This window comes from Lethenteron reissneri, chromosome 67 (assembly GCF_015708825.2).
Source record: "Lethenteron reissneri isolate LAM-NWPU_2019-01 chromosome 67, ASM1570882v1, whole genome shotgun sequence".
Lineage (NCBI taxonomy): Eukaryota > Metazoa > Chordata > Hyperoartia > Petromyzontiformes > Petromyzontidae > Lethenteron > Lethenteron reissneri.
Window position 1 is genome coordinate 1,434,283 of NC_083845.1, and position 72,089 is coordinate 1,506,371.

A 72,089-nucleotide genomic window follows, 5' to 3' on the forward strand; every position below is an offset into this window, starting at 1 on the left:
ACTCACTCACTCTGTAGAACAGGGGGAGAACATTCAGACTCCACACACTCACTCTATAGAACAGGGGGAGAACATTCAGACTCCACACACTCACTCTGTAAAACAGGGGGAGAACATTCAGACTCCACACACTCACTCTGTAGAACAGGGGGAGAACATTTAGACTCCACACACTCACTCTATAGAACAGGGGGAGAACATTCAGACTCCACACACTCACTTTGTAGAACAGGCGGAGGACATTCAGACTCCACACACTCACTCTATAGAACAGGGGGAGAACATTTAGACTCCACACACTCACTCTATAGAACAGGGGGAGGACATTCAGGCTCCACACACTCACTTTGTAGAACAGGCGGAGGACATTCAGACTCCACACACTCACTCTGTAGAACAGGCGGAGGACATTCAGACTCCACACACTCACTTTGTAGAACAGGGGGGGAACATACAGACTCCACACACTCTGTAGAACAGGGGGAAAACATTCAGACTCCACACACTCACTTTGTAGAACAGGGGGAGGACATACACACTCCACACACTCACTCTGTAGGACAGGGGGAGAACATTCAGACTCCACACACTCACTCTGTAAAACAGGGGGAGAACATTCAGACTCCACACACTCACTCTGTAGAACAGGGGGAGAACATTTAGACTCCACACACTCACTCTATAGAACAGGGGGAGAACATTCAGACTCCACACACTCACTCTGTAAGACAGGGGGAGGACATTCAAACTCCACTCACTCACTCTGTAGAACAGGGGGAGAACATTCAGGCTCCACACACTCACTCTGCAGAACAGGGGGAGAACATTCAAACTCCACACACTCACTCTGCAGAACAGGGGGAGGATATTCAGACTCCACTCACTCACTCTGTAGAACAGGGGGAGAACATTCAGGCTCCACACACTCACTCTGCAGAACAGGGGGAGAACATTCAGACTCCACACACTCACTCACTCTGTAGAACAGGGGGAGGATATTCAGACTCCACTCACTCACTCACTCTGTAGAACAGGGGGAGGACATTCAGACTCCACACACTCACTCTGTAGAACAGGCGGAGGACATTCAGACTCCACACACTCACTCTGTAGAACAGGCGGAGGACATTCAGACTCCACACACTCACTTTGTAGAACAGGGGGGGAACATACAGACTCCACACACTCACTTTGTAGAACAGGGGGAGGACATACACACTCCACACACTCACTCTGTAGGACAGGGGGGGAACATTCAGACTCCACACACTCACTTTGTAGAACAGGGGGAGGACATACACACTCCACACACTCACTCTGTAGAACAGGGGGAGAACATTCAGACTCCACACACTCACTCTGTAGAACAGGGGGAGAACATTCAAACTCCACACACTCACTCTGTAGAACAGGGGGAGGATATTCAGACTCCACTCACTCACTCTGTAGAACAGGGGGAGAACATACAGACTCCACACACTCACTCTGTAGAACAGGGGGAGAACATTCAGACTCCACACACTCACTCTGTAGAACAGGGGGAGAACATTCAGACTCCACTCACTCACTCTGTAGAACAGGGGGAGGATATTCAGACTCCACTCACTCACTCTGTAGAACAGGGGGAGAACATTCAGACTCCACACACTCACTCTGTAGAACAGGGGGAGAACATTCAGACTCCACTCACTCACTCTGTAGAACAGGGGGAGGATATTCAGACTCCACACACTCACTCTGTAAAACAGGGGGAGGACATTCAGACTCCACACACTCACTCTGCAGAACAGGGGGAGGACATTCAGACTCCACTCACTCACTCTGCAGAACAGGGGGAGAACATTCAAACACCACACACTCACTCTGTAGAACAGGGGGAGGATATTCAGACTCCACACACTCACTCTGTAGAACAGGGGGAGGACATTCAAACACCACACACTCACTCTGTAGAACAGGGGGAGGATATTCAGACTCCACACACTCACTCTGTAGAACAGGGGGAGAACATTCAGACTCCACACACTCACTCTGCAGAACAGGGGGAGGACATTCAAACACCACACACTCACTCTGCAGAACAGGGGGAGAACATTCAAACACCACACACACACTCTGTAGAACAGGGGGAGAACATTCAAACACCACACACTCACTCTGTAGAACAGGGGGAGAACATTCAGACTCCACACACTCACTCTGTAGAACAGGGGGAGAACATTCAGACTCCACCCACTCACTCTGTAGAACAGGGGGGGAACATTCAGACTCCACACACTCACTCTGTAGAACAGGGGGAGGACATTCAGACTCCACACACTCACTCTGTAGAACAGGGGGAGAACATTCAAACTCCACACACTCACTCTGTAGAACAGGGGGGGAACATTCAGACTCCACACACTCACTCTGTAGAACAGGGGGAGAACATTCAGACTCCACACACTCACTCTGTAGAACAGGGGGAGAACATTCAGACTCCACACACTCACTCTGTAGAACAGGGGGAGAACATTCAGACTCCACACACTCACTCTGTAGAACAGGGGGAGGACATTCAGACTCCACACACTCACTCTGCAGAGCAGGGGGAGGACATTCAGACTCCACACACTCACTCTGTAGAACAGGGGGAGGATATTCAGACTCCACTCACACACTCTGTAGAACAGGGGGAGGACATTCAAACTCCACTCACTCACTCTGTAGAACAGGGGGAGGACATTCATACTCCACACACTCACTCTGTAGAACAGGGGGATAACATTCAGACTCCACACACTCACTCTGTAGAACAGGGGGAGGACATACATACTCCACACACTCACTCTGTAGAACAGGGGGAGAACATTCAGACTCCACACACTCACTTTGTAGAACAGGGGGAGGACATACATACTCCACACACTCACTCTGTAGAACAGGGGGAGAACATTCAGACTCCACACACTCACTCTGTAGAACAGGGGGAGACATTCAGACTCCACACACTCACTCTGTAGGACAGGGGGAGAACATTCAGACTCCACACACTCACTCTGTAGAACAGGGGGAGAACATTCAGACTCCACACACTCACTCTGTAGAACAGGGGGAGGACATTCAGACTCCACACACTCACTCTGTAGGACAGGGGGAGGACATTCAGACTCCACACACTCACTCTGTAGAACAGGGGGAGAACATTCCGACTCCACACACTCACTCTGTAGAACAGGGGGAGGACATTCAAACTCCACTCACTCACTCTGTAGAACAGGGGGAGAACATTCAGACTCCACACACTCACTCTGTAGGACAGGGGGAGGACATTCAGACTCCACTCACTCACTCTGTAGAACAGGGGGAGGACATTCAGACTCCACACACTCACTCTGTAGAACAGGCGGAGGACATTCAGACTCCACACACTCACTCTGTAGAACAGGGGGGGGGGGACATACAGACTCCACACACTCACTCTGTAGAACAGGGGGAAAACATTCAGACTCCACACACTCACTCTGTAGAACAGGGGGAGGACATACACACTCCACACACTCACTCTGTAGGACAGGGGGAGAACATTCAGACTCCACACACTCACTTTGTAGAACAGGGGGAGGACATACACACTCCACACACTCACTCTGTAGGACAGGGGGAGAACATTCAGACTCCACACACTCACTTTGTAGAACAGGGGGAGGACATACACACTCCACACACTCACTCTGTAGAACAGGGGGAGAACATTCAGACTCCACTCACTCACTCTGCAGAACAGGGGGAGAACATTCAGGCTCCACACACTCACTCTGTAGAACAGGGGGAGAACATTCAAACTCCACACACTCACTCTGCAGAACAGGGGAGAACATTCAGACTCCACACACTCACTCTGTAGAACAGGGGGAGAACATTCAAACTCCACACACTCACTCTGCAGAACAGGGGGAGAACATTCAGGCTCCACACACTCACTCTGCAGAACAGGGGGAGAACATTCAGGCTCCACACACTCACTCTGTAGAACAGGGGGAGAACATTCAGGCTCCACACACTCACTCTGTAGAACAGGGGGAGAACATTCAGGCTCCACTCACTCACTCTGTAGAACAGGGGGAGACATTCAGACTCCACTCACTCACTCTGTAGAACAGGGGGAGAACATTCAAACTCCACACACACACTCTGTAGAACAGGGGGAGAACATTCAGACTCCACACACTCACTCTGTAGAACAGGGGGAGAACATTCAAACTCCACACACACACTCTGTAGAACAGGGGGAGAACATTCAGACTCCACACACTCACTCTGTAGAACAGGGGGAGAACATACAGACTCCACTCACCCACCCACTCACGCACTCACCCACCCACCCACTCACCCACCCACTCAGATGTCATGATCAATTACATCTAAGACATTATACTTTGTTTAATTATTATTATTGTTGTTGTATCAGGTAAGGCCCGATAAGCTACGTAGCTCTCTTTCAGAAGCCACCTGGCCACAAGTGACAGCTCAACGGAGCCATTACGTGAGGATTCATAGCGGCAGGCACTCACACACGGCGCGTTGTGTACTCACTCACACACGGGGCGCGTTGTGTACCCACTCACACACGGCGCGTTGTGTACTCACTCACACACGGGGCGCGTTGTGTACCCACACACACGGGGCGCGTTGTGTACCCACACACACACGGGGCGTTGTGTCTCACACACACACGGCGCGTTGTGTACTCACACACACTCACACACGGGGTGCGTTGTGTACCCACACACACACGGGGCGTTGTGTCTCACACACACACGGCGCGTTGTGTACTCACACACACGGGGCGTTGTGTCTCACACTCACGGGGCGTTGTGTCTCACACACACACGGGGCGTTGTGTCTCACACACACACGGGGCGTTGTGTCTCACACACACACGGGGCGTTGTGTACCCACACACACACGGGGCGTTGTGTCTCACACACACACGGCGCGTTGTGTACTCACACACACACGGGGCGTTGTGTCTCACACACACACGGCGCGTTGTGTACTCACACACACACGGGGCGTTGTGTCTCACACACACACACGGCGCGTTGTGTCTCACACACACTCACGGGGCGTTGTGTCTCACACACTCACGGGGCGTTGTGTCTCACACACGCACGGGGCGTTGTGTACCCACACACACACGGGGCGTTGTGTCTCACACACACACACGGCGCGTTGTGTCTCACACACACACACGGGGCGTTGTGTCTCACACACACACACGGGGCGTTGTGTCTCACACACACACACGGCGCGTTGTGTCTCACACACACACACGGGGCGTTGTGTACCCACACACACACGGGGCGTTGTGTCTCACACACTCACGGGGCGTTGTGTCTCACACACACACGGGGCGTTGTGTACCCACACACACACGGGGCGTTGTGTACCAACACACACACACGGGGCGTTGTGTACCCCCCCACACACACACGGGGCGTTGTGTACCCACACACACGGGGCGTTGTGTACCCACACTCACGGGGCGTTGTGTCTCACACACACACGGGACGTTGTGTACTCACACACACACACGGGGCGTTGTGTACCCACACACACGGGGCGTTGTGTACTCACAAACACACGGGGCGTTGTGTACCCACACACACACGGGGCGTTGTGTCTCACACACATACGGGACGTTGTGTACTCACACACACACACGGGGCGTTGTGTACCCACACACACGGGGCGTTGTGTACTCACAAACACACGGCGCGTTGTGTACACACACACACGGGGCGTTGTGTCTCTCACACACACGGGGCGTTGTGTACCCACACACACGGGGCGTTGTGTACACACACACGGGGCGTTGTGTACTCACACGCACACACACACGGCGCGTTGTGTACCCACACACACACAGGGCGTTGTGGGTGTGGGGAGCGGTGGCGCTGCGGTTAGCGCTGCGCTCCGAACCCATCGATCCCGAGTTGGATTCCCCCAGCGACCGTTGATGGCGAATATCTGAACCGGTCCCGGGCTTCACCTAGGTCTACTCGGCCTTAAATAAGTCTGCTACGATCGGAATCAGAAAGACAAAGGTGGCTCGGCATGGTGTTGGCCTTCATCGCTGCTCGCTGACAGTTTCCGTGTGCGCGGTGAGCGCAGCGGTTGGCGCTGCGCCGCCGCGCTCCGAACCCGGCGCGCCCGAGTTGGACTCCTGCTCGCGGTGCCACCACCAGCGTCACCAAGTAAGGATCATCGTCGGAACCGCTCCTGGGGCCTCCATCATCCGAGGTCGACTTGGCCCTGAATGAGCGCCTGATGCGATGCGTTAAAACATCGCCACTGGGCGGGGGGGGGGGGGAGACAAAGGCGGCCGGGCGTGGTGCTGGCCGCCCACCCCCTCGTGTACCAGTGCCGGCCTTCATTGGCGCTACTCGCTAACAGCACTTGCCCCAACAGTCTGTCAAGGCTACACGGGGGTGGGGGGGATCTTTGCCTTTGCGTAGCGCTCACCTCGCAGCCCGCTGCGTGAGCCCAACTCCGACTCCGTCACCTGCACGGGCGAGACGCAGCAGCGCCTGTGCCGATGCCTGTGCCGATGCCTGTGCCGATGCCTGTGCCGATGCCTGTGCCGATGCCTGTGCCGATGCCTGTGCCGATGCCGACTGACGAGACGGCGACGTTAGAAGAGGCGATGACGGCGTGGAATCGACGGTGGCGACGAAGCTGGTGGTGCAATGCTCCTGTTGAATCGACGGTGGCGATGATGGTGGTGACGGTGGTGATGATGATGCCGATGCGATGACGGCGGTGACGATGGTGGTGATGGTGCCGACAATGCGCACTGCTGCAGCGGAGGTGGCGGTGGTGATGGGCTCAGCCTCCTGCACACGCGCCCTGCTGCACTGCTGCACCGCCGTGCCCCACACCACCACCACCTCCCCTCTTCGCATCCCGCCTCTATCTCTCCCTCCCTCGTTCGCCCTCCCTCTCCCCGCTCACATTACATCCTAACCCCCCCCAACTCCCCTTCCCCCCTCATCTCCCTCCCCCCATCTCCCCCCCCATCTCCCCCTCCCCCATCTCCCCCTCCCCCATCACCCCCTCCCCCATCACCCCCCCCATCAACCTCCTTCCGCATCCCCTCTCCTCCCCATCTCCCCCTTATCTCCCTCCCCCCTCCTGCCCATCAACCTCCACCCCCCCCCCCCAACTCCCTCCCTCCCCCTCAACCTCCCTCCGCATCTCCCCATCTCGCCTCCTCCCCATCACCCCCCCCAACTCCCCCCCCCAACTCCCCCCCCCCCCCCATCAACTTCCCCCCATCAACCTCTCCCCACCATCAACTTCCCCCCCCCATCTCCCCCCTCCCCAACTCCCCTCCCCCCATCAACCTCCCCCCATCAACCTCCCCCATCTCCCCATCTCCTTTCCCTCCCCATCTCCCTGCCCCATCAACCTCCCTCACCATCTCACCCCCCCCATCTCCCCTCCCCCCCATCAACCTCCCTCACCATCTCACCCCTCCCCATCTCCCCTCCCCCCCATCAACCTCCCTCACCATCTCACCCCTCCCCATCTCCCCTCCCCCCCATCAACCTCCCTCACCATCTCACCCCCCCCCACCCTCTCTCCTCCCCGCTCCCATTGCGCCCTCTGCGCCATCCACCGCCCTCCTCTCTCCCCCTCCGTCTCCCTGCCAACGTTCTGCCGCAATCGGTTACCGGCTCCCAGACTCTCCCGACTCTCGGAACCGGTAACCGATTGCGAGAGGCGGTTACCAGTTTGGCGACCCCATTCACTCCAGCAGTGAGTCGTGGGCAGGACTCGGCACACGACGAGACGTCTCTTTTATTGAGAAGCCGCCCGCCCCAACGCAGCAACAGACAAACATCGCCCCCCCGCCCCCCCGTGGAGCCTGCCACGCCAAGTACTTTACAGATCATCGGATACCTCCGGCGTAGGTATTCTGATGATTTCCAGGTGGCGTTTAGGGGAGCAGCATCTATGAAAGCCGGCGGGTGGGTGGCTAACACCAAGCCCGGGCCGCCTTTGTCTCTCCCGCCGGTGGTGTTCACTGCACACCGCACCAGGTACTCATTTGGGAGGCCGTTTCAGATGATCGTCAACTTGTGGTTGGTGATGGCCGGGCTTGGAACGGGGGCAGCGGAGCGCAAACCGCTGCACCACCGCTCCCCACAAGGATACACAACATACAAAGACCCCCCGTATAGCCTTAACAGACTGTGGGAATACCAACTTTTCCCCACCGCAAAAAGTCGGCCGGCCAGGTACATGAACACACGACGAGTTTGCTGCGCTGGTGCCCCCACCCCCCCAAAGGGCTGGGGGGTGATGGGGTTCGGGGTTATGGCTGTGCTTGGCCACTACCCCTAATAACCACCGCCACAACGACCACCATCGCCGCCAAAGCTCCCCCGTATAGCCTCATACTGTTTGGGCAAGTCCGTCTATATGGGGCCGTCCATAAATTACGTCACGCACCTAGGGAGGGGGAGGGTGAGACATTTGTGACGATATGACGAAGGGGGGGGGGGGGTGAGAAATGTGACGTCACATCAAAATGCGCAACTTTAAATACATATTGAATTGTTATAACACTAATTTTTATACATTTTCAGTCACTATTTGATTATTTAAATTGACTAAGGTCACCTTTTATTTATTCCCTGAAGGAGCATTTTGCTTCTCCATGGGAGAATGGAGAAGCACACATTTTCTAAATGTTTTTAATGATCTACCAGGTCTTTTCATTTTGGAATGAATATGATCGTTATAATTGTACTCTCCATTTTGCTTCGTTCTACTACAAAGTTTCAAGTATTTTTTTATAGTTATAATTACTTTCAATAATTTATAATTATAAGATAATTTCAATATACTATTCTGAACATCTGCAGTTTTAGTTAGACGTTGAATATTTTCAAGTGAATCTTCAAATAAATGTTTTCTCCTACAACATCAGAGTGCAGCGCTACATTAAATACGCACTACAATAACATGAGTTTAAAGCGATTTGAAGCATGTTTTATTTTTAAAATGTATTTTTTTTGGGGGGGGGAGGGGCAGCTTTGTGACGTCATATATGGGGGGTGACTTTTTGTGACGCCGTGTGACGAGGGGTCAAAAATCGTCCAAAATAGCGTGACGTCATTTATGGACGGCCCCTATGCGGTATAAACTCTGGGTCAGGATGACGCGATGGTCTGTGCGAGACCACGAGTGACCTCACTTGGCGCTGTCTTTGCAGTGCCGTTTGTGTTCGTCTCCTCCAGAGTTAAAACAAATGATAGCAAAAGCAGCTCCCCCCCCCCCCCCCCCCCCCGTTGTATCTGGCACTTTTACCATCCGGAATGTTTCTATTAACCGGCATCGGTCCCCATAGACAAATCTTATGGCGCCACGGTGGCTCGGAGATGTCTTGCCTGCCGGAGGAGCTCGCCATTGGGATGGTGGCGAGACGTTATGGGCCGTCCATAAATGACGTCACGCGATTTTGGACGATTTTTGACCGCCCCCCTCGCCGTCACAAAGTCAGACCCCCCCCCCTCAAATATGACGTTCAAAAGCTCTGCCCCCCCCCCCAAATAAAAAATGCTTCAAATCGCTTTAAACTATTGTCATTGTAGTGCGTATTTAATGTGGCGCTGCACTCTGTTGAAGGAGAAAAAATTACAAGTCTATTTAATTGAGTAGAACGTGTTGTCTATATTTAAAGTTGCGCATTTTGATGTGACGTCACATTTCTCAACCCCCCCCCCCCAGGTGCGTGACGTCATTTATGGACGGCTCCTTAACTCTCCCGCCTGGAATACAAAAGGTGGTGGGGGGTTAATCCCCAGCCTGACGCCCGTTGTGTATTCACGAGTTGTGCGTCTCACTCTCCCCGTGGTCGCGTGAATTTTTCTCCGGATCCTCCGGTTTTCCCCTACACATTTAAAAGCGTGCCTTTAGGTGATTTGGGCTGCTATCAATGTCCACATGATGATAAGCCACTTAGTTGAGCTATTATCATTTGTGGCCAGGTCGCTTCTGGAAAATAACTACATCGCTCAGTGGGCTTTACCTGGTAAAATGAAAAAAAAAACAATTAAACTAGTTTTAGACAAATCTGAGACGAATCTTACCTCATCTGTATTCGGAAAAAATAAATTCCCGACAGCCATCGGGCATCTTGCAGTGCGTGCGCTTCACGTCAGATCCGTTTTGCCAGGGAGCTGTCGCTCACGGCAGTCTGTACGCAACTTCTGATTAGCAACGATTGGCTAACGTACGGTGCGAGAGAAGTTCAACATACACTACACTATACACTACATAATACACTATACACTATTAATACATTGAAAACTAAAGTTCAACATACATACACTACACATTATGCTAACTACACTATAAGCTACTAAATTGAAAACTAATTTATGTACAATTGGTTGTTGCGTTTAGTTTGTTGTCCTTCTCCACACCTCCGATGAGCAACGGTTGGCTACGTACGGTGCCAAAGAAGTTCAACATACAGTACAGTACTACTCTATCCTGTACACTCTAAACGGCCCCAATCAACTTAGTGTGGCTTGTCAGTACCTGATGTAAAAAGAAAATATATAATTTCTTATATCACAGTTACAAAAAAAATGTAGGCTTAAGTTTATTTCTTGAAAAGGTGTATTGTATGTACTTGGACAATTTTCTGAATCATAAGTATGTATATATAACTCGCAGATAACCGGCATATTAAATGAACCAGCAAACTCTCCATTGGATACCGGAGATTTTTGTTGCGATAGTAATAATTTGAACATTTGATTCTTGCAATGATCCGTTACCCAAAATGCAATACGCGAGAATGCAAAACAGGAAGTCGCGGGGAAGTCAGCAGCCGAGCAGTTGTCCCCTAGAGTTCCCAGAGCCTGGGGGTTCCACTCCGGGTTTTATCTCCAACCCACAGAGAGACCTCATCGGAGGGTCGAGACGGACACCAATGCCTGCACATTCTACAAACGACGCGAGGGTCGCCCCTCGATCTACCAACGAACGTTCCCCGCCTCGCGACATTTCGCGTTAACGCAATTGACGAATAAATTATTAATGTAAAACACGAAAAGATAATTATTTTTTTCCCCGTTCACGTGGAAATTCACTTTGGGCACGTTGCAACGGAGACCGATGTAATAATGTGTTGAACTTCTTTCGCACACAAAGTGGCGTCGGTGGTGGTGGTAGTTGTGGTGGTGATTGTGGTGGTGTTTGGTGATGGTGGTGATTGTAGTGGTGGTAGCTGTTGTGGTGTTTGGTGATGGTGGTGTTTGTGGTGATTATGGTGGTGTTTGTGGTGGTGATGGTGTGGGAAGCCGCGGCGCAGTGGTTAGTGCGTTGCGCTATGAACCCGACAGAGTTTGATTCCCGCTCACGGCCTCCCAACCCGACGACCTCCCAAACCAGTACCTGATGCCGTGTCTAGTAAACATCGCCAACTATAGAGACAAAGGCGGTCGGGCGTGGTGCTGTCCACCCACCCCATCGTGTGCTGTGCTGGCCTTCATAGGCGCTGCTACTCGCTAACAGCACTTTCCCCAACAGTCTTGTTCAGGCGACACAGAGGACCTTTGTCTTTTGGTGGCTGTGGTGGCAGTTGTGCTGTTGTTGGCGGAGGTGGCAGTTGTAGTTACAGGGGATAGTGATCATGCACAGCCAGAACTCCGAATCCCATCTCCAACCTCAACCACAACCCCAGATGTCAAGGCGTACCTCGGATGCTATCCCGAACCCCATCACATCAACAGATTTGTACGTAAAGCAAAGCTCCTATCTCCAACGCTGTCCATAGCAATACCCCGATCCCGAATGCTGACACTATTTATATATTCCTCACGAATGCGTATCCCTAACCTTGCCTCTGATCCTACATCTTGAAATTAAATTGCAAAACCCCATCTTCAACCCAAACCCAATGCCTTGCATTAGCCGTGTGTCCAACCCAATCACCTTTGCCCAGTCCCTAACCTCCTCACTCTCTACCCCTAACCCCATCCCCAAATCCCCTCACTCTGCCCATACTCTTATCCCCTAATCCCTTCACTATAACCCTATCCCCTAACCCCGACTCATCAGCAGTAGTCACGGGCTGCTGCTCGTCTTGTGTCCGGGCGGACAGGAGCAGCGATGGCGCTGGAATCTCAAACGCATTGACGGGGCAGGCGAGGGCAGCTGGGACGGGGGCAGTTGGGGTGACGAGGGGCAGCAGGCTCAGGGAACCCAGGGCAACGTGAATTCGCTGGCGGGTAGCGGAGAGCAGTGCGTCATCTCCACATTCTTCATGTACTTACGAGCCTGCACGCACACACACAAACGACACATACACAACCTTATACAACACACATAACACATATAACACAGACTCACACGACACACACGACATGTACACGATACACACAACAAAGATCCCCCCATGTAGCCATTAACAGACTTGTTGGGGAAAAGTGTTGTGAGCGAGTAGCAGGGCCTATGAAGGCCGGCACTGTGGCACACGAGGGGGGTGGCTGGCCAGCACCCACGCCCAGCAGCCTTTGAGGCTGAGTCGACCTTGGGGAGGCCAAGGAACGGTTCAGATAATAATCTTCGCCGGGGTTGGTCTTAAACGGGAATCCAACTCTGGTTGGCAGGTTCGTAGCGCGCTACCGTCCCCCACAAGGGTACAAAGACCAAGATCCCCCGTACAGCCTTTACAGACTGTGAGGGCGAGTGTTTTTAGTGAGCACCTATGAAGGCTGCCACACGAGGGGGTGGGGGTGGCCAGCACCACATTGGGGGAAGGACAACAAACGAACCACAACAAAAAGCAGTTCTAAAGAAATTAGTTTTCAATCTCGAATATTTAAAAGTGCATAGTGCCCAGTGGCTTCCTAATATCGGAAGGAAGAACGTTCCAGACGGCCGCAGAAGCGCATCTGAAAGCGCATGATGTGGTGACCGTGTTTGTTCGGTGGCTAGCCAAAAGTCGCTGCTTCGAGGACTGCTGGCATTCGAGGGATGGTTTATGTTCCTTGACAAGATGAGCAGGGTGTTGTGGGGCTCATTGTGGCAAACACTTTGTGTGTAATGAGTGCCACCTTCTAAAGAATTCCTTCGGCAACCAGAAGCCAATGTAGCTTGTCGAGCACCAGAGAGACATGGTCATATCTCACATATAGCGGGTCTCTGCTGTGTGCATGCTGTGTGCATGTACCCCACTTGCAGTGTGTGTGTGTGCTGTGTGCATGCTGTGTGTGCGTGCTGTGTGCATGCTGTGTGCATGTACCCCACTTGCAGTGTGTGTGTGCGTGCTGTGTGCGTGCTGTGTGCATGCTGTGTGCATGCTGTGTGTGCGTAATGTGTGTGCGTGCTGTGTGCGTGCTGTGTGCGTGTACCCCACTTGCAGTGTGTGTGTGCTGTGTGCGTGCTGTGTGCGTGTGCCCCGCGTGCGTATGCTGTGTGCGTCCCGTGTTGCGTGCGTGCTGTGTGTGCATGCTGTGTGCGTGCTGTCTGCGTGCTGTGTGCGTGCTGTGTGCGTGCTGTCTGCGTGCTGTGTGCGTGCTGTGTGCGTGCTGTGTGCGCGTGTTGTGCGCGTGCTGTGTGCGCGTGCTGTGTGCGTGCTGTGCGCGTGCTGTGTGCGCGTGTTGTGTGCGTGCTGTGTGCGTGCTGAGTGCGTGCTGTGTGTGTGCTGTGTGCGTGTGCTGTATGTGTGCGTGCTTGCTGTGTGTGCGTGCTGCGTGCGTGCTGTGTGTGCGTGCTGTGTGCGTGCTGTCTGCGTGCTGTGTGCGTGCTGTGTGTGCTGTGTGTGTGTGTGCTGTGTGTGCGTGCTGTGTGCGTGCTGTGTGTGCGTGCTGTGTGTGCGTGCTGTGTGTGCGTGCTGTGTGTGCGTGCTGTGTGTGCGTGCTGTGTGCGCGTGCTGTGTGTGTGCTGCGTGCTTGCTGTCTGCGCGCTGTGTGTGCGTGCTGTGTACGCGCGCTGCGTGCGTGCTATGTGTGCGCTGTGTGTGCGTGCTGTCTGTGTGCTGTGTGTGCTGTGTGTGTGTGCTGTGTGCGTGCGTGCTGTGTGTGCGTGCTGTGTGCGTGCTGTGTGCGTGCTGTGTGTGCCCCGTGCGCTCTCTCACCAGGTACATGACCAGCTGCGTCTTCTGCTGTTCCGACAGCTCCTCCCCTGTGGCACAGAGACACACAGCACGGTCACGGGGGAGGCGGCCATAGACTCACGTACCCCCGAGACCCCCTGGCACCCTGAGACCCCGAGACCGCGAGGACTCGCCGGGCGGTGGCGGCACGCTCACCGCTCGTTGCAAGGGGTTCGCAGTTCAATTCCGGCAGGCCGTCCCGGTCATTACCACGGTGCGGTCATCATCAGCGTCATGATCACGATCCACGGGCAGGTAGCCCCATAGTAGTAGGTGGTGTCCCCTGCACATTTCGTCGCTAGTTGTTTCCCACTTTCCTCTCCCTGTCTTGTGCTCAGGCAGAGGCCACGTCTTTCTGGCAACCCCATCTCTCATGATGTCGTTGTCGTCAGGCCATTCGGCGGTGCGGTGGCGAAAACGTGAATTACGATTCTCCCTGCCATCTGCTTCGCGGTGAACGTTACAGATCCTGTGACGTCGTTTGGAAAGAGGAGCGTTGCCACTCTTGTTCGCGTGCCCGCCGGTGTCGCGGTCGAAATTGGCCAATTTGATGAATCGCCGACATGTGTGGGGGAGCGGTGGCGCAGCGGTTAGCGCCCTGGCGCCGACTTCGAGTTCCATTCCCGCCCGCAGAAAAAACATCAATGGCGAACAGTTGAGCAAGTCCTGGGCCTTCTGTAGGACTGGGGAGACAAAGGCGGCCGGGCTGTGGTGCTGGCCACCCACCCCCTGTGTGCCGTTCCAACCTTCATAGGTGCTGCTACTCGCTAACAGCACTTGCCCCAACAGTCTGTTAAGGCTACGCGGGGGGATATCTTTGTCTTGTGTGTGTGCAGGAGTTACCGATGGACCAGGGGTAGCCGGCAGGATGATCGTGGGCGTAGGACTTGAGAAGCGACGCGCACCACTCCTCATCCACGCGGTGTGCACTGTAGACAGTCACTGACAAAGGCAAAGACCCCCTGTATAGCCTCAGGAGACTGTTGGGGCAAGTGCTATTAGCGAGTAGCAGCACCTATGAAAGGTCGGCAAAACACACAAAGGGGGTGGGTGGCCAGCACCATGCCCGGCTGCCTACGTCTCCCCAGTGGCGATGTTATAACACACCACACCAGGTGTTCATTTGAGGCTGAGTCGACCCAGGGGAGGCCTAGCACCAGTTCACAAAAAATCGTCACCGGTGTTGGTGTTGGCCATGAGCAGGAATCAAACTCGGGATGACGGGTTCGTAGCGCAGCGCACTAACCACAATACAACCGCTCCACGCATGCACCACACACACACGCACCACACACACACAGAGCTACACACAGAGTTATACACCAACCACACACAGAGTTACACACACACCATACACACGTCTGTCGAAAACAAACTCCCAACAAGTCACCAGCAGAGCGACCGTGGTGCTGGGAGACCCTTGGTTTATGAACGAACGTTCGGTTTACGTTAATTTTGCATGAGCGCAAATCACAAATTAGAGACAATTTTTGGTAAAATAAAATTGAATTTCCTTCCGGGTTCACAAAATTTCACTCCGGCACGTGCCACGGAATCACCAAACGAGAAGCCACCTGGGAGGCTGCATCATCCGTCTGCTACTGCGAAAATAAAGCTTCGTAGCTCATCAGATTCCTCCTCCAGGGTACATACAGATTCTGATCCGTGACAGGACCACGGTGCCCCTACAGTGCAACAGTAACGCCTCCACATCACTTTTGGCGAGTTCCCTTAAAAGGCTACAAAGTTTTTAATTAATTTTTATTAAATCGTTTTAATATTGAAATTATTGAATTATTATTTTCGTTTTGGGAAAATTTAAATAGGTGTATATTTTTAGGTTACTAGTTGGAATGTTCAAAACGCATCCCTAAATTAATGGGAAAAGCCGTTCCGATTCACGAAATTTCGTTTCACGCGCGTTGTCTCAAGAACGGCACACCTTTTGTAAACCGAGGGATACCGGTACTGGGAGACCCACAGACACGACCAGGGGACCCGTGCGTAACCAGAAGACCCACGCACTCGACCGGAAGAACACCGAGACGGGGATTGGTGTTGGTCTCAAGAGTGGCCGGCATGATGAGCATTGCATTAACTGTGCATCGAGTTCTGTGTGCGAGCTCCTGGACCACAGACTGGTAACGTGGGGCGCCATGGTGGCCAGATGTTAATTACCCCACCTGGTATACATGAGGTCGTGGGTTTGATCCCGACCCTGACAATGCCTGCTGCTGTGTATTTGCAGTGTGCGAGTCTCTCTCCCCGTGGCCGCGTTGAATTTTCTCAGTGTCCTCCGGTTTTTTCCCTCCACATTTATAATCAATGTAACGTGTTCACAGTATTTGGGTGCTACAAATTTCCACATGATAAGCCACTTCGTTGAGCTATCATTTGTGATAGCCAGGTCGCTTATGAAAGAGAGCTACATAGCTGCTAAAGCAAAAATAGTTATTTACGCAGCAAATCCCAGACAGAGTTTGAATAGTGGAAATATTTTTGGGAAGGTGGCCGGGGCATTCCAAGAGGGCAGAGACCCACGAAGCCGAGAGATTCAATGGCACTGCGGTGAGAGATGTGCAGTCTGCGTTCTCCTATAACGTGCTGGTAGTTGCGTTCCTGAGAAACACTGCGTTAAATGGGAAAATCGCGTTATAAATAAATAATATATACAATACAGGGGGCAAAGCACAGTCCGCGATAACACGTGGGATGCATACATAGGGCTGAACAAAGACCGAGGAGCTGTGGGTAGCATCTACAAGCATCCAGCAGCATCCTCGTGTAATGCGGCGCCAAGGCAGCCGTACGACCACTTATTCCTTCTCGCGCCACGGAGTTCCGTTTGCTCCATCGCATTATATCCAATTCGCATCCGCGTTATACATAAAAAACGTGTTCCCTAATACATTAATCGCGTTACATTAAATTAGCATTACGATGAAAACACACGGCGTTACAGGGGAACAGACTGCAGTTGTGAGATTGTTATTGGTTGGTGCTAGGAGATGGCGATGGGAGGCGCCGATTGGGGATGGTGGGAGGAGACGGCTTACCTTCGTTCACTGGGTCTCCCACAGCCAGCCACTGCCTCAGAGACTCCATGCTTTGCTTGGTCACCAATTTGGGATATCTGCACATTGAAGACAAATATCACCGGTCGATCAACAGACCATAGATGGTGAGCACCGATGAAGGCCAGCGCTGAGGGTTGGTGTTGCCAGCCTCCACGCCCTGCCGCCTGTCTCCCCAGCTACACACACAGCTATACACAGCTGCACATACACAGAGGCACACACAGCTATACGCACATGAAGACAAAGATCCCCCCCTATAGCCTTAAGAGACTTTTGGGGCAAGTGCTGTTCGCGAGTATGAAGGCCGGCACAGCACACGAGGGGGTGAGCGGCCAGCACCACTTCTGCTGCTTTATCTTCCCAAGTGCTGATGTTGACACACCGCACCAGGTACTCATTAAAGGCTGAGTCGACCTAGGGGAGGCCCAGGACCGATTCAGATAATCGTCACTGGTGTTGGAAGTGAGCGGGAATCGAACTTACTTGGCCGGGTTCGTAGTGCGTCGCACTAACTGCTGCACAACCGCTCCCCACTCGCACACAAACACACACCCACTTTGGACCATCATTATTGACAACTAAGGTATTTATTCAGTATGTATACTCCTATTTATTGTCGAAGAATATTTTTGGCAGAGGGTGTGTTTATTTCAATTACAATTTTTTTAGTTTAACACGTAGGCTTTCGCGACCCATATCATCCATAATGTAGTTTTTTTTTAGTTAGATCGCGTATACAGATCACTATACATCAATGGGGATTACCTGTACGCAGACAATCATAGGTACTGCTATTTTAGTGCACGCAAACGACAGGAGGTACAAGAACAATGTGCATGCATAATGTACGTTGATTACCATATGAATAACACAACCAGCAATGGATACCCATTGTAATTTATATGCATTCATTAATCCCCTCCCCCCTTCGCACGTGAAGGGCTCAAAAGTGACGTCATCACAGCTATCTCTCTATCCACAAATCTGGCTGCCGCCTGATGAAGCTCGTTGTAATTACTGGCGAAACGTCGTACTCGGATTGTAAATGTTGTGGCTTTGCTCTCCAACACACCGGTGGTGCTGTTACTTGTAACGAATTGGCATGTTCTGTTTAAATGGCAAACCTTACTAATTGGCTGTATTCGGGTAGTGGCGGGTTTAACGACACATTTATATATTTACACGGATCTAACCCAAAAAAAACTATTCTATGGATATTTTTAGTCTATTTGGCATACAGTACAGTACGGATTTCAATTGTGGTGTCTTTTGTTGGTTAACGTGTGCCTGAGCCCCTTATTCAGGCAAGGTGGAAGTGTTGAATGTCGCGCTTTTGGCTGTTGTGGCACTTTCCAAGAACGTCACCCCTCGCGATATTCAAGGGTCTCCTTGCTGTACCTTACTGTACCTTACTGTACCCTGTATAATTTGTGTTAAAAGTTTACTGCTGTACACACAGTGATGAGTACAGTATTTTTTGTAATTTAACGTAACGTAAGTAGAACTTCTTTCACACCGTACGTAGCCAACCGTGCTAGTCGGATGCGCGGGGGAAGGACAACAAACAAAACACAACAAGAAGCAGTTCTAAAGAAATGAGTTTTCAGCTTAATATAGTCGCATAGTGTATAGTAGTGTATAGTATAGTGGGTAGCGCAGTGTATAGTGTCGTACGTGGTGCATAGTGTCGTAAATGTTGAACCTTCTTGGCACCCTAAGTAGCCAACGGGGCTAATCGGAGGTTCAGGGGAAGGACAACAAACTAAACACAACAAAAGGCAGTCTTAAAGATTTGAGTTTTGTCAATCGAGATGATGTAAAGTGTATAGCTCCAGTGGCTTCCTAATATTGGAAGGGGAGAGCGTTCCAGACGACCGCAGAAGCGCATCCGAAAACAGTGACAGTCTTTGTTCGACGGCTAACCAAAACCCGACGCTGCGAGGGTGACCGGAGTTCGCACGGTGATGGTTTATGTTTATTTGACGAGATCAGCAAGGTATTGGTGGTTCATTTGTGTGTAATGAATAACATTGCTGGTATGTCGAGGTTGACGATTGCACGCATTAACAGACAGCTTCACCATGCCCTCCGTTGCCTATGATTCACTCTCGTAGACAAATCACTCTGATTCACGTCGTTTCGATATTCGTCGTCGCACATTTCAGGAACGGATCCCCGATGTAAAATTGGGTATTACCATATAGTTTCTTATTTAGTATCATAATTCTTTTCGTTTTGCGAAAAGTGATGTAAGTGTATTATATTTTTAGGTTCGGAGTAGAGTTGTAATGACTGTTCGAAACACATCGCAATCATTTTTTGTACTAAATGAATGAGATAAGCCATTCCCATTTTTTATAAATGTAGATTTACACCAGCTGCTTGAAGAACGGCATCCCTTTTGTAAACCGAGGGATACCAGAGTGCTGGGAGACCCACGCACACGACCAGGGTCCTGGGAGACCCAGATCCAGGGCTTAAAGTCCCGTTCACAGCACGCTGACCAATGTAAACCCACAAATCATTAAGAGCATTTGGCTGCTATAAACTTCCACGTGATGGTAAGCCACTTTGTTGAGCTTATCGATTGTGATAGAGCCAGGTTGCTTCTAAAAGAAGAGCTATATTGCTATTTAAAGCTTTCGTGACTGCAGGGATTTATCTTCTTGGTTCTTTCGGTAAAGTCACGTAGAAGGGAAATAATAAAATAATACCATTTAAATAAAACATTAAATAAAAATTCTCACGACGTTTCGGCCACAACACAAGCAGCCGTCCTCAGGTGAAGAAACAGAGCTGTCGAAAAGACAGCGTCCCAATCCGACAGCTCTGTTTCTCTTCACCTGAGGACGGCTGCTTGTGTTGTGGCCGAAACGTCGTAAGAATTTTTATTTAATGTTTAATTAAAATTTATTATTTTATTATTTTCCTTCTACGTGACTTTACCGAAAGAACCAAGAAGAGCTATATTGCTCATTGGGCCTTCATCATCTTCATCATGGTAGTAGTGTATAATGTAGTGTAGTGTACAGTGTAGTGTGTAATGTAGTGTATAATAGTGTAGTGTACATCGTAGTGTGTAATGTAGTGTATAATAGTGTAGTGTATAGTGTAGTGTGTAATGTAGTGTATAGTAGTGTAATGTACAGTGTAGTGTGTAAAGTAGTGTATAATAGTGTAGTGTACAGCATAGTGTATAGCGTAGTGTGTAATGTAGTGTATAATAGTGTAGTGTATAGTGTAGTGTGTAATGTAGTGTATAATAGTGTAGTGTATAGTGTAGTGTAGTGTACAGTGTAGTGTATAGTGTAGTGTGTAATGTAGTGTATAATAGTGTAGTGTATAGTGTAGTGTGTAATGTAGTGTATAATAGTGTAGTGTATAGCATAGTGTGTAATGTAGTGTATAATAGTGTAGTGTACAGTGTAGTGTGTAATGTAGTGTATAATAGTGTAGTGTGCAGCGTAGTGTATAGCGTAGTGTGTAATGTAGTGTATAATAGTATAGTGTATAGCGTAGTGTGTAATGTAGTGTATAATAGTGTAGTGTACAGTGTAGTGTGTAATGTAGTGTATAATAGTGTAGTGTACAATGTGGTGTGTAATGTAGTGTATAATAGTGTAGTGTACAGTGTAGTGTGTAATGTAGTGTATAATAGTGTAGTGTACAGCGTAGTGTGTAATGTAGTGTATAATAGTGTAGTGTATAGCGTAGTGTGTAATGTAGTGTATAATAGTGTAGTGTATAGTGTAGTGTGTAATGTAGTGTATAGTAGTGTAGTGTACAGTGTAGTGTGTAAAGTAGTGTATAATAGTGTAGTGTACAGCGTAGTGGATAGCGTAGTGTGTAATGTAGTGTATAATAGTGTAGTGTATAGTGTAGTGTGTAATGTAGTGTATAATAGTGTAGTGTATAGCATAGTGTGTAATGTAGTGTATAATAGTGTAGTGTATAGTGTAGTGTGTAATGTAGTGTATAATAGTGTAGCGTATAGCGTAGTGTGTAATGTAGTGTATAGTAGTGTAGTGTACAGTGTAGTGTGTAAAGTAGTGTATAATAGTCTAGTGTACAGTGTAGTGTGTAATGTAGTGTATAATAGTGTAGTGTACAGTGTAGTGTGTAATGTAGTGTATAATAGTGTAGTGTACAGTGTAGTGTGTAATGTAGTGTATAATAGTGTAGTGCACAGCGTAGTGTATAGCTTAGTGTGTAATGTAGTGTATAATAGTGTCGTGTACAGTGTAGTGTATAGCGTAGTGTGTAATGTAGTGTATAATAGTGTAGTGTACAGTGTAGTGTGTAATGTAGTGTATAATAGTGTAGTGTATAGCGTAGTGTATAACGTAGTGTGTAATGTAGTGTATAATAGTGTAGTGTACAGTGTAGTGTGTAATGTAGTGTATAATAGTGTAGTGTATAGCGTAGTGTATAACGTAGTGTGTAATGTAGTGTATAATAGTGTAGTGTATAGCGTAGTGTGTAATGTAGTGTATAATAGTGTAGTGTACAGTGTAGTGTGTAATGTAGTGTATAATAGTGTAGTGTATAGTGTAGTGTGTAATGTAGTGTATAATAGTCTAGTGTATAGCATAGTGTGTAATGTAGTGTATAATAGTGTAGTGTACAGTGTAGTGTGTAATGTAGTGTATAATAGTGTAGTGTATAGCGTAGTGTATAACGTAGTGTGTAATGTAGTGTATAATAGTGTAGTGTATAGTGTAGTGTATAGTAGTGTAGTGCATCAGCATCATGATCCATGGGGCAGGTAGCCCCGTAGTAGTAGGCGGCGGTGTCCACTGCACATTTCGTTGTTGACACTTTCCTCTCTCTGTCTTGCAGTGCCAATATGTCCTCAAGCAGTGGCCACGTATTTCTGGCAACCTGATCTCTCATGATGTCGTCGTCGTCAAAGCCGTTCCTAGTATAGTAAACATTTAAAAACCCACACTCGGCGCCGAGCGCTTGCAGCTAGCTAAGAATCACGGGCAGAACTGGCTCGGGGGATCCCGGCCACGGCCACGCTGAACCCTCCCTGCACCGCCGTCCATCCCACGGGCCGCCACAAGCGCCCTCTTTGTCCCCGGTGGGGTGCGGCGCTGCCGGTGGCCATCGCTCCCAATTAGCGGCGCTCGATGGGGCGGGCTGCGCTAATTGAACGGACGGGAGAGCGGGCTGCAGGCGGTGACGCGGCAGCCGAATGTTCACGCTCGCGGGTTCGCACTGTGATGTCTCACGCTTCGCTGGGCATCTCTTCCGTGTGTCTCCCAATATCTCAGTGTGTCCCCATGTCTCTGTTTCCCCTGGTCCCTCTGTCCCCAGGTCCCTCTGTCCCCATGTCCCTCTGTCCCCATTTTCCTCTGTCCCCAGGTCCGTGTCCCCACTTTTATGTATGTCATTGTGTCCCCTTGACTGTGTCCCCATGTCCCCACTTCTCAGTGCGTTGCCATGTCCGTGTATCCGCATGTCCCTATGTCCCTGTGTCCCCATGTCTCAGTGAGTCCTAATGTGTCTGCGTCCCCATGTCCCTCTTACCCCATGTCTGAGTGTGTCCTCACTTGCGTGTGCGTTCCCATTTCTGTGTGTCTCCACGTCCCAGTGTGTTCATGTCCCTGTGTCTCTACTTCTCTGTGTGTCCCCATGTTGCTGTGTCCTCACTTTAGGGGGAGGGGATATCCCTCAAATATTGGAGGAAGCAGCCAACTCCTGTGATTGGCTGGCTGATGTGCCATCTATTTAGCAAGCATGGAGAGCGATCCAAAGTATGAAATCCGGCAAAGGTGGCATTTGTGTGCAGGATTCCCTCCAGCGGGAGGCCATAAAAGGTCCTGGAAAAGATTATTCAATATCCCCTTTTTGCCAGAGGTGTAGAGTATTTCAACAGGACCTATATCTCTGCTTTATTGACCTGGTCAATGCCTATGATACCATCAATAGGCCAGGGCTCTGGGTTATTCTTCATGCTTTTGGGGTCACTGACCCTCTCTGCTCACAAGCATTGTGGGCCTTTATGATGGTGGTAAGCAAGCCCGGGTAAAGCTGCTTGGCCAGGATTCGGAGCCATTCCCCGTTCACCTTTGGGTGCGAGAGAGATATCCTCTGGCTCCCACATTATTTAACATCGTTTTGACCACGCAGTTCGAGAAGCCTTCCATGGCTGTACTGGAAGAATCTCCATTTGGAACAGATACAATGGGAGGCTGATCGATGCCCGGGTGCGATGGAGGGATGGCTCTCTATTTGGTCAAACATGTTATGTACGCTGATAATCTGATAATTGCTGCCCACTGAGAAGTTGGAAACTCTTTTATTGAACCTGGAGCATGCCACTAAGAGGTGGGGGGACGTTACTATCAGTCCCACAAAAGCGAAACACCTGCCTGGGTTTGGTATGCCATCACACACTCCAAAAACCATGAGTGATGGGGCGGTTGTGGAGAGAGTGGAGGAGTTTCCATACCTGGGCAGTGTGCTTATGACCAGCTCCGGTTTAATAGCAGAGGTCTCACTCCGAATCAATCGAGCGGCATTATCTTTTCATCAGCTGCATAAGGCTGTATGGAAACTACTTGGTCTGTCGTACCACATGAAGCTCCGGGTCTTCTTGGCCACAGTTACGCCCTGCCTTTCACAATTGATAGCTCAACGAAGTGGCTTATTACGTGGAAATGTAAAGCAGCCAAATACTCTAAATGCATTTCTAAATGCGGAGGGAAATACCAGAGGCCCCGGAGAAAAGTCCACACGACCACGGGGAGAAAATGCAAACTCTAAACAGGTTGTCAGACTCGGGATCGAACTCACGACCTCTTGTATACCAGGCGAGGTAGTTCACATCTCGCCACCATCCCATTGGCGAGCTCCTCCAGGAGACAAGACTGCGTTGGCTGGGTCATGTAGCCTACACGCCCAGCCACCGGATGCCCAAGTATCTTCTGTTTGGCCAGATAGAGGGTGCTAAATGGACATGACAAGGACTGGAGAAGAGATGGAATGATGCGGTGAGGATGTGCAGCAGAGTTGACTTGCCGATGACTGGAACCAGCCTCGTCAAGATCAACCTCCGTTGAGAAGGACGGAACTGGCCAGTTGGAGCCAGTCGCCCTCCACCAACAACAACAACGGAGAACAGAGAAGCAACGCTCACAACAACAAGCGGAGCGCCAGGTGGCTAAAACGCAGTGAGTTGTCACAGTAGGGGGCACAGGTGGTGCATCTGCCAGTCATCTCATTCACAGTCAGTCAACCCATGGCACCAGCTGGCTCAGTCCCGTAACCTCCTGCCACTGAGCTTTCGGCACTTCACATGGCTTAAAAGTGCATCTAGCCTGGCACAAGCGCTGTGGAGACATTACCGCCACTTATTAGCAAAACATTGGCTGCTTTTGTTGTTGTGTGTTGTGTGTTTTGTGTCAGAGTGCCAGGCATGCCCCCCGTGGCCTCACGCACCGGTGCTTGAGAAGCTGGCGGAGTAACTCATTTCCACGGTTGGTGGACGGATCCTCGGGGCTGCGCCAGAGGGAGGAGGGGGGCAGGGAGACAAAAACCGACAAGCCCTTAGCACCAAGTCGGTGAGCAATGTCGAGCATTGGTGGGTCGCATGAGGAGAGAACATGCAACCTCCACTCACTCACTCTGTAGAACAGGAGCAGAGAACATGCAACCTCCACTCACTCACTCTGTAGAACAGGGGCAGAGACATACAACCTCCACTCACTCACTCTGTAGAACAGGGGCAGAGACATACAACCTCCACTCACTCACTCTGTAGAACAGGGGCAGAGAACATGCAACCTCCACTCACTCACTCTGTAGAACAGGAGCAGAGAACATACAACCTCCACTCACTCACTCTGTAGAACAGGGGCAGAGACATACAACCTCCACTCACTCACTCTGTAGAACAGGAGCAGAGAACATGCAACCTCCACTCACTCACTCTGCAGAACAGGAGCAGAGAACATGCAACCTCCACTCACTCACTCTGTAGAACAGGGGCAGAGACATACAACCTCCACTCACTCACTCTGTAGAACAGGAGCAGAGACATACAACCTCCACTCACTCACTCTGTAGAACAGGAGCAGAGACATACAACCTCCACTCACTCACTCTGTAGAACAGGAGCAGAGACATACAACCTCCACTCACTCACTCTGTAGAACAGGAGCAGAGACATACAACCTCCACTCACTCACTCTGTAGAACAGGAGCAGAGAACATGCAACCTCCACTCACTCACTCTGTAGAACAGGAGCAGAGAACATGCAACCTCCACTCACTGTCACTCAGACAAAGGTCACCCATGTAACCTTCAACAGGCTGTTGGGGAAAGTGCTGTTAGCGAGCACCTATTAAGGCCGGCACAGCAACCAAGGGGGTGGGGTGGCCAGCACCATACCCAGCCGCCTTTGTCTCCCCAGTGCTGTTTAAACACCATACTCTAAGGCTGAGTCAACATAGAGAGTGGTTTGGAGCAGCAGTGCGCTAATCGCTGCGCCATCACTCCCAGCACCCCACCCCCTGCTCGCCCCCTCGCACACATTCCCGCAGAACAGGAGGGCGAGCGCAAACCTCCCCCCGGCGGGAATCGAACCGCAGCTGCGTGGCGTGGCCGGTGGTTCCCCCAGAGGGGGTGTTGTAGGTAATCAGTTATAGACCAGGCAGCCTCTGGGAGGTGGTGGTTGCGAAGGCGGTGGGGGAAGGAATGCATTGGCGGCTGTTCACGTGAGAATGCCACACTGCTTTGCACATGAATGGACGGGCAGTGGCGCGTAACCTACACTGTACGTACTAAAGACAAAGATCCCCCGTGTAGCCTTAACAGACTGTTGGGACAAGTGCTGTTAGCGAGTAGAACCTATGAAGGCCGGCACTTTGGCACACAAGAGGGTGGGTGGCCAGCACCACGCCCAACCGCCTTTGTCTCCCCAGTGGCGATGTTTACTACACACCGCACCAGGTACTCAACATGAGGCCGAGTCGACCTAGGGGAGGGTCCAGGACCGTTTCAGATAATCGTCACCGGTGCGGGTGACCCCTCACGCACGCACGGCCACCCAGTTGCAAAGTGAGCGGCTCGCAATGAGAATGTCGCGAGTTCAAATGCAGGTTGAGGTTTGGCTCCGCCCCATCATCCTTTTGGCGTTGATAAAATGAGTACCACTTTGCGGCAGATCAAACAGCAGTTGTCCTATGGATAGACTTGTCCCCGCCATAGGGATGTGGAATTTCCACCAATGATTCAAGACTGAGAACGGGAGATGAGCCCCAATTCATTTTAAAAACCGCAAAAACAAAGATCGCCCATATAGCCTTTACCAGGATGTTGGGGCAAGTGCAGTTAGCGAGCAGCACCTATGAAGATTGACACGCCACACGAGGGGGTGGTGTGGCCAGCACCACGCCTGGCCACCTTTGTCTCCCTTTGTGGCGACGTTTACTACACATCGCACTGGGTACTTAATTAAGGCCGAGTCAACCTAAGGGAGACCCAGGACTGATTAAAAAATCGTCACTGGTGCTGGCCATGAGCGAGAATCGAATTCGGGTCGCCGGGTTCGTAGCGGAGCATACTAGCCGCTACACTACCGCTCTCCACACAAAATTAACCGCTATTTACCATTAAGTGATGTCACCACGGCACCTGTGCCAAGTTTTGTGCACTTTGAGGCCCCCAGGTGCCATGGGTTGACTGACTGAGATGACTGGCTGATGCACCACCTGTGCCCCCTACTGTCAATGGCGGAGAAAGGATTTTCAGGTAGGAGGGGCAATCCCTCCAGCAATGACAAATGATAGGAGTTGTGAGTAAGTAAGGACTTGCCACTTGCTTTTTATTCGACAAGTGTGCGGCGATGGCTCAGCCATCGATCGAGGGTCGAATTCGAACCGAGCGTGATCGGCATCGCGCTCGCTGAAGGTATTTGCCTTCAGGGAAGTCGTGTTCTGTATACGCAACTGCGCACAATTCTGAGTCACTTATAACCGCTTTGCCGTTACTTATTGCCAATTATGGACTCAGGCTATTGTCCTATCATCTCATAGAGTCCCTGGCACGTAATAATATGCTACACAGTGGCAGTTGGGGTTGCAAAATGCCGATTTATCTCTATATATATAAAAGGGTAATTTGTGATTACGTGTGTCTGTTCAAAATGTTTAGCGTACTTCCTGACATGCAACAAACTTGAAATTTTCCACTGTACACCAGGCAAAAATGATAAAAATACACTTTTGTGTTTTTTTTGGGGGGGGAGCTCAATAATGCATATTTTTTTGCACGGCAAGTGAGCTGTGACGTCACATCTGTCATGTGGAAGCGTAACGCATTGTAGTGTAGCGGGTAGCGCTACGCTGCACTACGAACCTGGCGACCCGAGTTCGATTCCTGCTCACGGCCACCACCGGTGACGATTTCGATCGGATCATTGGGGGGGCAAGTGCCACCCCACACCCCACTGGCTCCGCCAGTGCCTACTTTGCCAACTTTGTGTTTTATCCGCCTGGTGTTCTGCTCGTTGTTGTGAGCATCGCTCCTCTGCCTTCCGCTGTTGCTGGAGGGTGACTGCCTCCAACTGCCCAGCAGCATCCTTCATGAGCCTCCTCCTCCACATAGGCCGATGACACACACACGCACAAGCCCACACACGGACAATTGCACTGACGCACATTTAAACACACAATCTTACACATGCATGCACACACAATTAGCCACGCACTGATGCACACGTATACAAACACACACAGACCTAAACAAACTGGAAGATACATACACATTCACAAAGACAAATGTCCCCCGTATAGCCTGAACAGATTGTTGGGGCAGGTGCTGTTAGCGAGCACCTCTGGCCAAGTGCTGTTAACGAGCATCTACGAAGGTCGTCACGGCACACGAGGGGGTGGGTGGCCAGCAGCACCATGCCCGGCCACCTTTGTCTCCCCAATGGCGATGTTTACTACACACCGCACCAGGTACTCTTTTTTGAGGCCGAGTCGACCTAGGGGAGGCCCAGGACCGATTCAGATAATCGTCACCGGTGTTGGGTGTGTGCGGGAATCGAACTCAAGTTGCTGGGTTCGTAGTGGAGTGCGCTCATCACTGCGCCACCAAAAGACAAAGATCCCCCGTGTAGCCTTGACGGACTGTCTGGGCAAGTGCTGTTGGCGAGCAGCACCCATGAAGGCCGGCAATGTGCGGTGGCCAGCACCACACCCGGCCGTGGGTTGCCGGGTTCGCAGCGCAGCACGCTAACAGCTACACTACCATTCCCCACTACACATTCACACACACACACATTAGATTGCAGAATCGCTAAAAGAGAATGTTGGGGCAAAGTGCTGTTGGCGAGCAGCATGCCTGGAAACCTTTCGTGTAAACCGCACGTGCACCGATCGCGTAATATTCGAGGTTACCGAGGCTCTACATATCTAACTTTGACTTCACCGTGGTGTACAAGTTTGTATCATCAGCATATTGATGGCACTTGATGTCATGCGATGAGATGACATGGGCGATCGGAGAGACGTTTGTTGAAAACAGGAATGGCCCGAGGATGGAAGCCTATGGCACTCCAACTAGGCACGGCATAGGCGATGACTGTTTATTGCCCAGCTTGCCGAACTGTGATCGACCACGTAGGCATGACTCAATCCACCCCAGTGCCGTACCCGATACACCGAACCTTGACCTCGGCTGCCTGATGAGTATTTCATGGTCGATGGTGTCGTGGGCCAATCAACACTGTGGTGCACCAGTCATCCATAATCTTGCAGATGTCATCAGTGGTCTTTAGTAGAGCTGTCTCAGTGGCGTGAACTTCCAGTACGCCGACTGCAATGGGTTGAATCTGCCCATCGCAGCGACGTATGGAAGTAACCGCTTCAGACACAGGCGCTCTATGACCTTTGAAATCGTACTCAGGTTTGAGATCGGGCGATAGTTTGCGAGGTAGCCGTGGTATTACCTGCACCATTTTGAACCAGTGTGGGAAACAGCCCCTCACTGAATAAAATATTTGCCAGGTGGACAATCGGCGACGCAAGCACGTCCGAGCATGATTTGAGAATCGATGTAGTCGTGCAATGAACAGACACCTCTGCCACCGAAGTTGGTATCAGGGTCTCGAGTTTAGCATTGGTTCCAGGTTGATCAGACCATGAGAATGTGATGCCTTCAAGTTAGAAACTGCCGTATTGATTGTTACTATTTTATTGGAGAAAAAACGTGGCAAGTGCTATGCACAGATCAGTTGACTAGTTGATGGGTGGTTGGAGTGCAGCAGAACTTTCACGACGCACCACAGAGCACGGGCGTTGTGAGCCGACTCATTAACTTGCAGAGCATAGAACGATCTGCGAGACTCAATAATGAGTCGGTTGGCAGATCTGCAGGCAGCTCTGCAAGCGAGTTTTTGGACAGTTTCAAAACCAGTTTTCTTCCAAAGACGCTCCCAGCTTCCTCCCCATGTCTGCTTCGCAGCCATCGACTCCGGTGACAGCCGGTTGCTGCGCACTTTCCCCGTTTACTTCGCGCTTGTTGTTCGGATGAGGCACGTGTCCATCAAGAACAGCGGCGATGCCATTTGCTCATTGAGCTGCAAACGAATCGACCGTTGGATGCAGGTTTTCGACATGCCGATGATGCCCGGAACTTCTGACGGAAAGCATCGTGGTCCGGTCGTTCCCAGCCTCGGCACGATATCGTTGTGAAGGGTGGGCGAGTACGGCTACCTCTCGTTTTAAGCGGGGGTTGTGTTCTTGAAAAACGGCGCATAACTCGTAATAGCCTCAATTAAGAAAACATTTTCCCATAAGAAATAAAGGAAGTGGTTGAGGTTAGGGAGAGCACGCTATCGAACCTCATTCTTACGTTTACATATTTCACTGGTTAGAGTAACATATATTATATTTATACTAGCATATGCGTATTACAGATAGTAGCAGCCTATTTAAAGAAACAAAATACAAAAATAAAGTCAAACACAAAGGTATGTTGCGCATAGTGAGAACCTTACCAGACATTGGTAGGCAAATGTTGCACAAGACAAAGTTCAAACGGACAAGATCTTCAGAATGGCGAGCGAGGAGGAGACGCTGATGCTGCTGCTGCCCGCGCTTGTGGTGGTTGCCGTACTGCTGCTGCACCTCAGGCAGCAGAGCTGTTCAACTTTGCTGCCCCGACTAACGGGTGAGCTCGCAGCGCGTTCCGTAACACCGTGAGAAAACTCGCTGGAGCGCGTTATTTCAATAATTGTGTGCGCGTAACAAAAATAAGTGTCAGTTAATCTAACGCGCCGTTTCTTAAATCGCGTTACGTAAACGCGCGTAATATGCCAGACGACTGTAATGGTTATTGCCACTTCACATGTCAAGAGGCTGCGATCTGCAATACCCTACGTCTTCATTAACAACGTAGGTCATGGTTACAGAATAAGCGTGATCCGGTATATTTCCCGAGCGACATGCCGCACAGCTAACGTTGCTGTGGGGTTAAACTGTGATTGTACGATAATCTCGGTGCGAGATCTCTGTTGATTTTGCCACGAGAACCGGCACGGTCCGGGACAGTTCAGGTCACTACAGGTGATGTAGCAAAGTTGATCCATGCAGCCTATCAGACCAGAAAGCTGGCAAAAGATTTCCAACAGCGGTCAATAGATGACAGCGATCGTGAGCCACTGCATGCCGCTTCGTTATTTTTACAAGCAGCAGCAACAGCTCGAATGACGCGATTGTTAACTAGTCGCTCAGGACCTTTACGCAGAAAGAGATGTGGGGGTGAGTGAGAGGTAAGGGTGAGTGAGAGGTGAGTGTGAGGTGAGGGTGAGTGAGAGGTGGGGGTGAGTGAGATGTGGGGGTGAGCGAGAGGTGAGTGTGGCGAGAGTCAGTGCGGTGAGCGTGAGGAAGTCACTCACGTGGTGGAGATGATCTCGTCACGCGTTCTCCGAATGAGAATCACGGGGCCCGGGTACCTGGGGACACGCGGGGACACCCGGGGTCATGTGGGGACATGTCCCAATATGGCCAAGGCAAAGACAAGATAGAGACAAGGGCAAGTGTTGTTAGCAAGGCTGAGTTGACCGAGGGGAGACCCAGGATCAGTTCAGATAATCATCGCCGGTGTTGGCCGTGAGGGGGATCTGAACTCGGGTCGCCGGGTTCGCAACGCACATATACACATACATACACATCTACACATACATACACATCTACACATACATACACATCTACACATACATACACATCTACACATATATACACATCTACACATACATACACATCTACACATACATACACATCTACACATATATACACATCTACACATACATACACATATGAACATACTGTTTGGTTCTTTCGGTGAAGTCACGTAGGTATAAAATAAAATAAATCACGACGTTTCGGGCGCAACACAAGCGTCCATCATCAGGTGGGAAAGCGTGGCCTGCTGCTACATGTGCACACGTGTGTATGTGTCTTCGTATAAGTATGTGTGTACGTGCGTGTGTGTGTATACACACATAACACACGTGCACACACGTGCACACACGTGTACACATGTGCAAAAACACAAAGACCCCCCGTAGAGCCTTAACAGTGTTTGGGGGCAAGTGCTGTTTGCGAGTAGCACCTACCTATGAAGGCCGGCAACGGCACACGTCCACACACGCTACTACGGCTGTCAAGCTGTTCATGCTACGAACACAACAGCTTGCTCGTGTGCAGAGCATGCACAGCCCTGCCTGCCGCTGTCGCTCAACGGCTGCACGAGAGCCACGGTGTGATAGGGACATGGCTACCTGCACAGCTGATCTGCGTTGTTGAGGTTCAGGTAGTCACGGACGGTGCGCACCACCAACGAGCCTGGCACACGCACGGACGCACACACGCAGCAGCAACACCACCACCAATAATCACTTACACCAACACAGGGGTACACATACATTCTAGATTTGAAGCTTTCGTGACTGCAAGGATTCATACTCTTAGGTGTTTTCGGTAAAGTCACGTAGATAAAAATAAATAATAATTAATAAAATAATAATAATAATAGAAATAAAATAATAAATCACGACGTTTCAGGCGCAACACAAGCGTCCGTCATCAGGTGGGACAACCACAGCAAGAAACAAATGCTGAAGTGGGCAGACTTCCGACTCTTGGGGCAAGTGCTGTTAGCGAGTAGCACCTATGAAGGTCGGCACAGCACACGAGGGGATGCGTGGCCAGCACCACGCCCGGCCGACTTTGTCTCCCGAGTGTCGGTGTTTACACATTGCATCAGGTACTCATTTGAGGCTGAGTCGACCTAGAGGAGGCCCAGGACCAGTTCAGATAATCGTCACTGGTTTTGGCTGGGAGCGGGAATCGAACCTGGGTCGCCAGGTTCATAGCGCAGCGCGCTAACCGCTACACTACCGCTCCTCACACACACTCGCTCACAATCACACAATAACACGCTCACATTCACACACTCATACTCACACACTAACACCCACATACGCTCACACTCACACACTCTCACCCACATTCACACGCTCACACTCACACACACACGCTCACACTCACACACTTACACCCACACAAGCTCACACTCACACTCACCCACATTCACCCACACACGCTCACACTCACACACACATGCTCACACTCACACATTCACCCACACACGCTCAAACGCTCACACACTCACACCTACACACGCTCACACTCACACACTAACACCCACATTCACACACACACGCTCACACTCACACCCACACACGCTCACACTCACACACTAACACCCACATTCACACACACACGCTCACACTCACACCCACACACGCTCACACTCACACATGCTCACACACACTCTCACCCACATTCACCCACACACGCTCACACTCACACACACACGCTCACATTCACACACTCAAACCCACACACGCTCACACACTAACACCCACACATTCACTCACACTAACACCCACACATTCACACACTAACACCCATACATTCACACACTCACACACTAACACCCACACACAGGTCATGACGTAACAGTGGATGTGAGTAGATGCGGTAAGAGATGCTTTATTTTTTAAAGGTGCGATGAGGTAAGCAAATATCAGACGAGGTACTGGGAGCTGTGACGAGGTGTGACGTGGTGTTGTGAGGTGTGACGTGGTGTGATGAGGTACTGTGAGGTGTGACGAGGTGTGACGAGGTGTGACGAGGTACTGGGAGCTGTGACGAGGTGTGACGTGGTGTTGTGAGGTGTGACGAGGTGTGACGAGGTGTGACGAGGTACTGGGAGCTGTGACGAGGTGTGACGAGGTGTGACGAGGTACTGGGAGCTGTGACGAGGTGTGACGTGGTGTTGTGAGGTGTGACGAGGTGTGACGAGGTACTGGGAGCTGTGACGAGGTGTGACGAGGTGTGACGAGGTACTGTGAGGTGTGACGAGGTGTGACGAGGTGTGACGAGGTACTGGGAGCTGTGACGAGGTGTGACGTGGTGTTGTGAGCTGTGACGAGGTGTGACGAGGTGTGACGAGGTACTGGGAGCTGTGACGAGGTGTGACGAGGTGTGACGAGGTGTGACGAGGTGTGACGAGGTACTGGGAGCTGTGACGAGGTGTGACGAGGTGTGACGAGGTGTGACGAGGTACTGGGAGCTGTGACGAGGTGTGACGAGGTGTGACGAGGTGTGACGAGGTACTGGGAGCTGTGACGAGGTGTGACGTGGTGTTGTGAGGTGTGACGTGGTGTGATGAGGTACTGTGAGGTGTGACGAGGTGTGACGAGGTGTGACGAGCTGTGACGAGGTGTGACGAGGTGTGACGTGGTGTGATAAGGTACTGTGAGGTGTGACGAGGTGTGACGAGGTGTGACGAGGTACTGGGAGCTGTGACGAGGTGTGACGTGGTGTTGTGAGCTGTGACGAGGTGTGGCGAGGTGTGATGAGGTGTGACGAGGTGTTGTGAGGTGTGACGAGGTGTTGTGAGGTGTGACGAGGTGTGACGAGGTGTTGTGAGGTGTGACGAGGTGTTGTGAGGTGTGACGAGGTGTGACGAGGTGTTGTGAGGTGCGGAGACTCACCCCAGCTGCTGGGCATGACCTTGGTGGCCAGGGGCACGATGTCATCAAACGAGGCATCCAGCACAAGCCCACTGACTTCTGGGTAAGACATGGCTGCCCAGGTGGCTGCAGAGGAGAGGGGGGTGGTGGTGGGCACAGCAAAGACAAAGATCCCCCGTGGAGCCTTCAGCAGACTGTAGGGGGGCAAGCGCTGTCCGTAGCGAGCTGCGGCGCCTACGAAGGCTGGCACGGCATTTGTGCGCGTCTGTGTCTATACATACGTGTGCGCGTGTCTGTGTGAGTATGTGTACTTGTGTGTGCTTATGTTTGCTTGTGAGTGTGTGTGCGTATGTGTGCGTCTGTGTGTGTATGTGTGCGTGTCTGTGTGCTTGTGTGTGTGCTTCTGTATGCTTGTGTGTGCTTCTGTATGCTTGTGTGTGCTTCTGTGTGCTTCTGTGTGCTTATGTGTGCTTCTGTGTGCTTCTGTATGCTTATGTGTGTGCATATATTCAATTAACAATCAATTTGGTAAATGGCAGTTTTCGTGGAACGGATTAAAAAAACATTAACAAAGGTACTATGACTGTACTGGGGGATCTTTGTCTGTGTGTGTCTCTCTGTGTGTGTGTCTGTCTGTCTGTCTGTGCGTCGGGTGGCTTAAAATACAAAAAGTTGGCACAAAAGAGTGTACAGCTGGTGCATCTGCCAGTCATCTCAGTCAGCGAACCCACGGAACCCGCGTCTGTCCCGTGACCTTCTGTCAGCAAGCCTTCGACACTTCACATGGCCTCAAAGCGCACCTGGCCTGGCACAGGCGTCGTGGTGACGTCACAGGTAGTCCCCAAGCTACGGCAGTGTTGCGGGTTCTCGAGAACGATCCGTAACCCGAATTTTTCGTATGTAGGACATTGAACAATTTTTCCCCCAAAATCAAGATGAAATCTCATAGCCAGAAATATTTGTGCCTCCCCTACCCAGTTACTCGTTGGCTTTCTCTCAGTTCCGTATTGCGCTGTTGCTATCTCGTACTGTATCGTATCACTGTACTATACGCTCTGCACTTCCTACGATTATTTAATTTAATCGAATATCACCCTAACACTACCCATAATTAAACTAATGGAACATGTACTGTATCAAATGGTTTATGAATACCACAAAACATATTAACTGTTAACAGAAAGCAGTCGCTTCCGAATGTTTGTTTACTGTGCATTAGGCTAGGCCTAGACTTCTCCAATCTCTGTTAGCTGAGACCATAAGCAATCAAAGTGTCAAATAAAGTACGTAAAGTGAATAACTAATGAAATAAACTTAAAATTAAGAAAAATAGCAATAAAAATATGGGAAAAAAATATAATTATGAGCGTAGAAAACAAAAAATGATGCAATGCAGAGTGGCTATACACCACCGCATTGGGGAAGATGCTGGCCTGCCTTACGCTTCGCTGCGCGGTATTCCTCGCCGCACTGCACGATTTTCACTTCCATAACTAATCCAAACATTTCCGCAAATTGACATTTCAGGATTCATGGGAGCATTTCCGTAAGGTCGGATTTCCGTAAGTCGGGTCTTCCGCAAACTAGGGACTTACTCTATTAGTATTGGTATGTGTGTCTGTGTGTTTGTGTGTCTGTGTGTCTTTGTGTACGTGTCTGTGTGTGCGTGTCTGTGCTGACCAGGGAGAGGTAGTGTAGCGGTTTGCGCGCTGCGCAACGAACCTGGTGACCCGAAATCGATTCCCGCTCAAGGCCAACACGAGTGACGATTATCTGAACCGGTTCTTGGGCCTCCTCTAGATCGATTCAGCCTCAAATGAGTACCTGATGCAGTGTGCAAAAACATTGCCTCTGGGGAGACAAAGGCAGCCGGGCGTGGTGCTCGCCACCCACCCCCTCTCGTGTGCCGCGCCAGCCTTCGCTAGCACTTGCCCCACAAGTCTGTTAAGGCTATACGGGGAATCTTTGTCGGTCTGTGTGTATGTGTCTGTGCGTATGTGCGTCTGTGTGCTGACCAGGGAAGCCTCCGATGGACCAGGCGTAGAGTACGATCTGTGTTGGCTGGAAGCCGAGGCGCTCCGTCGCGTACTGCATCACCACGTCCATTGCGTTGGCTTCGGCCTGCGGGAACGGAACGCCCTACACCGCGCCACGTGGCAGCACCACCGCATGAGACCATCACCACCAGCACTAACACCACCAGAACCACTAACACCACAATCAACACCGCCACCAACACCACCAGCACCACTAACACCACTATCATTACCGCCAGCAACACCACCAATACCAATACCCGCCATTCGCCACTAAGTGACGGTGACATCCCCACGGCCCCTGTGCCAGGCCAGCAACACCACTAGGACTACCAGCGCCACTAACACCACCGCCACTGACACCACCACCAGCACCACTAACACCACCACCAGCACCGCTAACACCACCGCCACCAACACCACCGCTACCGCCAGCAGCAACACCAACAGCAGCAACACCGACAGCAGCACCCACACCACCGTCACCACCACGGCCACCGCCGCCACTATCATCATCATCACTACCACCAACATCATCACCACCACCAACAACACCAGCAGCACCACCACCAACATCGTCAACATCACCACTACCACCAACAGCACCCACCACCAGGAGCACCACTAACACCCCTAAAACCACCATCACCACCAACACCACCACCAGCACCGCCACCACCACCAGTACCAACACCACCACCAACACCACCATCACCACCAACACCACCGCCACCACCACCAACACCACCAACGACAAATATCCCCCGTATAGCCTGTAACAGTCCTGTAAGTGAGTATCACTAACGACACCTATGAAGGCCGGCAGGACACGCGACAGGGTGGGTGGCCAACACCACACCCGGCCGCCTTTGTCTCCCAAGTGACGATGTTTACACATCGCACCAGGTGCTCATTTCTGGCTGCATCGATCTAGGGGAAGCCCGGGCCCAGTTCAGATATTCGTCACTGATGTTGGCCTTGAGCGAGAATCAAACCTGGGTCGCCGGGTTCATAGCGCAGCGCGCTAATCACTACGCCACCGCTCCCCACCATCTACATTAGCACCGCCACCATCACCGCCACCACCACCGCCACCACTATCACTACTACGAGGATGCTGAGAGGGGAAAAGGGGACAGAGGGGTGTGTAGAGTCAAGAGGGGTGGGAGTTCAGGGGGACTGCTCGGCTCACCGTGCTGCCTGCGAATCCGGGGTGGTTCCACCCCAGCACGGAGTATCCGGCTGCAAAACAAAGAGGGGATCCTCCACATGGGCTGACACCAACACCAACAGCAGCGGTTTTGTTGCTACAGGATGACTCGTCCCCGCCGTATGAATGAAAGTAGGGGCGCCACGGTGGCTCAGAGATGTTAACTCCCTCACCTGGTATACAGGAGGTCGTGGGTTCGGGCCCGGCCCTATTTGGAGTCTGAGTGTTCTCTTGTCTCTCTCTCTCCCCGTGGGCGTGTGGATTTTACTCCAGGTAATCCGGTTTTTCCCTTCCACATTGAGAATTAACGTGCATTTAGAGTATTTGGCTGCTATACTTTTCCACGTGGTAAGCTGCTTCGTTGAGCTGTTATTACATGTGGCAAGTTCGCTTCTGAAAAAGAGCTATATAGCTCAGTGGGCCTTGCCTGGTACAATATTAGTTTCGTTTTAATTTCCACTACTGGCCTAGGGCCGTTTTGAACTGTTTCCGTTACGTTTCAGGATTAGAATCTTTACGGATCGGAATCAAGAATCTTTATTTAGACTAGAGGAGGCATCCGATGAGCTCTGGAGCTCTTTCCCACAGATGTCTAGTAGCGGTGTAAAACAGAGATAAACTATAAGCTACTTAAACTATTTTTTTTTCAGAAGCGACCTGGCCACATGTAATGATAGTGGCTTATCATCATCGTGTGGAAATTTATAGCAGTAGCCAAATACTCTCTAAACGCATTGACGTTGATTCTAAATGTGGAGGAAAAAAACGGAGGACCCGGAGAAAAATCCACGCAACCATGGGGAGAGAAAGACACCCAAACTCCAAATATACAGCAGCAGGCGTCAGGGTCGGGATCGAACCCATGACCCCCTGCATACCAGGCGAAGGCGTTAACAACTCACCACTGTGGCACCCCAAAAAAGGTAAGCACGTCATGAAATAAAAAGTAGAACAAAAGGTTTGTTATCCGGGCATCCATGGGGAATGGAGGATTCCGGTTCATCAAATATCCCGGTGATCTGAGAGTCTTACACGGTAGTAGTTGTGTACCTGAAGTACACCACGTTGAATTAAATCTTTCGAGACTGCAGGAATTCATATTCCTTGCGTCTTTCGGTAAAGTCACGTCGATAGGTTCGAAGAACACAACAAAAAAACGACTACTTTCTTTGAACCTATCTACGTGACTTTACAGAAAGACCCAAAGAATATTTACACCACGTTATGGGAAAAAAATCACCGTCCGTGATAACACGTGAGATGCGTACGTAAGCAAAATAAAAGCCGAAGGAATGTGGGTAGCATCAACAAGCATCCAGCAGCATCCCGCCTTGGGTGATGATGCAGCCATACAACTGCTTATTAATACTCGCGCACTCAATCGCGTTATATCCAATTCGCACTCGTATGATAAAAACCTGTGTTCCTTAGTACATTCATCGCGTTGTATCAAATTCGCATTATGAAAACACGTGTTATAGGAGAACAAACTGTACGTACAACTTTTTAACTATGATATAAGAAATGAGAAACTATTTTACAGCAGGTACTGACCAGCCAGTTGTAGACAGAATTCTAAGTTGATTGTAGAAAACGCAGCAGGGCAGTTTAGAGTACAGTAGCACAGTAGTACGATACTGTACGTATACACTGCCAGCTTCCTGAAGCTCCCGTTAACAACAACGACAACAACGACGGATCTAGGAGAAGCGCACGGCACAGCAAGATTTTGAGTGGCTGCGAATTTATTTTTCCGGTTACAGCGAAGGAAAAATGTGTCTTGCTGTCTCTATGGGGACCGATGCCGGTTAACGGAAACATTCCGGATGGTCAAAGTACCGGATAAAACCAGGGAGCTTTTTGCTGCGATTTGTTCAATTCTGGAGAGGGGCGCAGTGGAGTCACTCGTGGCCTTACACAGCAAGCGGCGGACGTGCAGGTTCGAATCCTGACCCTGGGCGCCTTTCTAATGTTGAGTTTACACAGCATAGAGACAGCACTTTCCGCAACAGTGTGTTAAGGCTACATGGGGCATCTTTGCCTATGCGAGGCAGATAACGGAGCTTTTTGCTGGATACAAGTCCGACTTTTCGACACTCAATACAAGTTTAACGCAGGCCACCCGTGTGTCGAGGCTGTGCGAGCGGTGTGCGTGCTGGCAGTGTGGAGTTATTGCCATGGAATCTTGCTGTGTTGGCATGCTTCTGCGTTTGTTCGACTGCGTGTTACAACACCTTCCAGTGGCGTAGCCATGACTCCCAGCTCGTAGAATCCAGCGTTCCCTTCGCTGCAGACGACCTGAGCAGACACACACACACACCCACAGAGACAAAGATTACCCGTGTAACCTTCAACCGACTGTTGGGGCAAGTGCTGCGAGTAGTAACAGTGCCTATGAAGGGGGGAACTGTGACACACAAGGGGGTGGGTGGCCGGCACCACGCCCAGCCGCCTGTGAGTGAGAGGGGGCAGCACTTATCAGCGAGTGTAGCTGCTGCCCTGTGAGTGAGAGAGAGGGGGCAGCACTCACCAGCATGTGAGCGTGGTTGCTGCCCTGTGAGTGAATGAGAGGGGGCAGCACTCACCAGCGAGTGTAGCTGCTGCCCTGTGAGTGAGTGAGTGAAGGGGCAGCACTCACCAGCGTGCGAGCGTGGCTGCTGCCCTGTGAGTGAGTGAGAGAGAGGGAGGGCAGCACTCACCAGCGTGTGAGCGTGGCTGCTGCCCTGTGAGTGAGAGAGAGGGGGCAGCACTCACCAGCGTGTGAGCGTGGCTCCTGCCCTGTGAGTGAGTGAAGGGGCAGCACTCACCAGCGTGCGAGCGTGGCTGCTGCCCTGTGAGTGAGTGAGAGGGGGCAGCACTCACCAGCGAGTGAGCGTGGCTGCTGCCCTGTGAGTGAGTGAAGGGGCAGCACTCACCAGCGTGTGAGCGTGGCTGCTGCCCTGTGAGTGAGTGAAGGGGCAGCACTCACCAGCGTGCGAGCGTGGCTGCTGCCCTGTGAGTGAGTGAGAGGGGGCAGCACTCACCAGCGTGTGAGCGTGGCTGCTGCCCTGTGAGTGAGAGAGAGGGGGCAGCACTCACCAGCGTGTGAGCGTGGCTCCTGCCCTGTGAGTGAGTGAAGGGGCAGCACTCACCAGCGTGCGAGCGTGGCTGCTGCCCTGTGAGTGAGTGAAGGGGCAGCACTCACCAGCGAGTGAGCGTGGCTGCTGCCCTGTGAGTGAGTGAAGGGGCAGCACTCACCAGCGTGTGAGCGTGGCTGCTGCCCTGTGAGTGAGTGAGAGGGGGCAGCACTCACCAGCGTGTGAGCGTGGCTCCTGCCCTGTGAGTGAGTGAAGGGGCAGCACTCACCAGCGTGCGAGCGTGGCTGCTGCCCTGTGAGTGAGTGAAGGGGCAGCACTCACCAGCGAGTGAGCGTGGCTGCTGCCCTGTGAGTGAGTGAAGGGGCAGCACTCACCAGCGTGTGAGCGTGGCTCCTGCCCTGTGAGTGAGTGAAGGGGCAGCACTCACCAGCGAGTGAGCGTGGCTGCTGCCCTGTGAGTGAGTGAAGGGGCAGCACTCACCAGCGTGCGAGCGTGGCTGCTGCCCTGTGAGTGAGTGAAGGGGCAGCACTCACCAGCGAGTGAGCGTGGCTGCTGCCCTGTGAGTGAGTGAAGGGGCAGCACTCACCAGCGTGTGAGCGTGGCTGCTGCCCTGTGAGTGAGTGAAGGGGCAGCACTCACCAGCGAGTGAGCGTGGCTGCTGCCCTGTGAGTGAGTGAAGGGGCAGCACTCACCAGCGAGTGAGCGTGGCTGCTGCCCTGTGAGTGAGTGAAGGGGCAGCACTCACCAGCGTGTGAGCGTGGCTGCTGCCCTGTGAGTGAGTGAAGGGGCAGCACTCACCAGCGAGTGAGCGTGGCTCCTGCCCTGTGAGTGAGTGAAGGGGCAGCACTCACCAGCGAGTGAGCGTGGCTGCTGCCCTGTGAGTGAGTGAGAGGGGGCAGCACTCACCAGCGTGTGAGCGTGGCTGCTGCCCTGTGAGTGAGTGAAGGGGCAGCACTCACCAGCGTGTGAGCGTGGCTGCTGCCCTGTGAGTGAGTGAGAGGGGGCAGCACTCACCAGCGAGTGAGCGTGGCTGCTGCCCTGTGAGTGAGTGAGAGGGGGCAGCACTCACCAGCGTGCGAGCGTGGCTGCTGCCCTGCCTGCGACGGTCAATGAACACTGTGTCGATGCGATTCCCGTCCTGGGCCAGGAGACACGCGCGCTGGCCCTGGTGCTGAACACACACACGCGGGGTCGCGGGGTCACAGGGCAGCGGTCAAGAGGGATTGCAATACAGCAAGCGCAAGTCTGTGCGTGTGTGTGAACATGTGCGTGAGTGTGTGGGGGAGGGGTCGTGCAGCGGTAAGCGCACAGCGCTACGAACCTGGCGACCAGAGTTCGATTCCCGCTCACATTCAACACCCGTGACGATTATCTGAACCGACCTGGGCTGTGGGTTGTGTTCTTCATGCTTTTGGAGTCCCCGACTCTATGCTCACAATCATTAAGGACCTTCATGGATGGTGGGTGGGCCTGGGTAAAGTTACATGGCCAGGAGTTATAGCCATTCCTTGTTCACCTTGCGGTGCGATAGGAATGTCCTCTGGCTCCCACATTATTTAACATCATCTTTGACCACACAGTTTGAGAAGCCTTCCATGTCTGTACTGGTGGAATCTACATCTGTATGGGGACAATGTGAGGCTGATCGGTGCCCGGGTACAGTCGAGGGATGGCTCTCTCTTGGTCAACCATGTAATATACACTGATGATCTGGCGATTGCTGCTCACTAAGAGGAAGAGCATGCCACTAAGCAGTGTGGCCTTCCCATCAGCACCACCAAAACTAAGCACCTGCCTGGGTATTTTGTGCCATCAAACACTCCACCCCCTCAACTCGCCATTGGTGATGGGGCAGTTGTGGAGAGAGTGTAAAGTGTTCCATACCTGGGTAGTGTCCCCTTATGACCAGCTCCAGTTTGACAGGAGAGGTCTCACTCCGAATCAGTCAAGCGGCATTATATTGTCGTCAGCTGTGTGGGAGTTACCTGGTCTGTCACTCCACAAGAAGCTTCGGGTCTTCTCGGCCACGGTCATGCCCAACCTTCTCTAGGTTTTTTCGGTAAAGTCACGTAGGTAAAAAAATATTAAATTGGAGTGATGTGGTACAGGAGGACGTGGAGCTGAGTGGACTTGCCGATGACTGGTACCAGCGGTGTCAAGATTGGCTTTGGTAGAGGAGGCTTGTGAAGGACGCTACTGGGCAGTTGGAGGCAGATTCCCTCCAACAACAACGAAGGGCAGAGGAGCGATGCTCAACAACAAGCGGAGCGCCGAGCGGCTAAAACACAGCAAGTTAGCATAGTAGGGGGCACAGGTGGTGCAGTGGCCAGTCATCTCAGTCTGACAGTCAACCCATGGGCCTGGGTCTGTCCCGTGACCTCCTGCCAGAGGGTGTTCAACACTTCACGTGACCGTAAAGTGCATATAGCCTGGCACAAGCGCCATGGTGGTGATGTCACCGCCACTTAGTGGCGAATGGCGGTTGTTGTGCGTATCTGTGTGCACACGTGTGCGTGTGAGAGTCACCTCCTCTATGAGCTTGGCTCGTCCCTGTAGCAGCTGGGGTGCCACCATCTTCTGCAGTAGCGACACGGAGCCCGGGAACACGAGGCGCCGGCCCAACGTGTGTGCCAGCATGTAGCTACACACGAGGACAAGGAGACACACACGCTACATGCGCAGCTACACACACACACACAGCTACACATACAGCTACAAACACACAGCTGGGGAACAGGAGGTGCCTGCCCACCGTGTGTGTATCTGTGTGTGTGTGTATCTGTGTGTGTGTGTAGCTGTATACAACTACACACACAAACCTACACACAGCTACACACACAGCTACACACACAAAGCGACATACACAGCTACACACACACACAGGCCTCACTGTCACCTGATCATCTGGCAGGGCAGCATGCGTATCCAGGCCAGGCCTCCGCGTGGACGCGGTGCATCGGCGGAGCTGAGGAGTGGAGCCCCGGGCCCACGCGTGGCACCCCTACACACACGCAACAAAGATCCCTCGCATTGCCTTAACAGACTGTAGGGGCAAGTGCTGTTAGCGAGCACCTATGAAGGCCGGCACGGCACGAGGGGGTGGGCGGCCAGCACCACGCCTGGCCGCATTTGTCTCCCCCAGTGGCAATATTTACAAATCGCATTGGGTACTCATTTGAGGCTGAGTCAACCTAGGGTAGGCCCAGGACTGTTTCAGATAATCGTCACTAGTGTTAGTGGCCGTGAGTGGGAATCGAATTCGGATCGCCAGGTTCAAAGCGCAGCGCGCTAACCACTACACCACCACTCCCCACACCAATAACATCACCAACAACGTCACCACCGAACACGTCACCACCAACAACGTCAACACCACCAACGTTAACAACACCACCAACAACAAAAACAACATCACCACCATCAACACCACCATAAAAATCACCAACAACATCACTACCCAGTTTAACACGTAGGCTGTTATTATGAACATCACTACCACCAACATCTCCACCAACAACACCATCACCAAAAACAACAACACCGCCACCAACATTATCAACAACACCAAGGACAAAGATCCCCCAAATAGCCTTAACAGACTGTAGGGGCAAGTGCGGTTAGCGAGCACCTATAAAGGCCGGCACAGCAGGGGGTGGGTGGCCAACACCACGCCCGGCCACCTTTGTCTCCCCAGTGGCAATGTTTACCCATCGCACCAGGTACTTGTTTTAGGCTGAGTCGACCTAGGGGAGGCCCAGGACCGGTTCAGATAATGGTCACTGGTGTTGGCCATGAGGGGGAATCGAACCCGGGTGGCCAGGGTTCGATTCCCCCAACATCAACATCGCCAACAAGATCACCAACAACACTTAACACATCACCAACATCATGTTAAAATACCGTACACTGCAGGAGTAACTGACAAACGAGACAGATTTTTGAAAAACAAAACATTAGAGTCAGATTTGGCACAGGACATGAAATACAAAAACGAATATCTGGTACTAAAGATGCATTACCGAAGCTATCAACAGAATGCACGTACCGGGTTAATTGCTCGTGGCAAATGCGATGTTTGGCAGACAGGACAAATGATCAGCATGAGACTAAAAGAACACCAAAGAAATATGAAATATTCCCAAATACAAATGTCAGCAGTGGCAGAACACACCGTGCCAAAAAGGATACTCAATTTATTTTTACAATGTTGAAGTTCTGTGCAAAACTAGTTACTACTGCCCAAGACTAATTCGAGAATCTATCGAATTTGAGAGAAATAAAATGTTATAACCATTCGTATAGCTACAGGCTTATTGCTGCTTGAAAGTGAATTACTACTATAATAGCCCAGAAATGTGTGTCACGTGCGTGACGTCCCTCCACATGCCGCACTGTATATAAATTTTGTTTTTTAAACATTTTTAAGCACAAAAATAGTTAATTATGCCATTTAATTCACAGTGTAATAGTAAACTAAATGTAAAAACATTGAATAACACTGAGAAAACCTTGAACAACAGAAAAAACTAACATTGCCGTGTCAAGGTTTAGAATCGTTCAACAAGATGATTGTTTCGTCTGCTACATCAGTCGGTCGATTCTGAGAGAGAGAGAATATTCGTATGAGCAATTCATGTTTCTATTGAAAGTAAGTTAACAGTAATATTTGGGTACAGTATTGTTTTTGGAAGCATTCACCGTAATATCGTATGAACGTTTACTTCACCGCATCATCGTATGAATGATGAGAGAAGAGATTAACGGGTTCTTATGTTGGCGATTTACGTACTCAGCGCTTTCGCTCTCTAAATTACGGCTTGAATGAGAGGGGAGGGGTATGACTACACTCACAAAATTAAGTTCACAGCGAATGAGCGCACGTCTGACCGAGACCGATTACTAAGCGAGACTGACGGAGCAAGCGGCCACACGTGGGTCGCTGTTGTTTGTAAACACACAACAGGAAATTTGGCGCTTACAAACAAAATGGCGCGGAAGGGGAAATCGGCCACGGCCGGGTTTGATCGCCACCCGAGTATGTGTTCGTGACCAGATAAAAAAAAAATATTTGGTCGTGGTCAGAAGCATTCGTGACCAGAGGTTCTATTGTATACCCTTGCGTATCTCAGTGTAACTGTGTGTGTATCCGTGTGTGTAGCTGTGTGTATCTGTGTCGCTATATGTATATCCATGTGTATAGCCGTGTGTGGAGCTTTATGTAGCTCTGTGTGTATCTCTGTGTAGCTGTGTGTGGCTGTGTGTATGTAGCAGTGTGTGTGGCTCTGTGTGTAGCTTATTGAAGGCTACACGGGGAATCTCTGTGTGCGTGCCACTCACTTTTCGCTGCCCTCGTTCCAGGAGAAGTCGACGGGCCAAGCGGAGAACTCAAAATCGTAGCGCGCCAGCAGTTTCTGCAGCATCAGACACACACACGGCTTTCCATCACAACGCTGACAGTGATGTTTGTTGCAGGTCGCTGGATGTTTTGGACCCTTTGGTCCAACACTCAACAACTGTTTTACAAAATGCCATCAACATCATCCTAATGGTCACCATCATCACACACCATCGTCAACACCTCCTCTGCCCTCCGTTGTTGTTGCTGGAGGGCGACCGCCACGTAAGCCACTTCGTTGAGTTATCATTAGTGGCCAGGTCGCTTCCGAAAGAGCTATATAGCTCAGCGGGCCTTACCTGGAAAAATTAAAATATTTTAGTTTATAGTTGATAACTCTCAGAAAACCGGCATATTTGATGAACCGGCAACCCCATCCAATCCCCGTGGATGCCGGATAACGGAGCTTCCGCTGTATCATGCGGTGATGCTGCCACTGCTACCGCTGCTGCATTAGCGCACAAACAACAGAACTCAACGCGCTCGCCAAAAACCCACGGGCATGTGGCTGCAACACCAGCGTGTGGTTTTCAACAATGCGAATTTGCTCAAATGCAACTAATGTGTATTACGGGGAACACGCATTTTTTTTATAACGTGGATGCGAATTTAATATATATTTGCTGATCTCGATTTAAAGCTTTCGTGACTGCAGGGATTCATCTTCTTGGTTCTTTCGGTAACGTCACGTAGAAGGGAAGTAATATAATAATAATAAAACATAATAAAATAATATAATAATATCATATTTTATTATGTTTTGTTTTTATTATTTTATTACTTCCCTTCTACGTGACTTTACCGAAAGAACCAAGAAGAGGTTTTGCTGATCTCGTCAAGGAGTATAAATCATTATCACGCAAACTCCGGTCATTCTCGCAGCAACAGTGGCTCCTGGCTAGCCGTCGAACAAAAACAGCATCGCGCGGCATTTTCAGATGCGCTTCTGCGGCCGTCTGGAACGCTCTTCCTCTCGATATTAGGAACCCACTGGGAGCTGTGCACTTTTGAATCATCATCTAAATTGATAAACTAATTTATTTACAACTGCTCTGTGTCTTTGGTTTGTTGTCCTTCCCCCACACCTCTGATTAGCACGGTTGGCTACGTACGGTGCAAAATAAGTTTAACATACATACATACATATAACGAGATTGAGCGAACGACGCCGCATGAGTAGAAATAAGTGGTCGTAATATACGGCTACCTCAGCGTAGCATCATCACACAAAGCATTGGGATGCTGCTGGATGCTTCTAGATGCTACTCACGTGCCTCAGTCTTTGTTCGGCATCTCGCGCGTTATCGCGGACTGTGCTTTACACCCAATATTACATATTATAATGCCATTTTTTTCCATAAACTATAAAGAAATATTTTACCAGGTTACGGTCCATTGAGCTCGACAGCTCTTGTTTAGAAGCGACCTGGCCACAAATGATGGCTCAACGAAGTTGCTTACCATGTGGAAAAGTATAGCAGCCAAATACTCTAAATGCACGTTAATTCTAAATGTGGAAGCGAAAAACCGGAGGACCTGGAGTAAAATCCACGCGACCACGGGGAGAACACGCAAACTCAAAATAATAAGCAGGCGTCAGGATCAGGATCGAACCCGCTACCTCCTGTATACCAGGCGAGGTAGTTGACATCTCGCCAACGTGGCAACCACGACCGCCACGTTATAGGAGAACACGAACTGAATACAACGGGTGATGATTCGGGCAACGGCCCTTCTTCATGAGCGAGCGAGAGCGCCCATCACCTTGTTGTCGAAGGCATTCCTCTGCTTGGTCTGCTCCAGCACGGTGATGAACTGCAGGTACTCCGGGTTCTGCCACCGACCAAGACCTGAACAGAGAGATGACAACTGCCGCTCAACACCAGGTGGCGCTGGGCGTCACCAGGCACTTTGCGCCAGGCTAGGTGCACTTTGAGGCCATCACATAAAGTGTGGAAGGCTCGCTGCTGGCAGGAGGTCACGGGACAGACCCAGGTGCCATGGGTTGACCGACTAAGATGACTGGCAGATGCACCAACCATGCCAACTTTTAGCTGCCCGGCGCACTGCCGGTTGTTGTGAGCGTCACTTCTCTGCCCTCCGTTGTCGCTGGTGGGCAATTGCCTTCCAACTCCCCCTCCTATCGTAGTTATTGAGCTGATCTCGCCCATGCTTTCCAATCACTCAAGACCAGGCTGTCTGCATCGCGACCCACTCGGGCCTTAAGGTCACCCAAGAGGATACCTCTATCCCGAGAGGCCACTTTAGCTGGCACGTGGGACAAGAGTTCATAGAAGGCATCCGGCTCATCGGCCTTACTTTAATCCCTCCAATGATGTCATCTTCAGTGGGGATATAGGCCGCCACCACTACCACCATCCCTCTCCTCCTGTTGATGGGGAGGAGAGCCCACAATAGCCTGGGACAAATAGCAGCTTCTAACACCCTCACCTCCACTCTCCCACACACCCTTCATTCAGAAATGGTCCACCGGACCCTCTTGCATTGCACAGAGCGTATATCAGACATTTCTACACAGTGGTTTCCTTTCTGGAGGAACCTCGAGGGGAGAGGGGTAGGGTGTTCAGTCTGGCTCCACCAAAAACGCATCATAAATGCCTGCATCCCTGGAGCCTCCAGCATCAGCTGATGGGCATTTCCACCGTAGAATTTGGTAGAAAGTGCCAAGTCGGAGGGGTTACCAGTCCCTTAAGCACTAATCTCGCGACAAAGACAAAGATCCCCCGTGTAACCTTAACAGACTGTAGGACAATAGTGATCGGGCGTGGTGCTGGCCACCCACCACCCTCTTGTGCCATGCCGGCCTTCGTAGGTGCTGCTACTCGCTAACAAGACTTGCTCCTACAATCTCGCTACACACAGTATTATAAACCCCCAGCTCATACTCAGCCTCACCTAGGCCTCACCACACTCACCCCATACAACAACCGCCATTCGCCACTAAGTGCGGTTACATCACCATGGTGCTTGTGCCAGGCTATGTGCACGTTGAGGCACGTGAAGTGTCGAATGCCCGCTGGCATAAGGTTATGGAGCAGACCCAAGTGTCACAGGTCGACTGACTGAGCTGACTGGCCGATGCACCACCTGTGCCCCCTACTGTGCCAAATTGCTGTGCTTTAGCCACCCGGCGCTCCGCTCGTTGTTGTGAGCGTCGCTCCTCTGCCCTCCATTGATGTTGGAGGGTGACTGCCTCTAACTGCCCAGTAGCGTCCTTCACAAGCCTCCTCCACAGAGGCCGATCTTGGCACCGCTGATACCAGTCATCGGCAAGTCCATTCAGCTCCACATCCTCTTGTACCACATCACTCCATCTCTTCTCTAGCCCGTGCAGTGCCCATTTCGCCCCTTCTATCCAGCCAAACAAAATCTGTTTAGGCATGCGGTGGCTGGGCATGCGGGTTACATAACCCAGCCAACGCAGTCTTGCCTTCTGGAGGAGCTCACCGATGGGACTATGTCCAGATCTTTCAAGGATTTGTGAGCTCCTCACATAATCCAACCTGGTTAATGCCAGGATAGATCGCAGGCAGGCCAGCCTAAATGTTTCTAACCGGCAAAGGTGTTCCATTAGGGGGGTCCATGTTTCGCAAGTGTAGAGAAGGGAGGGCATGACTGTGGCCGAGAAGACCTAAAGCTTCGTGTGAAGCGACAAACCAGGTAGCTCCCACACAGCGTTACGCAACCGATGAAAATATGCCACTCAACTAATTCGGAGACCTCTGCTGTCAAACCGGAGCCGATCATGAGCACACTGCCCAGGTATGGGAAACTCTCCACTCTCTCCACAACTGCCAAATCACCAATTGGGAGTTGTGGGGGTGGAGTGTCTGATGGTACAAAATACCCAGGCAGGTGCTTAGTTTTGGTGGGGCTGATGATCAGTGGCACGTGCCAGGTTTAGAAGCAGCACCTCCAACTCCTCCTCTGAGTGAGCAGCAATGACCAGATTATCAGCATACAAAACATGGTTGAGCAATAGGGAGCCATCCCTTGACCGCACCGATCAACCTCCCATTGTATTTGTACCAAATGGAAATTGCTCCGTTACAGCCATCGAAGGCTGCACGACCTACGTGGTTGAAATAGATGTTAAATAATGTGGGCACCAGAGGACATCCTTGTCGCACCCCAAGGTGTACAGGGAATGGCTCTGACTCCCAGCCACGTAGTTTTACCTGGGCCCGCTCACCATCATGAAGGTCCTTAATGATTGTGAACAAAGAATCAGAGACTCCGAAAGCACGAAGAACACCTCTGCTGTAGCAGATGGACAGAAAATATGGCATCCGTGCAGGACCGCCCTTTCCTGAAACCACATTGGGGCTCCGCAAACCTCTCCTCAGCGTGTCTGACAAGGCAATGATGCATAATCCTTGCCAGGACCTTTCCCGACACACTGAGGAACAAGATGCTCCTGTAGTTGTTCAAGTCTGTGCGGTCCCCATTCTTAAAAAGGGGGACAACCAGGGAATCCTTCCAGTCCTGTGGAACCCGTCCAGTGGTCCAGACTGTTGTTATGATGTGATGTAGGGCAGTATGTGCAAAAACACTACCCTCCCTCAGCATTTCACTTGGGAAATCATCTCTGCCCGGTGCCTTTCCTGGTCTCTAGACTATGGATCGCCTTCACTGTTCTTTCCCCTAACGATGGTAATAGGTGTGGCGCTGCAAGTTACTTTTTTGATGGAATTAAATAGCGATTTGTGATCGCGAGCCACTGAGGCAGATTCCATCTCCTCAGCAACCCTCGACCACCACCCAATTCTTGCAGTGCCTCACGGCTCTCCGAAACTCCGAGCGAAGGCTGCGGTAAGCCTCCTCATTCTTTGATATGGGATGCTGTAGACGATGAGAGTGGGCCCGTCACTTTTTCTCAGCCAGCCTGAACACCTCTGTCAGCCAGGGTCTCTGGGGAGGTCTGGACCATGTACCCAAGGCAACCATTCAGGCTGCATGAGCCACAGTCCTAAACCTCGCCCACTTCCCCTCAACATCAGGAGGATTGGGGGGCGATGCCAAACACTATGGGTTTGAATGGAGTCCTAGGTGTACACCCACTACCGGAGTGGAAGAATGGCAGGCACATCTTACAGATGACAAGTCGATGGTCAGTGGACAGATCAGCTCCACGGTAGGTCCTAGTGTTAAGGACATGGGCCCGCATCCGCTGTTCCGTCACTATATAGTCCAGCAGATGTTATTGCTTGGACCCGGCATGCATCCATGATGTTGTATGGATGCACCGATGCCGGAACAGCGCGTTGGTAATTACAAGCCCATGGGCTGCACAAAAATCTAGCAGCCTTCTACCATTGTTATTGAGCCGATCTGGTCCATGCCTTCCAATCACTCCAGACCAGGTGCCAGCATCATTACCAACTCGGGCATTAAAGTCACCCAACAGGATGACAGGAGACACTTTAGCTGGCACCTGGGACAGGAGGTCATATAAGGCAACTGACTCATCGGCCTTGCCTGCATCCCTCCACGGATGTTCGTCTTCAGTGGGGCATAAGTATCCACGACCACCACTCCTCGCCTCTGGTTGATGGGAAGGCGAGCCCAAAGTATCCTGGGGCTTACAGCTTCCCACACCTCACCGCCACGCTCCCATACCACCTACTTTCTTTTGTTCAGAAGAGCCACTCCCTGTTGTTTGGCAGTCTCCTGCCCCGAGTAGAGGACTGTCCACCCCTCATGGTGGCAGGAGCCAGAGCCGATCCACCGTACCTCCTGAATACCAGAGATCCAGGCAGTAATAATCCATCTCCCAACAGAGGAGTGGCAGCTTCTCCTCCGCAGTGAGCATTTGAACATTCCACATGGCCACCCGCAGTGGCTTTTTACTGTTTCTAGAGGAACCCCAAGGGTAAGGATTCAATCTCCTGGCTACGCCAAATGGGGTTTGGCCAGGAGACCTGATAGACGCCTGTCCCCCTGGGGCCTCAGGCACAAGCTTGGTTTGATATATATTTATTCCGTCGTTAATATTTTTCCGTCGTTTAGTGGTGCACAGACACACACAGAAGTACACACGCACACTCGCACGTGTGCATAAACAAAAAGACAAAGATCCCCCGTATAGCCTTACAAGACTGTTAGGGTAAATGCTGTGAGAAAGTAGCACCTATAAAGACACACACACATAGACAGACGTACTCAGACAGTAGCATTTCCTGTTGTAATCAGGTTGTGTAGTTGTGTTGCTGTGCAGTCAGAGTGTTGTGAATTTGTTGTCAATGCTCACTGCTGTGTGGCAGTAGCTGTTGTCATTGTTGTAGTTGTTGTTGTCATGATTGTTGTGTTTTCTACCAGACCACTTGGAAACGTTATCCAGCCAACGGCTGCTGCTGTGTTTTTGTGTAATGCTTATGTAGTCGTCTGTTATTGGTGATGTAGTTATATATTTTTATATCTAGAACTATTTAAAAAAAAATTAACCACGGAAGGCCCACTGAGTTTCTAGCTCCTTTTCAGAAGCAACCTGGCTATCACAAATGATAGCTCAATGAAGTGGCTGATCATCACGTGGCAATGTATAGCAGCCAAATACTCTAAACAAGTGTTGTTCTAATTGTGAAGGGGAAAAATCGAAGGACCCGGAAAAAAAATCCACCTAACCACGGAAAGAGAGCGAGAATACGCAGACCGTATAGGCCAAATGTACAGGTGTCAGGGTCGGGATGGAACCGACGACCTCCTGCATACCAGGCGAGGTAGTTAACATCTCGCCAGTTGTTGCGTTGGTTGTGTAGTTATAACGTCGTGTGTAATGTTGTGTAGTTATGAAGTTGGGAGCAGTAGGCGCATTGGTCAGTGCGCTGCGCTACGAAGCCGCCGACCCAAGTTTGATTCCCGCTCACAGCCAACACCAATGACGATTACCTGAACTGGTACTGAGCCTCCCCTAGGTGAACTCGGCCTCAAATTAGTATCTGGTGCTCGATGTGTAAACATCGCCACAAAGGGAGATAAAAGACGGCTGGGCGTGGTGCTGGCCACCCACCCATACGAGGGAATGTTTGTCTTTGTTTTTGTAGCGATGCAGTTGTTGTGTCGTTGTGTTGTGGTGGTTACTGTACAGTGTGGTTGTGTAGCCATACTGTAGTGTGGCTGTGTAGTGATACAGCTGTGTGTGGTTGTTGGGTTTGTTGTGGTTGTTGTGGTTGTTGTGGTTGTTGTGGTTGTAAGCTCTGCACACCACGTAGGCAGGTCACCCCCAGCAGCAGCAGAATGACGGAGCCCAGGATCTGGGTGAAGGAGGCCGTGCGGTCCCAGTGTAAGAGACCTGGGACACATGGGGAGCCACGTGGACACACATGGGGTTGTGTTCGTGGTTGTGGTGGATGTCGTGTTGGTTGTGGTGGTTGTGGTGGATGTCGTGGTGGTTGTGGTGTGATTGTGGTGGATGTTGTGGTTGTTGTGGCGGTGTTATTGGTGGTGGAGGTCATGGTGATTGTGGTTGTGTGGTGGTTGTGGTGGATGTCGTGGTGGTTGTGGTGGATTTCATGGTGGTTTTGGTGGTGGTTGTGGTGGATGTCATGGTGGTGGTGGTGTTGGTGGATGTGGTGGTGTTGGTGGATGTGGTGGTGTTGGTGGATGTCATCGTGGCTGTGTGTTGGTTGTGGGGTTAGTTGTGGTTGTGGTGGTACCTCTGCGGTACATGAAGCCCACGAGGAGGGGAGAGGAGTAAAATGTAAAACTCCATGCCCAGGAGGCCTAGAAACAAAACATCACCGTTACGACACCACAACCACGACCACAGCCACTTCACCTACAACCTCTAAAACCACAACAATCAATCACCACAACCATAACGGCAACCACTATAACCACAACTTCCACAACCACAACTACAACCACTTACACTAAAATCACACAATCGCCATCATATCCATGTAACAACCACGCAAAGTGGTGAGCATGGGGAGTGCGGTGGAGAGCACGGTGAGGATCAGTGGTGAGCGTTGTAGAAACTTGTGAGTGTGGTGAGTGTCGTGAGTGTGAGTGTGGTGAATGTGGTGGTGGCAAGTATGGTGAGTGAGCGAGTGTGGCGAGTGAGTGTTGTGCACCGATTTGCAGTGCTGTGGTGATAGTAAGGTGATCGTGGTGTAGCAAGTGTGAGTGTGATGGCAAATGTGCTGAGTGTGCCGAGTGTGGTCACTATGATTTGTAATGGTGTGGTGATGGTAACGTTATCGTGTTGAGTGTGGTGAGTATTGTTTTTGGTGAATGTGGTGGTGAGTGTGGCGAGTGAGTGAGTGTGGTGAGTGAGTGTGGTGAGTGAGTGTGGTGAGTGAGTGTGGTGCACTCTTGATTTTCTGTGGTGTGATGGTGGTAAGGTGATCGTGGTGAGTGCGGTGAGTGTGTGTGGTGAGTCTAAGTGTCGTGCACTATGATTTGCAGTGTGGTGGTGCTGGGTAAGGCGATTGTGGGGTTGTAGTATTTGTTGAGTGGTATACAAGATGTGATTGGCATGGACTTGTATTGTGGTGAGTGTTGGGAGTTTGGTAATGGTGGTGGTGAGGGTTAGTGTGGTGGCGAGTGTGATGTAATGTTGCTAGTTATTTGCGGTGGTGAGTGTGGTGGTGAGTGTGGTGGTGAGTGTGGTGGTGAGTGTGGTGGTGAGTGTGGTGGTGAGTGTAGTAGCGAGTATGGTATTGAGTGTGGTGGTGAGTGCGGCTGGAAGGGCGGCGGTGAGTGTGGCGGTGAGTGTGGTAATGAGTGTAGTAATGAGTGTAGTAATGAGTGTGGTAATGAGTGTGGCGGTGAGTGTGGCGATGTGTGTCGTCAAGACACATCGCTCTAGCACGCTCGGCTGGTAGTCATGCCGACTGTGGTGAGTGAGGTGTGGTGAGGGCTGCTGGTGAGGGCAGTGTGGTGAATGGTGAGCATCTCACCCACTGCAGCAGTGCGTCTGACCGTCGCTCCAGCGCGCTGGGCTGGTAGTCATGGCCCTGTAATACAAAGACAAAGATCCCCCGTGTAGTCTTAGCAGACTGCTGGGGAAAGGGCTGTTAGCGTATAGCGGCTCGGCACAGTGGCACACGAGGGTGTGGGTGGGTGGCCAGGTACTCATTTGAGGTTGAGTCGACCTAAGCGAGGCCCAAGACCGATTCAGACAATCGTCGCTTGTGAAGGCCATGAGCGGGGAATCGAGCTATCATTTGTGGCCAGGTCGCTTCTGAAAAATAAATGAATACCTCAGTGGGCTTTGCTTGGTAGGGTGGGAATGGTTTAGTTGAATTTGTATGTGTTTGGGTGATTTGTTTACCTTTCTTGTACTTTGTACTATCATGTTTTTGTATTGTTTGTTGCTGTAACGTTCTTACACACCCTGACTGGACATCTTTGAAAATTTGATTTATAGCTCAAGGGCCATCCATAAATGACGTCACGCACCTAGGGGGGGTCAGACATTTGTGACGATGTGTGACGAGGGGGGGGGGGGGGGTTTGAGAAATGTGACGTCACATCAAAAAGCGCAACTTTAAATAGACAACACGTTCTACTTAATTAAATAGACTTTTAAATAAATGTTTTCTCCTACAACATCAGAGTGCAGCGCCACATTAAATACGCACTACAATGACAATAGTTGAAAGCGATTTGAAGCATGTTTTATATATTTTTTGGGGGGGGGGGGGGCAGAGCTTTGTGACGTCATATTTGAGGGGGGGGTCTGACTTTTTGTGACGCCGTGTGACGATGGGGGCGGGGTCAAAGATCATCCTAAATCACGTGACGTTATTTATGGATGGCTCATCGGATTACTCCAGTATAAATACATATTCTGATTCCCACAAATAGCAATCACTTCTCTCTCTCTCTCTCTAAATGCCAGTGATACTAAGCGATTCATATTGCCAGAACATACATTTTAAATAAAATGCAGCTATTATGGTGGTTTTTATAGGTTGCCGGCTCATGAAGCCGGTTGTTGTAATTACCGGAGAAACATTAAAGTACTCTCCAACACAACAACCGGTGAGTAATGAACTAGGTAACTAAGTGTCAGGTTTTTTTTTACGTGACAAAGTTTAAGAATTGGCTGTGTCGAGTAGTGGCAGGTTTAACGACACATTTATATATTTACGCGATCTACCCAATTAACTCTATTATGGAAATTGGTCGCGAAGGTCTACATGTTAAACTGACCATCCTAGACTCTCACCCAGTTCCGTAGGAGTGCTTCTGCTGCTGCTCTCACCATCCTAAAGATGAGGCTGGTTGTAATTACCAGGCGAAACGTGGCGGGTACTCGAATGGTAAATGTTGATGTGTATTACTCCCCAACACACAACCGGTGAGTGCTGAACCTAGTCATTAAAAATTGGCACGTTTTGTTTTACGTGACATTACTGATTGGCCATGTCGAGCGGTGATGGTGGCAAGTGTAACGACATATTTATACGTTGACACTAACCCACCACAAAACCACCTCTATTATGGATATTCGTCGTGAAAGCTTACTCCAGTAGATTATCGATTATCCGGCGGCTTTGGGGGCGCCGGATTTCATAAACGCCGGATAATCACTAACCATGATTTAAAATAGCTTATTTTTGCACATAGCGTAACATTTTGTTTTTAGGTGTTGTATATAGGTGTTTTGTGATTTAAATGTGTTTACTATATGGAATTGGCATAAATAAAAAGAGACATATCCTACTGTTAAACGTTACAGTATTCACTGTACCGTACTTACACACACTCAAATCTCGATGACTGCATCACGGGGTTGATGTACGGTAGCTCTTGTCTCACCACGACCACGTGTTTAACTATCGCCGGAATGATACGAACACCGAATCACACAACGCACTTGTCACCGGATCGGTGTATATTTTCTGTTTTTATTTCTGAAGTTATTAGTCGCGGTAAAAAAAATGTTTATGCAGTATTTTCAGTAAGTTGTTTGTATGCAGTGTATAATGTACCGTATATATTTGATTGACACTGATATCAAGCGTAGCTACTTCATTTTGTCACACAAAAGGTGCTGATCGCCGGATGTTGGAGGCAGCCGGATAATCGATGATCAACTGGATTAATTTTGTTTTACACCAAAATTGTAAAAAAAAAATGTCTCGTTATTTTGGTTTGCCGACACCACCCTGTTCCAGACTTGTGCTGTGTTCCCCACAAAATGGTACTGTATTTTATCGACCCTCCCGGAATGATTGTTGATGGGGTTGGGTAACCCCACCAAGCAGGATTTCAGCACAGGCAAGTCGCTGGAGTTGCTGTTCCCATTTCAGCTCCCTGCCCCTGAAGGGTTGAGTCATACTATTTTATTTATTAATACGACACGCTCTCTATTAACTCACTCTGTCGTTGTATCCTCAAATCTTGTAACTCAACATTAACCCACTTCCCAATGTGGTATCGACTACAAACTTGGTATACTTATGTCATACTGATGACAATACTATATTCTATCATAAAATATAAAAACATATATTTTAAAACAATCTTTTTTACATGTTATGTTTCGCCTTGGGTCTAATTGTCCACGCTCAACTAACGTTGGCTGTAAATCACCACGGTCTCTTACGTTACGGCAAGCTTCGGGGCCACTTCCTGGAGTCGTGGAGTTCTTCCATTACGAGTACGGTACATTTCATACTGGTAGGAACCTGATGGTTACACCAGCCCACAGGGGATTATTGTGTCCGTCCGTCCGTCGTGCAGGGAGGGGCTGAATGGGGAGGGGCTGGGTGGGGAGGGGCTGGGTGGAAGGGGGGGGGCTGGGTGGGGCTGGGTGGGGAGGGGCTGGGTGGAAGGGGGGGGGCTGGGTGGGGAGGGGCTGGGTGGGGAGGGGCTAGGTGGGGAGGGGCTGAGTGGGGAGGGGCTGGGTGGGGAGGGTGGGGCTGGGTGGGAGGGGCTGGTCACCCCGTGGTGCCCTTATAAAACTCAACGTTTAACCTACTCACGCCGGCTTGTGCCCGCCCTGACAGTCGGGCGGAATACACCACGCCGCCGTTGACCCTGGCCATTGACCGAGCAACCCAACGTTCCTACCAGCTCCCTCCGCAGGAATGTCTTTAAACAGTGTTTTTAAAAAAGTTTTTTTTAATATTACTTAATTTATGTTTTACCAGGTATAAGCCCAATTTAGCTATAAAGCTCTATTTCAGAGCGACTAGCTATCATAAATTATAACTCAACGAAGAGGCTTGTCATCGTGGGAAATGTATAACAGCAGCCAAATGCTCTAAATGCGTGACGATTCTAAATGTGCAGGAGCCGGAGAAAATCCACGCGATCAAGGGTAAGAGAGACTTGCAAACTCTAAATATACAGCAGCAGCAGCAGGCGTCAGGGTCGGGATTGAACCCACGACCCCCTGTACACCAGGCGAGGTAGTAAACAGCGGAGGCTCTGGTTATGGTGGTGATTCTCCTGGGAGGCTGCGGGTTAAGAGTTGGGCGCTCGGCAGGGTCAGAGTTGGGGTGGAGGGTGAAGGCGTCAGGGTCAGCGCTGGGGAAGGTACGGGGGACCCCCAGTGAGCAGCGGCGTTGCCCGAGAGCCGTGACCACTCCGGTTCGAGTTCCGACGCGGGCGGATTACGCCGTGGTGTGAGCAAGGGGGTCCAATCTACCCCCTTCGGTGAGGGGTGGTGGTGGACCTCACCGATCCCTCGCCGCGGCAGTGGAGGCGATAGAGTCGCGGGCCCAGCACGCAGCGAAGAAGCAAAGCAGCCGCCATTGAATCTTGCTGTCCACTGGCAGGATCGATTCCCGACCTAATCGCCACTACTCGACGACTCCTGCCGTATCGATTCCCCCTCTAAACCTATATCAGGAACCGTGGGAATCGAATGTGCTCGTTATTTTAAAGAATCGAACGTGCTCTTGACGTTGAGAAACGATTAACGATTGCGCAACGGTTGGAGCCGGGTTGATGGATTATTTATTTTTGGTATTTCCGGAAGCATCGGTGACCTGTGATTGTGCAGACTACAGCAGGAAGAAGAAATCCGATTAGCTATGAAGCTCTTCCCCCCCCCCGCACAGATGTCCAGGAGGCACGCGGGGATGGTCAGAAAGTCCCAACAGCAAAGACAGAACAATGGGAGTGCAGAGCACTGTATAGGGGAAAGTTAAGCACATTGCAATATATAAATGCAAAATACATGGAATAATTAAAATGTATTTATTCTGCAGAAATCCGATGAGCTATAAAGCTCTTTATCACACAAGTTCAGGAGAGGCACAGGGTAAGAACATTACAACAACAAATACAAAAACATGACATTAATGCAAAAATCCAAGGTAACAACATCACCCAAACACATCCAAATACAACCCTAAACCATCCCTACCCTACCAGGCAAAGCCCACCGAGGATGAACTTGTTTTTCAGAATCGACATGCCCACAAATGATCGCTCATCAAAGTAGCCCATTATTTGGACATTTTAAGCAGAAAAAAAATCGAAATCACTTCAATACATAACAAAAATACATATAATAGGTAATACGTATTTATACCGAAGGAATCCGATGAGATATAAAGCTATTTTTCACAGTACGTCCAGTATATACATTAAAGTATATTAAGTACAAATTGCATAGATCCATCAGTTCCCAAGTTTGGTGGCAAGGCATCAACACAGCAGCAGTCTCTCAAATTGCATTCCACATTCGCCTTGTACGATCGACACGACTACGACGGGTAAAATGATCACCGTTACAGATCAGATTTGCAAAAGAATGTGTTTGCTTTTCGATTTAAAGCTTTCGTGACTGCAGGGATTCATCTTCTTGGTTCTTTCGGTAAAGTCACGTAGAAGGGAAGTAATACAATAATAAAAATAAAACATAATAAAATAATTCTCACGACGTTTCGGCCACAACGCAAGCAGCCGTCCTCAGGTGAAACCAGGTCTGTCGAGGCGACAGCGTTAGACGCTGTCATACCGCGAGATACGCCAATGTTGGACACACAAATAAATTTTCACGCACAACGAGTCTGTGTGCAAAATCTCAGCTCGATTGGATCACGGGAAGTGGGTTAAAAAACTACCGAAAGATTTGCACGGTCGTAAGCGCGCAAGCAAGCAAGCAAGTGAACTTAATAGAAAGGATTTAAATACAGGATTTAAAAATGGAAGGAACTGGGAAAGAGAGGGAAGACCTAACAGAGACGACGAGATCATAAAAGGTTGGTTGCCAGAAATGTGTGGCGCGCTACTTGAGCATATTGGCACTACAAGACAGAGAAAGGAAAGTGGAAACAACGAATTATGAAATGTGCAGTGGACCATCTATCTGTAAAGTATTTTTAAAAATGTTACCAGGTAAGGCCCACTGAGCTCTGTAGCTTGTTTTCAGAAGCGACCACAGCCTATCACAAATGACAGCTCAACGAAGTGGCTTATCATGTGGACATTATTTTATAGCAGTGGCCAAAAACTCGAAACGGATGTCGATTCTAATGTGGAGGCAAAACCTGGAGAAAAATCCACGCGTCCACGGGGAGTCCGTGCAAACTCCAAATAGACAGCAGGCGTCAGGGGTCGGGATTGAACCGACGTCCCTCCTGTATACCAGGCAATCACCATCTTGGCGCTCCAACTACAGACATATCTGCCCCATGGATAGTGATGATGATTGTAACTAATTGTATTAAGGGGCCGTCCATAAATGACGTCACGTACCTAGGGGGGGGGGGTCAGACATTTGTGACGATGTGTGACGAGGGGGGGGGGGGTGAGAAATGTGACGTCCCTCAAATGCGCAACTCTAAATAAATATAGACAACACGTTCTACTTAATTAAATAGACCTTTTAATACATGGTTTCTCCTACAACATCAGAGTGCAGCGCCACATTAAATACGCACTAAAATGACAATAGTTTAAAGCGATTTGAAGCGTGTTTTATTTTGGGGGGGGGGGGGCAGAGCTTTGAGGGGGGGGCTGACTTTTTGGGACGCGGGTGAAGAAAGGGGGGGGGGCCAAAAATCGTCCAAAATCGCGTGGCGTCATTTATGGACGGCCCCTAGCTGGACAAATCCTGGATGCGCTGGTGTCAGATCACTCGATATTAACAGAACAGCTGCATGTGAGCAGTGCCCGCAGGCTACAGGGGAGGTGACGCTGCAGTGGCCCAATGAGTTGCTATGCTTACTTGTGTAGTAAGTATATATGGAGGCTTGACGACAGGATCGGAGGCACACTTATTTATTACACCAACACAGTCATTACAGGTCACTTGGCTACAGGGATTTCTCGACAGCTAACCCCTCTAACCTATACCAACTCCTCCACTACGGGACTAGGGGAGGCTATCTGTCCCAGCTTGGTTAAGCTGGGATCCCGGCTCCCTGAGTCACCAGACCAGCTTCGTCTGGGCTCTCGGGGCCACGCCACCGGCTTGCCCTGGTCGGCCCTTAGAAGGACAGCGAGCCAGGGGAGCTCCGGGGCCTATACTAGCAGGTCTTCGTTCTTCTCTGGTTAAAGCTGAGTCCCGACCTCGAGCCCTCGAGCTCATCACCTTTTATAGGACTCGCCCCCGAGGGGGGGCCCGTGGGGGATACACATGCGGACGTCGGTGCGAGCGCCACCCTTGTGTACGGCCGTAACCCCGCCCCTTGTGTTTGTTGGCCATCCGTGGCCATGCATAATCACACCTCAACATTCGTAGCCATGCGCAATTACACCTCTACACTTGCATCCATCATAACCTTTAGAACTGCGTTTTTCTCAGATTCTTTCTTATACAGAACCGCTTGTCGTTATGTTCAGCTTGTTGTCCTACCCCCGCACCTACGATTAGCACCATTTCGAAAGAAGTTACATCCTGAAAACCGCATCCTCTGCACAAGCCCATGACAGCAGCAGATGCGGATACCTGATCCACAAATTGAAGGGAAAAAAACATGATCCAGTCGTGGTGGCTCTACCTGTGGTCATCCAGAACAAGATACCCGTAGCGTAGTACAAAGTATAACCGACCACGCAATGATGTCCCCGATCCACAAATACTGAAGGAGACACCGCAGCGATGAACACACTCCGCTGCTAGTTCAAGTTTCAAGTTCATTTATTAGGTATAGCCCTGTGAGCCATTCGGCTCTTGAATCGGGTTGACGTGGTGGCGAGGAGATGTTAACTTCCTCGACTGATATGCAGAAGGAGGAGGAGGGCCTGGGTTCGATCCCGACCCTGACGCCTGCTGTCTATTTGGAGTTTGCACGGTCTCCCCGTGGACGCGTGGATTTTTCTCCAGGTTTCGCCTCCACATTTAGAATCGACATCACGCGTTTAACATATTTGGCTACTGCTATGGGACCGTCCATAAACAACGTCACACACCTAGGGGGGGAGGGGTCAGACATTTGTGACGATGTGTGACGATGGGGGGGGGTGTTTGAGAAATGTGACGTCACATCAAAATACGCAACTTTAAATAAATATAGACAACACGTTCTACTTAATTAAATAGAGTTTTTAATAAATGTTTTATCCTACAACATCAGAGTGCAGCGCCACATTAATTACGCACTACAATGACAATAGTTGAAAGCGATTTGAAGCATGTTTTTTTTTGGGGGGGGGCAGAGCTTTGTGACGTCATTTTTGAGGGGGGGGGGTCTGACTTTTTGTGACGCCGTGTGACGAAGGGGGGGGGGGGTAAAAATCGTCCAAAATCGCGTGACGTCATTTATGGACGGCTCCTATACATTTCGCCACGCTGATAAGCCACTTCGTTGGCCAAGTCGCTTCTAAAAAAAATCTACATTGCTCAGTGGACCTCACGATGCTACATCAGCGAGCCCATTCGACAAGATGAGGAGGGAGATTGATTTCAATCGAGCAACGCCGATTCCTCATGTTGTCGTTGCAACGACGTGACGTCATCTTTACATTGTCGCTGTCTTGGCGGGATGACGTCACTCAGCGTTCCTGTCGTTGCGATTGCGTCACTGGCGCTCGGAGGGAGATGTTGCTCGGGGCGTTCGCATGATGACCTCCCGGGATGTCACTCCCCTCCATCTCTCTCTCTCTGTGTCGACAGTCGCGATGACGTCACTCTGGAGCCGAAAGATGGCGTCACCAGTAGCATCGGGTGTTTGCTCGCGCGCGTTGTAGGGATGACGTCACATATGGCTCACACACTCCGACGGCGACAGCGATGAGGTCACTCAGGTGGTGGGAGGGGAGATGACGTCACACAGGTGGGTTATGGAGGTGACGTCATCGCAGTCGGCCGCCATTCTTGGCCGGATGTGAGGCGCGGGAACGAAGGCGGCGCGCCTGAGGAGATTCACAAGTTGTAGGGCAACAACAACAACCACCACCACCACCGCCACTAACAACCACCACTAACAACCACCACTAACCACCACCGCCACTAACAACCACCACTAACCACCGCCACTAACAACCACCACTGCTACTACCACCACCGCTACTACAACTACTAACCACTACTAACAACTACAAACCACCACCATCCACCACCAACCACTACTACTACTAACTACTACCACCATTACCACAACCACCACCACTACTAACAACAACCACCACTACTACTACTAACAACAACCACCACGACTACCAACCACCACTGCTACTACCACCACCACTACTACAACTACTAACCACTACTAACAACTACAAACCACCACCAACCACTACTACCACCAACCACTACTACTACTAACTACTACCACCATTACCACCACCACGACTACTAACAACCACCACCACCACTATTATCAACCACCACCACTACTACCCACTACTACTACTACCAGCCACAACCAGCACTACTTCAACTAGCAGCAGTAACAACAACAACCACCACCAGCTCAGTCGCCAGCAGCAGCAGCAGCCTCAGAGGTGAGGACACGGGGATCCCGCTCCCTGCTGCCGTGTGAAGCTCTGATTGTAATCATCACGACGCTGCGGTCTTCTTCTATATCGCTGCGGTCATTAAATCGCCGCCTCGCCTCTACTCCGCTCTGTTCTAACGTTGCGTGTTGTGTCCCAGAAAGACAAAGATCCCCCGTGGAGCCTTTAACAGACCACACATGGCACTGGGTACTTAATTGAGGCCGAGTGGACCTAGGGGAGACCCAGGACCGATTCGGATGATCGTCACCGGCGGTGTTGGCGGCCGGGAGCGAGACGCGAACTCGCGTCGCCGGGTTCGCAGCGACAAAGACAAAGACACCCCGTGTAGCTCTAACATAGACTTGGGGCAAGTGCTGTAAGCGAGCTGCACCTTTGAAGGCCGACACGAGGGGGTGGGTGGCTCGCACCGCGCCCGGCCGCCTTTGTCTCCCCAGTGGCGATGTTTCCTGCACACCGCACCGGGTACTCGGCTAAGGCTGAGCCGATCTAGGGGGAGGCCAGAACCGGTTCAGATAATGCTCACCGGAGTTGATGTTCCCCGTGAGCGGTAATCGAACTCGGGCTCGCCGGGTTCGTAGCGGCAGCGCTGCGCCACCGCTCCCCACGGTGACGGCGGCTCGCGGGGCGGCACGAGCCCCGCGGGGCGGCACGAGCCCCGCGGGGCGGCACGAGCCCCGCGGGGCGGCACGAGCCCCGCGGGGCGGCACGAGCCCCGCGGGGCGGCACGAGCCCCGCGGGGCGGCACGAGCCCCGCGGGGCGGCACGAGCCCCGCGGGGCGGCTGTCAACACGGAAACGCTCCGCACGGTGACGGCGGCTGAGCGGGACTCCCCTCGGGGGACGTTCGGGGAGTCGGGCTGCGGAGCAGGCTGCGGAGTGTCTGATGGGAAGCAAACGTCGTGACATGGTGCGCCTCGAGAAACGTAACATGTGTGTAGTGTATCGTGTAGTGTATCGTGTAGTGGGTAGCGTAGTGTCTCGTGTAGTATTAGTGTATAATGTAGTGGGTAGGTATAGTGTAGTGAGTAGTGTAGTGTATAGTAAAGAATTAGTGTAGTGTATAGTGTAGTATTAGTGTATCATATAGTGCAGTGGGTAGCCTAGTGTATAGTGTAGTATTAGTGTATAGTGTAGTGGGTATTGTAGTATTAGTGTATCATATAGTGCAGTGGGTAGCGTAGTGTTTAGTGTAGTGGGTAGCATAGTGTATAGTGTAGTGTATAGTAAAGTATTAGTGTATAGTGTAGTGGGTAGTGTATCATATAGTGCAGTGGGTAGCGTAGTGTATAGTAAAGTATTAGTGTATAGTGTAGTGGATGTATGTTGAACATATTTTGCACCGTACGTAGCCAACCGTGCTAATCAGAGGTGCTGGGGTAAGGAAAATTAACTTAACACAAAAAGCAGTTCGAAATAAATTAGTTAAAATGTAGTATAGTAGTGTATAGTGTAGTGGGTAGCGTAGTGTATAGTGTAGTATTAGTGTATAGTGTAGTATTAGTGCATAGTGTAGTGGATGTATGTTGAACTTCTATCGTACCGTTCGTAGCCAACCGTGCCAGTCGAAGTTGCGGGGGGGAAAGACGGTAAACTAAAGACAGAATAACAAGATGAATATGCTACCGATTCAGAGTTACTCTTCTTAAGCCGCATTTGAGCGGAGATGATGGAATGAATGACGCAGCTTCTGACAGAATGCTGCCCCGGGTCAATTTGGACGGGAGATAAACTCGCGGACAATTGTGAAGCACACGTTTGTTGCGATGTCGGGATCCATCCGCTTGTCCCTCGCACGAATGCAGAGGAGAGGAGAGAATGGACGCGCGGATAGCACGACAGACAGCCCACAGAGCGCGAAACGGCGCTGCAAACGGGACTGGTGGGTGAAACATAAGTGAATACCTCAGTGGGCTTCGCCTGGTAGGATGGGGATGGTTTCGTTATTTTCGTATGTTTGTGGGTGATTTGTTTGCCCTTCCTGTACTCTGCACTATTGTTTGTTGTTGTAACGTTCTTACCCCGTGCCGCTACTGGAGAGATCGCGGTGGCGAGATGTTAACTCGCTCGCCCGGTATGAAGGAGTTATGGGTTGGATCCCGAGCCCTGCTGTATACAGTACTGTATTTGGAGTGTGCATGTTCTCCCCGTGGTCGCGTTAATTTTTATCCGCGTCCTCCGGGTTTCCCCTCCATATTTACAATCAGCGTCACGCGTTTAGAGTTTGGCTGCTGCTAAAAAATGTCCACATGATGATATCAGCCACTTTCTTGGCCTTTCATTTGTGATAGCCAGGTCGCTTCTGCCAAAAGAGCGATGCAGCTCTGTGGGCCTTACTTGGAAACATAATTTTGAAAAAATTATACTGTCGCTGGGAAGTGGAGGAAGAAATGAGGATAGTGAGGTGGTGAAACAGGCTGTTCCATGACAGGTGATGAAAAGCCACGTGACTGCACGCCTCGAGAATCATAATCCTAATTAGCCTTATGATTGTTTCGATTAAAGCTTTCGTGACTGCAGGGATTCATCTTATTGGTTCTTTCGGTAAAGTCACGTAGAAGGGAAGTAATAAAATAATAAAAATAAAACAATTCTCACGACGTTTCAGCCACAACGCAAGCAGCCGTCCTCAGGTGAAAACCAGGTCTGTCGAGGCGACAGCGTCTGAATGAAACAGCACACGTGCTTGGAGCATATATATAAGCTGGGTTGGAAGGGGGGAAAAGAACGCCTTGACAAAAGAATATGCATATCAAGAGGCATTTAGCATATTTATATGCTAATGTTACGTTTTATTTTTATTATTTTATTACTTCCCTTCTACGTGACTTTACCGAAAGAACCAAGAAGATGAATCCCTGCAGTCACGAAAGCTTTAAATCGAAAAGCAAACACATTCTTTTGCAAATCAGATTTTTCATTATTTTATTATGTTTTATTTTTATTATATTATTACTTCCCTTCTACGTGACTTTACCGAAAGAACCAAGAAGACTTATGATTGTTGTTAGTATAACACCGCGACCTCGACCAGCGTCGCCTTAACCACGGCGCTTGCGCTCACGTCGCTGACGGCATCGTCCAGTCCGTCCCTTGCTCGTTATTCGTCGCCTCTCAGCCCCTTCGCCGCTGCCACCACCACCTCCCCTTGTATACAAACCACTTTGCGTCGCGCATGAAGAAGATGTCCCGTACTGCAGCGTACAATATATGTTTTATGTACGGTATTTTGGTGGGTTTTTATTTGATCGTATAGTGTATATTATTGTACCCTGTATAATTTGTGTTTAAGTTTACTGCTGATACACTAGTGTTCAGTGCAGTAATTTTACTACTATGATGGAACATTGCTAGTACGTCGATGGTGAAGATTGCACACATTAACAGACCGCTTCACCATACCCTCCATGATCTTTTATTTGCTCTCGTGAACAAATCGCTTTCATTGACGTCGTTTTGATATTCATCGTCGCACATTTCAGAAACACATTCCCAACGGAAACCAGGCAATTACTGTGCTAGATTTGAAGTTTTCGTGACTGCAAGGGTCCATACTCTTTGGTTTTTTCGGTAAAGTCACGTAGGTAAAAATGTTTTACCAGTGCAGCATAACACACCGGTCCCTCTTAAAACAGTTCTAAAATCTGAGTTTGGATCAGCAAATCTGTTTTGTCAGTCTTTAATTGACCCTGTCACTAAGTTTGACGCGATTAGAAAGTTTATTCAGTCTATTGAGATTTGGAAAAAAAATGTGGTCAATATTGACCATTGATTTGGGTCCCATTGAATCGAGGAACAACCGTCCGACCGAGTCTAGGGCAGAGTACAAATTATTGGAACGCAGAGCCGGCAATCATCATCACGGATGGGTGCTGCTATATGTCAACAGACTGACTGAAGCTTCGTGTTCTGTCTTCTGACTGCTTCGACATCACAAGAAACTGATTTTGAGGAATCACCATCCCCGCAAGGATTTTCTGACCGGGGTTTACAAATCGCAGGAAAATAAATAATTAGTGTGCATTAAAATATATATATATACTGCGCACCACCAGTGTACTGCCAATACGTTAAAATGTACAGAATTATTTATATTTTCTGCCCTCTCAAGGGCGAGCTGTCATGAGTCACATGACCCCTCTCTCCATCTCTGCACTCATGCGGCGTTTGTTGTTGTTCCATCTCCTCTTGAGCCGTACGAGAGCCAGGGCATGGCCAACAGCTGGGTGATTTTCCATTGTGAGTGGCGGACGATGGGGCACGCCTATGGTGATGTGATATGGTGATTGTGGCGAGAGTCAGCCCAGTCAATAAACCCATGGGGCCTGGGTCTGTCCGTAACATCCTGTCAGCGAGCCTGTCACATTTCAGATGGCCTCAAAGTGCACTTGGCATGGCACAAACGCCGTGGTAAGATCACTGCCACTTAATGGTAAACGGCGGCTGTCGTGGTTGTGGTGGTGTGGTGATAGTAAATTAAACTACAGTGGACTCGATTATCTGAGTGTGGTTTATCTGATTTGTGGATTAACCACGCTCCTGAGATTTTGACATAAATTCATAGATCATGGATTTTACCTTATACCCACATTATTAATAAAAAAGTGATACATTGTTATTTTTGAAAATGTTTATTACAAGTCAAGTGCTTAAACCTAAAAAATATATTCCTTGGGTTAATCCGAAATCCATGTGATCGCCTCAACAGTACAGTAGTTACATATCTTTAAAAGTGGGTGGAGTTTGATGTTTATTGGCGTGGCTATGCTGTCCACTTAGTGGGCCGAGTCTTCTGAGCGGGAGCAGGAAAGTGTTATTGCTGAGCACGCACATCGATCGGTCAATTTCTCTGCTGCAAATGTTTTGTTTTGTTCATTAACAAACTACATGTTCTTAGCTTAAACATAATTTTTACCTATATTAGTGATTTTTTGCATAGAGATCCACGGAAAATGAATATTTTTGGATTATCCATGATTTTGAATGATCTGCGGCCTGTCCTCCCTGTCATTAGCGCGGATAATCGAGAGTCTACTGCAGTTTAATCAGAACGACTGTAGAAGTCGTAGGATCTGGTTGTTATCCAGAACCCTCGATAAGTGGAGGCAGTGCTACCAGTGGTGGTGTGCGCAAGCAATCGCAAGGCTGCATTTTTTACTTTCCTGTCCCCGACCCTCTACCCAGGTTCTGTGGCAGCTGCATCCCTGCTGCAGATGATGCCGCTTGGAGGAGCACGGAGCCATCAGTGAGAGCCGTCGGTCCCATGCCCTGAGACTCCTCAGACAGACGAGACGCAAACAATACATAGGTGGTGACAAAGTCCATTGGTGACAGACAACAGGGACACAAGGTGAAACGCGGGTACCGGCATACGAGTGGTGAAGTCAAGAGGACGAGGTTAGACACAGCAACGACAAAGATCCCCCCCCGTGTAACCCGAGCAGACTGTCGAGGCAAGTGCTGTAGCGAGTAGCAGCACCTTTTTTAGGGCCGGCACAGTTGCACACGAGTGGCTGAGTGGCCAACACCACGCCCGGCTGCCTTTGTCTACACACCACACCAGGTACTCATTTGAGACTGAGCCGACCTACGGGAGGCCCAGGACCAGTTCGGATAATCGTCACTGGTGTTGGTGGCTGTGAGTGGGACCGAACTCAGGTTGCTGGGTTCGTTGCACAGCGTAGCGCGAACCATTGCACGCCCGCTCCCCAAACACACACGTACAAAAACAAAGATCCCCCGTATAGCCTAAACAGACTGTACAAAACACGTACACGCACACGTTCACGCACACCCGGAATCCCCGCGCTACCGCAGCCATGCCATCCCGCGCCCCTCCCCCGGATACCGTGCGCAACAACCTCCGCATGGCACCGTCTCCCACACCGTCTCCCCCGCGCGCCATCTCCGACCTCCGCTACTTGGATATCGCCACCAGCGCCGACCCTCTGCCTCCACCTCCACTGCCTCTGCAGCCACCCGTGGGCGACGTCTTCAGCTGCTCCTCCGAGCCGGCGCCAGCGCCATCACTACCCGACATCAAACCGGTGCACCGCTTCATCCCCGACTCGGTCAAAACGTTCTTCAGCCGGCGTGGTCGGTCGCAGGGCCATCGGGGTCACCACGATGACGATGCCGGCACTGACGATGGTTCGAGGTCGCTGGCGCCAGTGCTCGCTTCATCCTCCGACTACTACCCCAGCAAGCGTGTCGGCGGCGACATGGCCGACGACAACAGGTGGCACGTCGGCGGTGCCAGCAGCGGCGGGGTCGACGGCGTCGGCATTGGCGGCGCCAGCAGCAGCGGGAAGGCCTCTGGGTTTAGCTACGGCACCCGGCGGGAGAAGGAAGGGCTGCTTCCCGACGGCGCCCACTACGATGGCATCTGGGAGGGGCCCTCGCTGTCCGGGATCCCCACGAGCACGTTCCAGACGTACAGCCAGCGCGAGGATGAGTACCGCGTGCGCTACGCCTATATGAAGTCGTGGCCAGGCCTCCTGCGCCTGCTGGGGGCAGTGCAGCTGCTGCTGGGCGCCATTGTGTTCGCCTGCGTCTGCGCCTACATCTACAAGGACAATGAGTGGTACAACTTCTACGGCTATGGGCGCCCCTCGGGCTCGCTCGGCATCGCTGGCGGGGCAGGCTCCTACTACGGCAACTACAACTACGACGGCCCCAAGACGCCTTTCGTGCTGGTGGTGGCCGGCCTGGCCTGGCTGGTTACCGTCATCCTGCTGGGCGTGGGCATGACCATGTACTATCGGGCCGTCCTGCTCGACGCGGACTGGTGGCCGGTGACAGAGGCGGCCATCAACGGGGCGCTATTCCTGCTGTACCTGTCGGCAGCTATTGTGTACGTGAACGACCTGAACCGGGGCGGGTTGTGCTCCTTCCAGTCGTACAACAACCCGTTGAGCGGGGTGTTCTGCAGGCAGGAGGGCGGACAGGTTGGGGCCACCATCTTCCTGTTCTGCAACACCATCGCCTACCTGGCGAGTACGGCTGTCGGGCTCAAGATGTGGCGACACGAGAACGCTCGCAAGAGGCGGGAGCGGGCGGGCGTGGAGGATTCGGAGGTGAGCATGTGTGTTTGTGTGTGTGAGGATCGCCGCCTTGCCGTGGTGGAGAAGCTTTTGTGTGTTCCCAAGAGTGATACCGTCTGCAGCTTAGCCACTCGGATAAGGTCAAGGGGGGGAAGCTTCCAAACAATGCACGATCCAACAACGATCTCAGCGGCGAAGCAGGCAGAAGATACTCTTTGGTTCTTTCGGTAAAGTCACGTAGGTATAAAATCAAATATATTAAATCACGACGTTTTAATTGTAAAACAAACAATCATCATCAGGTGGGAAAATCACAGCAAGAAAATGTTTTTCTGAAGTGGGAGAGAGATGCTGTGGTGAGAGGTTATATAGGTAAGAGAGGGGAGAGGGGCAAGGGAGGGGGGGGTAGGGAGGGGGCGTTGCATGGATGCTAAGACAGGGAAAGGGACGTGAAGCTGAACGGGGGGGGGGTGGGGGGAAGTGGGCGGGGCTGGAAGTGGAAGGCTGAGAGAGCTGGGGATGTGTGGGGAGGAGGATGCAACAACAACGACACTGCAGCAACAATGCCAATGAAGCCAACAATGCCACTGCAGCAGCAATGCCTGGCAAATATGATGGAACAACCATTAAGCATTTAAGGTTTTGCATGGTTAATAACATCCTTCCAATGATTGCTCAATTTGTATCCATCTTCTCGGTTGAAGTTATGTCTGTTTATATATCTGTATGGCTTCATGAACAAACCTTTGATAGTAGCCCGAAGGTTTGCAGAGCACCTTAGTCTCGGAAAATTTTCTTCTTGTGGTTTTCCCACCTGATGATGATTGCTTGTGTTGCAATCGAAACGTCGTGATTTAATTTATTTTATTTTATACCTACGTGACTTTACCGAAAGAACCAAAGAGTATGGATCCCTGCAGTCACGAAAACTTAAAATCTAGATTTAGGCAGAAGATGACGGCAAGTCACAACACTTGTGAAGGCGGAGGAAGGTTGCAGCAGAGAGAGGTCGCCAATTGTCGTGGCCTCCATGCCATTGGACCCCGATCCCTCTGTCAAGGACCGTGTGGTGGTGGCTGCCTGTGCATCGGTCTCCTCAAGTTAAGATGTTATGCGCAAGCATCCTCTTAAAAGGGAAC

At 50.7% G+C, this 72,089-nt stretch overlaps 3 protein-coding genes across 5 annotated transcripts in view; 1 reads left to right on the top strand and 2 right to left on the bottom strand.

Moving 5' to 3' along the window:
* Nucleotides 1-6,937, bottom strand: part of AJM1 (apical junction component 1 homolog) — a 24,977-nt gene extending 18,040 nt beyond the window's left edge. The window contains exon 1 of the mRNA XM_061578586.1: nt 6,508-6,937. The gene's annotated coding sequence lies outside the window, so the exon portion shown is untranslated. The remainder of the gene's footprint in view (nt 1-6,507) is intronic.
* A 2,763-nt stretch (nt 6,938-9,700) lies between these two features.
* On the bottom strand, nt 9,701-58,809 carry LOC133360229 (phosphatidylserine lipase ABHD16A-like). Its single transcript, XM_061578866.1, has 20 exons — nt 58,677-58,809; nt 54,941-54,997; nt 53,693-53,759; nt 53,242-53,328; nt 47,781-47,866; nt 45,959-46,032; nt 43,518-43,622; nt 43,148-43,262; nt 41,691-41,792; nt 39,779-39,842; nt 37,527-37,576; nt 36,314-36,437; nt 34,320-34,424; nt 32,037-32,100; nt 31,152-31,208; nt 24,685-24,744; nt 17,218-17,294; nt 15,005-15,103; nt 14,144-14,190; nt 9,701-12,342 (listed from the first exon to the last, which is right to left on the bottom strand). Exons 1-20 carry the CDS (start codon nt 58,749-58,751, stop codon nt 12,259-12,261), a joined length of 1,599 nt encoding a protein of 532 aa, XP_061434850.1. The 5' UTR covers nt 58,752-58,809; the 3' UTR covers nt 9,701-12,258.
* A 4,262-nt stretch (nt 58,810-63,071) lies between these two features.
* The window catches only part of LOC133360022 (MARVEL domain-containing protein 2-like), a 23,745-nt gene continuing 14,727 nt past the window's right edge, over nt 63,072-72,089 (top strand). Inside the window, exons 1-3 of one of the 3 annotated variants that reach the window (XM_061578584.1) lie at nt 63,242-63,896; nt 65,713-65,789; nt 69,092-70,983. In XM_061578584.1, coding sequence (XP_061434568.1) covers nt 69,727-70,983 — 1,257 coding nt within the window. In that variant the 5' untranslated portion in view covers nt 63,242-63,896; nt 65,713-65,789; nt 69,092-69,726. The other 2 variants (XM_061578585.1, XM_061578582.1) reach the window with 2 other exon arrangements.

Coding starts and splice junctions, on each gene's coding strand:
- LOC133360229 (XM_061578866.1), bottom strand. CDS start 58,751: ATGGCGGCTGCTTTGCTTCTTCGCTGCGTGCTGGGCCCGCGACTCTAT. Junction 54,998..58,676: donor ACTGCCGCGGCGAGGGATCG/GTGAGGTCCACC, acceptor TTTGTATTACAG/GGCCATGACTACCAGCCCAG. Junction 32,101..34,319: donor GGTCATGCCCAGCAGCTGGG/GTGAGTCTCCGC, acceptor TGCGTGTGCCAG/GCTCGTTGGTGGTGCGCACC.